A 72,089-nucleotide genomic window follows, 5' to 3' on the forward strand; every position below is an offset into this window, starting at 1 on the left:
TTCAATCTCTTGTGCCATAGCCAATGTTTATCACTAAGAGAGTCAACTAAACACGTAGGAACATTAATAGGATCTAAATTCCAAGAAACTTTGTATGTGTTGCCTTCTCTTTTTCCAGTTAATACAGTAGACTCATCAGCATTTTTAACTTGCATGTGTGCTTCTGAAAAGCCACAGATTAACCATTATCACACAGTTGAATAATGTTCATCAAGTTGTAGCAAAGATTTTCAACTAATAGTACATCATTGATAGTAATGTTACCATTGATAATCTTACCCTTACCCACGGTTTTACCTTTTGAGTTATCTCCAAATGTTATCTTTGGTCCAGTACAACTCATTAATTCTGATAGTAGATTTTTCTGTCCAGTCAGGTGTCTGGAACATCCACTGTCCAGATACCATGTGGAGCTACTGATTTTGGCTTTCTTCTCATGTTCCTGAAAACACAAATTTTAGTATCTGGTACCCAATCTATTTGGGTCCAATCCTTATCAGTCCTTTAGGAACCCACATTTGTATAATTCTAGGTGACCTTGTACACACCTGCTTCAGCAGGACTTATCCTTCGCCTACTGAAACTCTTAGTTTCTCAACACGATAATACGAATACAATAAAGTTCTGGAAAAGACTCTTTTCCATATAACAAACTCTTCTCAAAGATATAATAACTCGATAATGATTGTAGAGAGAGTAAGAAACAGTCAGCACAATATGATCTCAAAAGATCAGATAACTTAAGTGAAGCGTGTGCTGCTTTTCTGTATATTTAGCTTTAAAGATGATAAGAAAATCTGAGTGCTCAAATCAACGTTCGTATGTTAGAGAATAAGCTCGTAGTTTTTGGTAACTTATAAACGTCGTTGATCTCGTGTATTTATAGAAGTCATGAATCCAACGTCTATAAATAAAAACGGCTTCTTAGACTTCTGATAAAATCAGCTTTATTGCCTAAAAGAGTTCCTGCAAAAATGCTTCAAAATAATCAGTCTTGTTTTATACCAAAATAGGTAAGGCGTATTAAATGACTTTGTTCAGCATTAATGAAGCATTTAATCGTACTTGGTAGAGTGACGGTAACATTTAATATAAGATCGATTGGTTCTGATTCAGTGAAAGTCAAGTTCTGCTTCTGTTTCTCTAAGCGGGTAAGTACTCGAAGAGTACTGGTTTTGTAAAAGCGATAGAGGAACTACTGGTTTTATACTAACTACTGCTTTAAACTATCTTCAGTTTTTTATTCACGCGATCTACTTGTTTTGACTATCATCACCACAATTAAATTAAGTCTATCACAATCCCTCTAAAAGGAGGATATGATTCGTTAATTTTGTTATCACAAAAGCTTATTAATATTCATAAGCAATCATATAAATTTATGTATTTAGAAATTATCCAAGTAGGTTTAAAGCTTCTTACAAGATTATGTTTAAATACATCAGCCTTAATTATCATCAGAGATCAAAGGCATAATAAATTTGAAGATTCCTTATTAGGAATAATAGAGTCCTCATTATGTGAAGGATCTATACATTTTAGTTGGTTCCCTAATTTTCCTATTTCGCTTTCTGATCCAAATATCATAAAAGCACTCACTATAAATATAAAGACGGAGGGTTTTGATATGATGGATGGAACATAAAACGTTGCTCTAATATATAGAATTTTTTATAAAGTAATGAATTCAACCATTTCTAATTTCAGAGTTAATGCTAATAAAATTAGTTCTAAGAGAGGAGAAACTATTCTTTTTATAACTGACATTAATAAAAGTAATATCATGATTCCCAAAACAATTAATTAGAGTCAATTCACTCTTCCAGAAATCTGAAAAATGGAAAATATTACTCATTTTCTTAAAGAAGATAATAGAAATTAAAAGGTATTGTTCAGTATGTAGATGGTGATGTTGAAATAAAATTCTCATCCCAAAGGCATCTACGTATTAAACTACCTGAAGAAAGTAGAAGTTCTACTTCTTCTATATCTGATTTTGAAAAATAAGTATATATGGTATTCAAAAAACCAATGAAAATATTTCTCAACTCGAATATAAGATTGATCTACCTGAATCTATTAAAATTCAAGATTTCAAATAAGTTATTCTATTAATAGTAGAACTTCTAAGTCTTCTACCTTTTCTGATATGGGTTATAATGTCACGGTTATTAATAATGATATTCTTATTCAGAAAATTTTAGATAAAACTAAAAATAAAAACAAGAAAAAATGGTTTTTATGTTGTTTAAAACCTAAACAACAATCTTTATATTCTTTAAGATATAAAGAATGGGTAGAAGAAACTAAATCAAATTTAGATTTTTTCAAATGGTTGGAGAAGTTATATTTTCCAATGAGAAATAAAAAAATTTCCTAATTTTTCTGATGAATCTTTTATAAATATCTTGAATCAACATATAAAATTTATGTTCATGAAACAGGAGAAGAATCCTGTGAAGTTCAACCCCTTTTTACTAATTTACAAACCAAAAAGGGTAATAAAGAGATTTATGCTGCCACTATAAAATCTGAGGTAGAAAATGGTAATTTTGACCATATAATTCAGCAAAATAATTTCATTAATCTTACTTTACTTTTTTTAATAAATCAAACTACTAGGATAGAAGATATTTTATCAAAATCTAAACAAGAACCTTCTAGTGGTGACAATTCAAAAACTTTAATGATAAAACCTCCTCGTAATCTTAAAAAAAATTCTTTTAAGTTCTAAAAAAGATGAAGATTTTATGGAAGGTCTAATAGGCAGATTACAAAAAATTAATATAAAAGAAAAAGATTATGTTTCGGTAATAACCAAAACTTAACAACTTGAAATTTTTTTCAATCACTTCTGAAGAAGAAATGCAAATTAATAAAATGCATAAAGTTTCAACTGTAAATTTTGTGTGTGCCTTTAAGTTAATGCAGTAAAAATTCGAGATGAGTATGATGGGTAAGCTGACATTATTTCTTGGTTTGCAAGTGAAGCAATTGAAAACTGATACATTTATCAATCAAACCAAATACACGAAGGAACAGCTTAAGAAGTTTGGTATAGAAACATGTTCAGCTGCAAATACTCCCATAAGCGCATCAATTAAATTAGATAAAGATGAAGGGGGAATATCAGTAAAGATGACACTTTACAGAGGTTTAATAGGCTCTTTATTTTACTAAACATTTAAAATAGTAAATTTGTGCTCAGGAAGCTGCCAGGACTAAAATCTCACCTCGGGTGCAAAATGACCATTTTGCTTTTGGAAACCCAAAATTACCGTTTTACCCTTGGACCTCTAAAATTTGACCCGAAGCTTACCCAACTCCCCAAAATTTCCCAAAACATATTTATAAGCATTCCTAGATGTAAACTCCAGCCCATTATACAACTTAACCGATTCATTTAAAACTTGGATCGGGGTCCCGGTTTTAACCCGAATCGACTCGAAACCTAACCAAATTTTTCCCACCTTTTTACCATACTTAGTACACATCTAAAAGGCCCTAAACCATCAAATTTAGACCTTAAAACTTTTGAATGGATCCCTGAACGGCTGCTGGAAAAATCCAGCAAGTTACTAACCATAACTCTAGTGCACCGAATTCACGTTTTAACCTTCCTAGACCAAACCATCGAGGACCAGCCCAAGACCAGCCACTCCTAGCCCTTGACCAGACCCTACTGGACCTATTTGAACCAAGCCTATAGTTCCATACACCCCAACCAACACGCCCGAACGCTAGCTTCCACCGAAGCTCCTCCACGCGCACACAAGCTCTCAATGGATCCTAACCTAGCCTTAGACAACCTCGACCAGACACTATGGTTCACGATTTGCACTCTCCAGGGTCTGCATCACAGCCCCGAATAGCCTCTTGCATGGCCTCCTCAACCCCTAGGCCGTAACTCCCCCTTCCTCAACCTTGGTCACCAAAAACCCAACCAAAAGCACACGGCCACTTAGTCTCCTACACCGAAACTCTACACCAGCCATAAGACATAATCTCAACGTCTTAAACAACCCTTAGATCATCCAAAAATAGCAGCCCCTTGCAATCATACAAGAAAACGTGAGATGGAGTTAAAACAAGACAAGGTTTTATGTCAAACTCAATCAAAAGTGCAAGCATGATGTAGATCATATCATTCTCACACAAATACATTAAAATCAGCATATATATGACGTGTGAGATGAGGAAATGAAAATACAAGGGTGCCTTGATGTAATATACGCAAGAAGATCGAAGAAACAAGCGTCGGGGAATTGCTGGAGGAACTTTTCTTGAAGGATATGGCTATGGCCAAATTTTTGCTGCACTTTGCTACTGAAATTCACATAAATATGCTGAAGGGGAGAGGGGTGGACGGCTGATGGGTTGGGAAATAGGTTAAGGGTATGTTTTGGGGTTAATTAAATAGTATAATAACTCTAATGGGCCTTCAATTGCATTTTAAAAGTTAAAAATGGGTCTTGAGTCCATTAAGCTAAAAAAAATAGGACTATCAAGCCCTAACACATTCCCGAAAAATATTTAGTTTATGTACGTTTTTGAAAATATTGTCTTAGCCCTCAAAAAGTCCCCCAAATCGTTAAAATTCAATAAAGTCTATTTTTGAAAAATACACTTAAAAACACTCCACATTGATTAATAAAAATTAAACATGTAATTAAAATAATATTCCTGATAATTCCCTGGTCTCCGTTCCTCATTCGAGTGTGAAATGCAACTTAAAATCCTAACGCATGAAACTTTAAATAAATCATGAATTAAAACACAAATAATGAAATAAACATGCATTTAAATCTTTAAAACAATTAAATAAAATACCGAAGAAATTTAATATGCATGTGGTTCACGTGGACCTTCAAATTTTCGAGACGTTACATAAAATATTTATTCAACTCCCCCTTCTAAACACTTCGACCCTTCAAACCGATCATAACATATTCCATTAATAACAATATATGTTAAATATACATTGATTCCTAAACATATGTTTTGGTCAACGATATATTAATAATGACTATAGATGTTACATATATGTGTTTGGTACTATTGGAATTTACGAATTTAAGAGTTTGACAAACAAATCCGTAAAAGAACTGAAGAACCAAACTGATCAGATGTAACTAAGAGATCGTAAATGAAAAAAGACTTATCGGATTTAAATGAATTAAGAAATGAAGTTCTTATGAGAGTAAATAAGTCTTAAAACCGATGATTTGAAGCTCAGTAAAAAGATTGGAGATCAAAACTGAAGACTTCAAAAAACTGAACTGAAAAGACCTATCTCAACTGAAGTGTTCAAATTGGGAAGACATCAGTTATAATTTGAACAGTCCAGCTGAACTGGTCAGTCGACCAGTTTGACTCCTAATAAGTTAGCCACGTCATCAGTTGTATCAGCAGACATATTGACCATCCGTACCAAAGCAGAACAATCTAATACATCGTACTTCTGTCAGATAAAGTCATCTACATGGACTAAACAACGATTCAACAGATATTAATCATTTAATGCATTCAATGTGACCGTTGAAATCGAAGACTATATATAGCTGAAGAATTCAGTTGAAGAGGGTTGGTGATTTACACTGAATGAACTATCTACAAACATCTATCAGCTGCGATACGCTCTCAATCATTATTCAGTTTACAAACCACACATTTTAGCTCTCATTTCATTGGATTTATTCATAGCACTCAGGCTATTCATTAGAGCTATTCAGTTATCTACTGTAAAGTGTTGAAAAATAAGAGTTTTGGTTTGACAGTGTATAAGTCCAAATGAAGTGGATTATTACAATCTGTTGTAATATATCAAAGTCTTTTAGTGAAAAACCTATCCTTGAGATAGAAAGGGTGACGTATGAGCATTTGAAGTCTCTAAACATCCATAAAAATTAATGTGTCTAATTATATTGTTTGTTCAGTTATCACAGCACCTCAGCCTAAGTATTCAATCTATCTTTCAGTATAATTCCGCAGTATCATTAATTGACTGATTTATATTGACATACAAGATTTCAGGATCAGTTCAATCAAACACTGATTCATATCCAAAAAGATTTCAAAAAGCCAAAGCATTTATTCAACCCCTTCCCCTTTCTAAACACTCCACCCGTATTTATCAATTCTAATAAGTGGTATCAGAGCGGTTGAAATATTGTTTTGAATATCCCATATGCTCACACTGATAACCATGTCTCCATTCAACAAAATCCCTATGTTCTACAGAGAGGAGTTTGATGATTGGAAAATCAGAATGCAGACTCATTTAGCTGCACTGGATGTTGATATGTGGTACGTAATAACTGATGGACCAATGAAGATCATGAAAGCAAATACATCTGTTGCTCTAACAGACAGAGACCTCACCGCACCGAAAAGCCATGAGAAGAGTGGACTACTGAAGATAAAAGAAAGGCAAACTTGGACAAAGTTTCCAAGGACATTCTCTACAAAACACTAGATAAAAACACATTCAGTAAGATCAAGATGTGCAAAACTAACAAAGAAATTTGGGAGAAATTGATTCAATTGCATGAATGGAACGAGCAGACAAAGGAGAACAAAATTTTAGTTGTTGTTCAGAAGTTAGATAATATCAAGATGAAAGCTAGAGAATCAATGAATGAATTCTATGAAAGAGTAAGTTGCATCTTAAAAGAACTGAATGCACTAGAAAAGGTGCATTCAAACAAGGAGATTGCTCTAAAAGTGATGCATGGCCTTCCCAAAGAATGAGATGTCAAAACCATGGTCATGAAAGAATCAAAAGACCTGAACAAGGTGGAACTACATGACCTTTTTTCATATTTAAAGTCCTATGAATTCGAGATGCAAACAAGTAAGGGCGAACCAATAATCCCATTAGTTACAACTGCCCTAATTGCACTGAAACTAGAACCAACAGTTTTAGTTGAGAAATCAGTTGAACAATTGAGCAATGAAGCAGTGTCATTGTTCGTAAGGAAATTTGGAAAATTCATGAGGAATAATCAAGATTCCTTCCAAAGAAACTATCACAAGAATGAATCAAAAGATGAACCAAATACATGCTTCAACTGCGGAAAAACTGATCACTTCATTGCTGATTGTCCAAAACCGAAAAAGGACAGCAAGAGATCAGTTGAAAATGGTAAAATCCTTTCGAGCACAGGAGAAGATTCAAAGATGATAAAAAATCATCCATAAGAAAACACAAAGTGCTGGTAGCTGAAGAGAACAAATCAAAATGGACTGAAACTGGCAGCTAAGCATCAGAAACTTAGAGCTCAAGCGGCTCCAACAATGAAGAAGAGGTGAAATGCCTCATGGCTGATGATGCAGAGCTGGAATCTAGAAGCGATCAGGCATTTGACTTTAGCTCTACTGACTTTACACGAGAAAAACGTATTTCCACACTGCACGATATGGTTAATGAGTACCTTAAGTTGGCTATCTCCTTTGAGGAAGCTAAGGCTAGGCAAATTGATCCCTCAAATGATACAACTAATAGCTTAAAATCAGTCGAAAGCTTAAATGTCAAAGAGGAGATTGCTAAGCTAATAGCTAAAAAAGATTAAAATCAATCTTTGATTCAGCAGTTGAGATCAGAAAACTCTAGACTGACTGACGTGATTCAAGCTTGAAATAAGTCTTCAGTTATGTGGATTGAAATGCAAGGATCACAGAAACAGTTGGAGATAAAACTGGTTTGGGCTTCAATAGCCAAGATAAACCTTCAATTAGCATTTCAAAGCCAAAATTGAATATGTGCACAGCGAAATATATTCACTTTGTTAAATCAGTCATAGTACATAAACAACCTGAGTTCAGTAAACCGGTTGAGCAGCCAACTAAAAAAATGAACAAGTCAAAACGACACAGAATTGGTTATAGCCATAAGAGTTCAAGTGATTCGAACAACTGGCCACACAAGTGGTCCATTTATGGCAAACAGAACTCAGCAAAAAAGCTATTATAATAACTATTACATTTGCAAGCCTGTTGAAAAACTCTAGCGGATGAACAACAAGGTTAACAAAGCACAAACACATGTTGTATCATCCTCACATCACACACAAGTTAGGTAAAGTTATCTGGAACACAACAACTACCAGTGAGTCTAATGACTCAGAACGTTTTAAACATGAGTAACAAATAATACATATACAATCACATGCATTAAAAATTATATTTTTATTCAAAATAAGCTAGCATAAATTGTAAGCATAATTTAAATCTTAAATCGTCAAATCATAAAGCTTTCCATCATTTATTGTGTTGGGCAAAGTTTGATTCTTGATAATGACTAGCTGTAACATTTGGTCGACTGATCAGTCTGAGGTCACCATTGCGCATGGGACGGGTACTAGGAACTGACGTAAAATAGAAATACGATCGTTGGGCTCCCTCTGGGGCCTTTTCCCGTAAACGGGCTCCCTCTGGGGCCTTCTTACTCACGATACTCCCAATAATCATATATCATTTTTTTGTTATAGTAAATTCACATCATTTAAAATATTTTTCCTTTTCTTTTTAATCATAACATGTCGTGTCCTTTCCACGTTCGAAAAATAGCACTTTAAGAGTAAAAATTGCACAACTCTATCATAAATCATAAAATCCCATATTTTCATCATAAACATTTTAAAATATCATTTATCATGCATTATGATTCTTTGTTACACTGCCAACTCATTTTGTACTACCCAGGTATAAAATGACCATTTTGCCCTTGGACTCACAATTTGCCGATTTTCAATTTTTCTCACTTTTGTTGATTCGAGACTATCATGAGTAGTTATATAAGTTTAACTTTGATTTCTGATATTTTTATTAGACATACCTGAGCCTTTTTATTTATTGACTTAGCTACTAAACCATGAAGCGTTTTAATCCCGAATAAATTTCAAACTTAATATTTTCTTCCAAAATTTTAAAATTAAACTTTTCATGCCTAAAATACCCGTGTGAGCCATGAACCACACCTCGTGGACCCCCAATTTGAGCCCTTACCCTTTTCTAAGCCAAGTTCGAACCCTAACCACAACATCAAGCCACGGCTCCCAAACATCGAGCCACCCTCGAGCCACCTAGGACTGGACCCTCACCAGTACCTCTTGGACCCCTCCTAACCTATCCAAGCCCAGCGCACCAGCCCCTAGCCCATAACCAAGTCGTGTGTTCCCTAGTCTTCCCTAGAACCCTTCGCGTCACCCACTCGCGAACCGCGACCAAACCACCCTAGTCCAGATCGTATCTAGCCCATCCTGGAACCCTCCTAAACCAACCCTGACCCGTGCACCGAGTCCTCCAACCCGCTTCCAGCCGCACGCATCTCTCCACAAGCCAAGAACCCTAGCGCCTATTGTTTCCTTGTGCTCCCAAGAGTCCAGCCATGCTAGGACTCTTCCTAGCCACGTCCCTAGGCGACGCACCAAGTCCTGGACCTGCCCAGGTGCGTCTCCTCCTTAGCCGTGCCACCTTCCCTTTAAACCCCATGGAATCTCCTAGAAAACCCTAGGTTCTCCCTCCTATCCATGTACAGCCCTTCCATGTTCGTCCAACCCTCGTGTTGTCCCCTAAACGACACTTTTCCTAGCCCTTTAACGTATTATATAGGCAGTGTGTCCCTTATAATTCATAACATATTTCAAACAAGCATAAAATCATAAAAAACATTGAAAAAATTTATCTTATGGTTAAACGTTTCAAAATTATTTCAATCATGCATGGGGTTTACCTGTACTTGGTTTTGGGCATTACATTAGGAATATAGATCTGTAGGGATAGATCGAAGAGGATGAAGGGGATCGATCAATTTACATATGTCGATATCATGCTGAGGAGATTCTATATGAAAGAGTCAAAGAGAGGATATCTACCAATGTATCATGGTGTGAATCTATCCAACTTTATGTGCCCTAATTGATGATGAGATAGAAACCATGAGCCGCATTCTATATGCGTCTGCTATAGGTAGTATTATATATGGTATCACATATACTCGACCTAATATTGCATATTGAAGGATCATGTGCTGGTGCCTTTGAAGGCATTTCAAACAAAATATTCTCCAATGAGCTGCAATAGCTCGTGTTCTAAGAATGTTAACACCGATGAATTAAATCGAGTTTAGTTAAAAACCAAGCAGAAGAAACTCGAAGTAATCCTTCGTGAAGAAGACTGTTAAATTAGAAAACATTTTAACTTATGTAAACTGAATAACTGAAAAGCAGGGGATCAGTTGTCGCATATATCAGTTCAGTTATGGCAAGAACTGAACTGACGGATGCTCTAACTGATCAAGTCAGTTTGAAAACAACAGTTAATCAGTTAAATACACAAGATATGTTTATGGATGTTCGGAGACTTCAACTGCTCCTACGTCACCCCTTTTACCACCTCGGGTAGGATCCATTAGAAGACTTTGATTTATACAACTACTTGTACAAACCCACCCCGCTTGAGACTTACCAACTGCCTAAATGAACTCCTAGTCTAGACTGAAGGCAGCACCTTCAAGCCAACACTTCTTTAACGTCTATGTGAGAAAGACTACATACACAAGTTTAACGTCTTTGTACGAGACTGTATTTGAGTGGTGGTTGTGTGTGTTCGTGTGTGAGAACTGAACATTGATTACACCAGAAATGTGTTCTCACACTCTGAGGGAAGTAAGCTTCTAAACTAAGCTGATATGACTGAGAATAGTTCCCTCTGGGCTGAATGCTTCTTGAAAGCTGATAGGCAAATAAGCATGCCCTTTCTTTTTCCACACTCTCTTTGGTTTTATTTTGTTCTCTCTCTTTTTCGTCTCCACTTATCTTCTCTATATATAGGCGGGAAACTAATCATACAGTGAGACTCAATTATTGTATCTGTTTCATCTTGAATTCATTCATTGGACTCTGTGTCTCGACTTTTAGACTGCCTTTCTTAAGTGTTTGTCTTTAATGCTCTGATACAACGTTCATTATTGTCCTCTGACTGGACAATTTCTTTGTACCTTTGTGTATAGCTAGAATCCACTGAATGAGTTTGTCTTGACCTACAACTGAAAGATTCTAACTGATGCTCCAAACTAGTCAGGTGAACTAATCTTCAGTTGGGCTAGCGAAATTAGTTGACTCGTCAGTTGAACTTATTTCGCTCTTGTTCAGTTGAACTGGTCAGCTGGGCTCTTCATCAGTTGAACAGTCATTCGGCTGGCCAGGCTTTTGAGGTTATCCTGCTGAACCACCTATCAGCTGGACAATCAGCTGAACTGCTCATATGACATCAGTTTGTCTGATTCAGTTTGTGTGATTAGTTGGGTCTTCAGTTTTTGATTCAGACACCTCGTAACTGATCCTAACTTATGTACACTAAGATAAAACATTAGTAATACAAAATAACAAGTTTTGTTAACATCAAAATTAATATTGCGAACTTGAAAAATTTCAACAATCTCCCCCTATTTTATGATTACAAAACTTGAGCAGTTAAGAACAATATATTCAGTTCAAGGGTTAGTCCATTTAAACATCATTAAAAGCTCTCCCTCAAGAACTGAATTAAAGACGGTTTTGAAAAACAATTTAAGAATCGAAGGTAAAAGAAAAACTCCCCCTCAAAGACTGAATTGAAAACCTCTTTGAAAAACAGATTTAAGAGAATACCTTCAGTTGAAGAAAATAAAGCTCCTATTTAACAACTGAATTTTAAAAACTGATTGAAAAACAATTTTTCAGTTTGCGAGTACAAGAAAAACTCCCCCTCAAAAACTAAATAAAATCTCGTATTTGAGAAGTAATTATCTAAGTGTTGCGTGTTTTCTTGATTGCTCGCAACCGCACGACGTCAAGTTATAGTAAAATGTATTTTTGAATACAAGTGTCGATCCTACGAAGAGTGTGTATATAAACGTATATCAATGCTTGTAATTAGAATAGTCCCGACTTTATCTAGAAAATTCTGTAAAATGTTTGGTTACTTAAACGAATTAATTGAAAACAAATAATTAATCTAATCACCGAGTTGAGAAATAACAGTGAGAGAAAATATCTAGAGAAATGATTTCACTAAGTTTTCACGATAATTATTCCCAGTTAAATTTATATTCATGAATTCCAATTATTTAATGGCTAAAAAAACTTAATTATTTTATTCCCCCTTTCCCAAGTGACGAATAAACTGTATCATTCAAACCTCGATTCAAACATTCCTAATAAGAATCTAGATTTAAATGATAAATGTAAACAATGTTCTTGCCTAAGCCTCGCTAAATTTATACACCTTCTGAATGATATAAACAATCAACGATGCGTCTCTTATGATCTTTAATCCTAGTTTCTCTCCCGAGTTGTAGAGTTAATCAGACAACACACAATTTATGGCCAGTAAATTGCAGTCAAATAAACACAGAGAACACAATTAAATAAAAACTGAATTCAATCAAACAAACCACCGCGTCAAATCATCTTATCAACAAAGCTACGTCATTCTCTAGACTAGAAAATTAGTTCATGACAAATTCTAAAAAGAAACAACACATGTTTGAATATTTAGACATTGAAACACTAGAAAATATAATTCGAAAGAGTAGATAACAAATCCGAAGTGTCTTCTCTGTCCCCAGATCCGTCGTTCTTCATATTTGTGATCGATCTTCACTTTTCGGATCTTCGTCTCGTGTTTGCTCTTGCTCTCTTGTCTGTTTTCTCTCCAAAAGCGGCGTCCTCTTTTCTTCTAAACCCTTGTTTTCTTTTTATTTCCTCTTCCATGCCGTGAGTTGAAAGCCCAAAGTGTTTGTCTCACCGCCATTGGAGTCGCGGCGCAGAGTAAGTGGCGCCTAGGCGCTCATGCTTCGCTGGTGTAGGCGCCGCGGCGCCTGGATCTTAGCACCTAGGTGCTTGGTCTTCGTGGTTGAAGCGCCACGGTGCTTCTTTAGCCGCGCCTAGGCGCTCGTTCCTCGGCCTAATGAGCGCTGCGGCGCTATATTGTGGCGTTTCGGCTCTCGTCCATCGCACTTTCAGGCTTAAAAGCACCTCTTTTTACTCTAAACCTTTCAATAGTTGTTTATCCCTGCAAAACACAAAAACAACAAAAATCAAGCATAAATATGTTCGAAACCAACATAGATCAAATGGATTAGCATATAAATTAAGTGCAATTCTTGCACTTATCAAACCTCCCAAACTTGAACTTTTGCTAGTCCCGAGCAAAAATAAAGGAAAGAAATAGAAATGCAGACTCAAGCAAGAAATTAACGCTGGAAACTATAGTCATGGATATGCAAAAAGTGACAGTGGCCTCAGATTTATTTATTTTCATGTGATTCGTAATTACTCGAAAGTCATGTGCGTGTGTTATATGTCAATGTTTATTAACCTCATCGAATGTGCAAATAGATTCAAAATGCTTGACCGCCTTATAAACTTAAGAAGTCTTTAGCTCGATGCAACTAACACTTCATTAAAATAAACATTTACTTACACATATCACAAAGGAATTTATTGGTAATTATTTGGCTCATAAGATATTCAACACAAGTATACCAAAGATGAAGTCACAAAATGATATGCTTGCATACAAATAATTAAAATATATACTCGTTTACCATGTTTATCTGGTATCCATAAGCTTGACTAGAACAACTTTTCTCCACTAGTATATTGGATAAATTTGACAATGTTAATAGGTCTTGTAGGCTTGTAACATTAGGCTACGGCTCATGGCTACAATAAAAGTATGGAGATAAAAATTTGAGAAAAATATTTGAACTTCATAAATTTCACTCATTTCCATTCTCTTTTCATTCACCATCCACTTATTGTTTTCTTCTCATTCATATCCTTCATTTCCCCTACATTTTCTTTTTCACCACTTTTGATTCACACATTTTTTTAAAAACAACTCCTTTTTGCACATTTAATTTCTCTTTCTTTTCAAGGAGTACTTGAATCATTACAGCACCAATGAACTTATTTCTCTCAAAATTAGGTAGGATAATAAGTGTATAAGCTTCATTTGGTAGTTGTGGTGGGATATAGAATAGATACAAGTGGGGGCTAATGGTATGTCATTGACACACACCACTTGATTTTGAGTAAGCTCTTACGAACATACTCAAAATGGGACACTAGGGATATTTCATGTTCATTTGGTAGGCTCGAAGGCTCAAAACAGCTCCAAAGATTGCCTAAATCATTCCTATGTCACTTATTATTCGTATTTCGCCTTGAAAAGTGTTCAAACAAGTTCTAGATTACCTTCAATCCATTAGTCATCTCATACAAACCAATCACATTCATTGTTCAACTAAAATGTAATATGAGATAGGTACAAAAAGAAATTTCAAGCATCTCAATCAACTCGAGATTCAATGGGCTAACAATTGATAATGAACAAAAAAGTAGGCCTAAAGATATTGAGAAAAATTTCCTAGATCATCTCTGTGTTTGCAAAAGTGTCAGTCAATTACATGCGAGAATTACTAAAAATCAGATTTCCATCGTTTAATTAGCATTACAGGCACACAAATTGTCTTTAAGCACCGATAATATCAACAAACATGACAGTGCATAAAAATGTGCTCCAAAATAATCATGAATACATTTATGCTTTAGAATCACGATTTCATTTTCATCATCGGCCTCACGATAGCTTATCCATGACTTATCCTAACGACTATAGCACGCATTAAACAACGAAAGACTAAAATCTGCCGTTCAAGGAATAACTAATCAGGCAATTCATAAAATAAAAACGAATTAACAACTGAAACTCAAAAGTAAAGTAGAGTAAACGACCTCCCCTAAACTTAAGTACGTGCATTGTCCCCAATGTATAGTAATAAAGCAAGAAAAACAGGGGATTACGTACCTCATACAGCGAGCATCAGGACTTGCTGTCTTCGACGTACAACACAACCTCCTCCTCATCATCATACTCAACGTCGTCCTCAATAGGTCTGTGGGAAAATGCTGGGGCGGTGGAAATGGCCCGGGAGAGGCACCAGTCGTAGGGAATTGCTGTGCGAGCACACGATGAAAATGGTGCACGTAGTCCATGTGCTCGCATGTAATCTACCACTGTCATCTCATAATACGCTCTAGATCATCGAGATGCTTGTGCGGTTTGTCCCCTGCCTGCACGTGCCTGTCATGCATGGGGTGCCTGTGTGGCGGGAGGTGGCTGCGCTCTACCCCCTGACGCCTCTTCCGGAGCACTAGTAAGCTGTCTTTGTCTTCTATCCCTCGGGAGGTGCTCAACAAATGAGATATCGCCTCTCGTCCGCAACAATGCCTCGCTATCGTCCCATGTAACCCCTGCTAACTGACATAGATCCGTAATGGTAGAAGAGTGGGGCATGCTAACTATGGATGTGCCCTGAGCAGCCTGCAATATCAACGTCATAATCACCTGGCCTGCGTCGACAGTCCTGCCTATGATAATATAATATACCAACGCTGCCTTCGCCTTCGTAACATCCGATACGTGCCCAGATGGCATCAACCGTGAGGCTACAAAGTGATACCAGTTATACGCCTCTCTCTTCACAGACGTCACAGGAAATGTGACCAGGGCTCGTTGATTATTTAGTTTCCAAATCGTGCCCGGCTCACATAGTGTGGTAATGATCTCTTCATAGGGATATGCCTCTCGTATAAACATCGTATACTCATCAGGGTCATAGTTTGGCATCGAGTATAACGAATTAATAGTCTCACTACTGAAGGTAACCATCCACCTCCTTATCTTTACTCGGTATTCTTTGTGTTTTACCTTAAGATTTGCATAAAATTCCCTAACAAGGGACATCACAGCATCAGTCGGGGGCTTAAAAAATTCCTCCCAATTTATTACTCGAGCACGGAGCCAATGTAGTACAATTTGGGTGGCTCTGATCCATGCCCCTTTTTCTCTGCATATTTTTCTCTAATAGTTTCATATAATTCTCGGCGGCAATTGCATCCCAGAATCGTCGTCTATCAAAACTGACAGTACACGACTCGCCATCTCCGGACTCACCCCGCTTACTATTCTTCTTTGGCGGCATATTTCAATTCAAGATGGACCTCGCTCAACAACAATTTTCAACAACAATGTCTCACACAACAATAGGATATTATGCAGCACCCACAATATCAATACAATCAATCAATTAACAATCCCCTCTAACATGCAACACTCCCAATCCAACAACTCCCCACAACAAACTCACTCAGACAATTCATCGAACACCTTGTGTACGTAATTCAAAACTCAATCCTTTCAAATTCCAAGCATTAAAATCAAGCATCACTGTCCCAAACACCGTTACCTTAAGAGATGTTAACCAAATATGCTGCAATCCGTCCGGGTGTCGGCTCGTTGAAGAATTCTCTTTGAACTTTTTGAGCCAAAAAGATACTTGGAGTGAGAAATTTTGGTAGATCCGGGTTGAAGATGATTTGTGTGGTGAATTGTGGTGTTTTGAAGGAGGAATTGTGGAGGTTGTAAGGTGATGGACGAATTTTCGGTGGTGGAGGAGAGGAGCCGCGACGCTTCTTGCTTAGGTTTTCTGAAATAACTCTCGGATGTGTCTTTTTTTTCATATCTCACGAACTAGCGCCGCAGCGCTTAACTTTCGGCATCTTCAGCGCTGCGGCGCTGAATGTCTAGCGCCGCGGCGCTAATCCTTCGCATGTAATGGCACCGCGGCGCTCAATATGTGGCGCCTAGGCGCCTGTACGCCCGAGATTAGGAATATTTGAGCTCTTTGCACACTTTTTTTCAACCTTTACCTGCATAATAAAATACGTATCAATTTCTAATCGTCACACGCTGAGTTCAATAACATAAAAATGCAAAAAATAAAAATACTACTGAAAATGAATAAAATAACGAAAGCAATAAAAGATACTGGTTGGGTTGCCTCCCAACAAGCGCTTGGTTTAACGTCATCGGCGCGACTGTCACTAATCCTGTTCAAGGTGGGTCGTGAGAACTTTTGGATGCTTTGATCTCCACCCTTTGACCTTCGACATCCATTGTCAATTTTTGTTGTTTCAAGTCGATGATGGCTCCAGCAGTAGCTAAGAATGGTCGTCCTAGAATGATACGAATATTCTTACTGTTCTCCACGTCAAGTACCATGAAATCTGCTGGAAGCCTCAATTTATCAATTTTAAGTTCAACATCTTCTACACAACCCAATGGCACCTTCACTGATTTATCTGCCAGCTGCAAGATTACTTCTGTGGGTTTGATCCTGCTCAGTCCAAGTTTCTCGTAAAGAGAACTTGGCATTATATTCACACTTGCTCCTGAATCACAGATAGCTTTTTTCACCAATTGACCCCCTATTTCACATGGCACAACAAATTCACCGGGATCTAGCAGATTCTGAGGAAGATTTCTTCGTGTTCCTTCTGAAATTTTCACTTCCCCCTGATCTGCAGAATCAATATTAGTGTGTAGGTTCTTGAGATTGTCAAGACCTTTTTTCTTTTGAAATTCTGCTTGTAATTGTAAAAATCTATGGGGGTAGGGAAGTAAAGAAATATCAATGCATTGATTTGAATCATACCTCTCATTTTTCTTACCTCGGACTCTTTTGGTTAGAGTTGGATTTTCATCCCGGATAGGTGTGGGTTTAACCACTTTCTCTTCTTTGCTTACCATACCAATCTCTTCGTGCTGTATAAAAACGGCATTCACTTCTCTCAGATTTGGGTCTGCAGTCTTTTGTACTGCGCCTGACGGTTGAGACGTGGGTTGTTTTGTTATCTGCCCCACTTGCGACCCAAGGATTTTCAAGGGAGCACCAATATTCGCCATGTGTGTCTCAAGGTTGTCAAGTCTAGACTCAGTCGTAATCATTCTCTTGCAAGATTCAGCAACAAATGTTCCAACCAAATCCTCAAATGATGGCTTCCCTTCCCCATTTGATGTATTGAACCCCGGTGGAGGATTCAATACATTCTTATTATTTGCGTAAGAAAAATTTTCATGGTTTCGCAACCCAGGATGATAAGTATTAGGGGGAGGGTTACCTCGATATCCTCCATAGCCTCCAAAATTCTTGTTGTTGATATATTGAACTTCTTCAGGAAATTGTGATTCTTCAACAACAACTGATGTTCCCTCAGTGTTTGATGTACTCACTTTATCCATAGTCTCTATCTGTGTAGTCAATGCCGATACTTGGACAGTGAGTGATGTGATATGATCCACAGCATAAACTTCAATTGTCCTCTTTACTACTGAACTCTCAGACGGCCATTGATGGCTATTAATAGTCATCTGCTCAAGCAAGTCATATGCTTGAGCAGGAGACTTGGCAAAAATCATGCCACCTGCCGCTGCATCCACTGTTGTCCGTGTCTGACAATTCAACCTGTTATATAAAAGCTCAATTTGTACCCAGTCTTCGAAACCATGATTCGGGCACCTCCGCAACAACTCCTTATACCTTTCCCACGCCTCATAAAGCTGCTCAAAGTCAGTCTGCCTAAAAGTACTTATCTCAATCTTCAACTGTGCAGACTTTGCAGGGGGAAATATTTAGACAAAAACTTTGTTTCCAACTCTTGCCATGATGTGATGCTCCCCAGCGGCAGTGATTGGAGCCATCCTCTTGCTTGGTCCCTGAGAGAACGAAAACAAACCCTGTGTAATAATATTATCAGGAACATTATTAATTTTACAGTATCCGTGATCTCCAGGAAAGTCCTCAAATGAACGTGAGGATCAGCAGTGGCAGTTCACGCAAATTGATTCTGTTAAACCATATTTATCTGTGCAGGCTTCAACTCGAAATTGTTGGCATTTATGGTCCCTTGAGCAATGCCAGAATAATGTGTGTTGATCACTGGTCCGAAGTGATCTCTGATAGGTATAGCCTCTGGTGGGTTATATCTCGTGTCCTCTCTGTTTTCAGCCATTGCTTGGATTTCTTCCCTTCTCGCTTTTCTTAGTCTTCTCGGAGTTCTTTCGATCTTCGGATCAAAAATAGGCAAATCAGGGCTGTGAGATCTGAGCATGCACTGTCAAATAGAGAAAATGAACAACTCAATAAAAAATAACTATAAAATAAAATGCTCTAAATTAAAATCTAGACTAATTGGTAACAATACTGATATAAATTCAAATTTTGATACTCCCCGGCAACGCCGCCAAAAACTTGTTGCGTGTTTTCTTTATTGCTCGCAAGCGCACGATGTCAAGTTATAGTAAAATGTATTTTTGAGTACAAGTGTCGATCCCACGAGGAGTGTGTATATAAACGTATATCAATGCTTGTAATTAGAATAGTCCTGACTTTATCTAGAAAATTCAGTAAAATGTTTGGTTTGCTTAAACGAATTAATTGGAAACAAATAATTAATCTAATCACCAAGTTGAGAAATAACAGTGAGAGAAAATATGTAGAGAAATGATTTCACTAAGTTTCCAAGATAATTATTTCTAGTTAAATTTATATTCATGAAATCCAATTATTTAATGACCAAAAACACTTAATTATTTTATTCCCCCTTTCCCAAGTGACGAATAAATTGTATCATTCAAACCTCGATTCAAACATTCCTAATAAGAATCTAGATTTAAATGATAAATGTAAACAATGTTCTTGTCTAAGCCTCGCTAAAGTTATACGCCTTCCGAACGATATAAACATACAACGATGCGTCTCTAATGATCTTTAATCCTAGTTTCTCTCCCGAGTTGTAGAATTAATCAGACAACACACAATTTATGGCCAGTAAATTGCAGTCAAATAAACACAGAGAACACAATTAAACCAAAACAGAATTAAATCAAACAAACCACCGTGTTAAATCATCGTATCAACAAAACTACGTCAATCTCTAGACTAGAAAATTAGTTCATGACGAATTCTAAAAAGAAACAACACATGTTTGAGTATTTAGACATTGAAACACTAGAAAGTATAGATTCGAAAGAGTAGATAACAAATCCGAAGTGTCTTCTCTGTCTCCAGATCCGTCGTTCTTCATATTTGTGATCGATCTTCACTTTTCGGATCTTCGTCTCGTGTTTGCTCTTGCTCTCTTGTCTATTTTCTCTCCAAAAGCGGCGTCCTCTTTTCTTCTAAACCCTTGTTTTCTTTTTATTTCCTCTTCCATGCCGTGAGTTGAAAGCCCAAAGTGTTTGTCTCACCGCCATTGGCGCCGCGGCGCAGAGTAAGTGGCACCTAGGCGCTCGTGCTTCGCTGGTGTAGGCGCCGCGGCGCCTGGATCTTAGCGCCTAGGAGCTTGGTCTTTGTAGCTGAAGCGCCGCTGTGCTTCTTTAGTCGCACCTAGGCGCTCGTTCCTCGGCCTAATGAGCGCTGCGGCGCTATATTGTGGCGTTGCGGCTCTCGTCCATCGCACTTTCACGCTTAAAAGCACCTCTGTTTGCTCTAAACCTTTCAATAATTGTTTATCTCCTGCACAACACAAAAACAACAAAAATCAAGCATAATTTTGTTCTTAACTAACATAGATCAAATGGATTAACATATAAATTAAGTGCAATTTTTGCACTTATCACTAAGCATTCAATCAGATGTTATAATCATTTAAGCAATGTAGACAAGAAATCTAGAAATATCCATTCAGTCACAACGAAACACGGCTAGATAAACATGATGTTTATTTAATCAAATAAATTTCCTTGTATTTTTACATTTGATTACATACAACAGTTGAAAGGAAAATTGCTACAACAATAGAATAATTTAAACTACATCAGATATCAGTCGATTTGTGTGACAGAACTGGATATACCAACAAGTGTTGCCTTGACTGCTTGAAATTCTGCACCAGTCGTGATTTCAATTTTCTTGATAAACGAGCTAATTTGCCTTGAACTTGATCTCTTTGCTAGCTAACTGGTCGAGCAGACTCGAACTAGGCTCAAGCGGAATTCAGCTGGTGATTTAATCAGCCAACATCCCAACATGGATGAGTTTCGTCTGAAGAACAAATGACCTGAAAGGCTTGCAACTGAAATCTTGTTCATCGAAAAATTTAGCTGTGCATCTTGACAGATGAAGCTCATGACCCTGCAGGCTGATTAAAGCCCCAAAGATAGGAGTCGAGAGAAGTGGCGACAATATTAGTCGCAGAGCCAATCCTCTCAACCCTTCGCAATGAGTGATAGATAATCATTTTCAAATAGTTTTGAAAATAGTACGAAATACTTTTAAATAGCTTTAAACACTATTTTAAAGTAACTTATTTTAAAACACAATTTTCTTCAAATGTTCTTCTTAGAATAGCTAACTGTGATACCAATTGAAGGATCGTGTGCTGGTGCCTTTGAAGACATTTCAAACAAAATATTCTCCAATGAGCTGCAATAGCTCGTGTTCTAAGAATGTTAAAACCGATGAATTAAATCGAGTTTGGTTAAAAACCAAGCGGAAGGAACTCGAAGTAATCCTTCGTGAAGAAGACTGTTAAATTAGAAACCATTTTAACTTATGTAAACTGAATAACTGAAAAGACGGGGATCAGTTGTCGTATATATCAGTTCAGTTAAGGCAAGAACTGAACTGACGGATGCTCTAACTGATCAAGTCAGTTTGAAAACAACAGTTAATCAGTTAAATACACAAGATATGTTTATGGATGTTCGGAGACTTTAAATGCTCCTACGTCACCCCTTCTACCACCTTGGGTAGGATCCACTAGAAGATTTTGATTTATACAACTACTTGTACAAACCCACCCAGCTTAGGACTTACCCAATGCCTAACTGAACTCCTAGTCTAGACTGAAGGCAGCACCTTCCAGCCAACACTTCTTTAACGTCTATGTGAGAAAGACTACATACACAAGTTTAACGTCTTTGTGCAAGATTGTATTTGAGTGGTGGTGGTGTGAGAGAACTGAACAGTGAATACACCTGAAAGGTGTTCTCACACACTGAGAGAAGTAAGCTTCTAAACTAAGCTGATATGAATGAGAATAGTTCTCTCTGGGCTAAATGCTTCTTGAAAGCTGATAGGCAAATAAGCGTGCCCTTTCTTTTTCCATACTCTCTCTGGTTCTATTTTGTTCTCTCTCTTTTTCGTCTCCACTGATCTTCTCTATATATATGCGGGAAACTGATCATACAGTGAGACTCAATTATTGTATCCGTTGCATCTTGAATTCGTTCCTTGGACTCTGTGTCTCGACTTTTTGACTGACCTTCTAAAAGGTTTATCTTTAATGCTCTGATGCAATGTTCATTATTGTCCTTTGACTGGACAATTGCTTTGTACCTTTGTGTATAGCTGGAATCCACTGAATGAGTTTGTCTTGATCTACAACTGAAAGATTCTAATTGATGCTCCGAACAAGTCAGCTGAATTGATCTTCAGTTGGGCTAGCGAAATCAGTTGACTCGTCAAGTTGAACTGATTTCACTCTTGTTCAGTTTAACTGGTCAGCTGGGCTCTTCGTCAGTTGAACACTTATTCGGCTAGACAGGCTTCTGAGGTTATCTTGCTGAACCACCTATCAGCTGGACGATCAGCTGAACTGTTCATATGACATATCAGTTTGTCTGATTCAGTTTGTGCAATCAGTTGGGTCTTCAGTTTGTGATTTAGACACCTTGTAACTGATCCTAGCTTTTGCACACTAAGGTAAAACATTAGTAACACAAAATAACAAGTTTTGTTAACATCAAAATTAAGATTGCGAACTTGAAAAGTTCCAACACATATGCACTGAGTCTTGCAAGCAGATATCAGTCGAATCCCGGTCCATTACATTGGAAAGCCGTGAAGGACATTCTTAACTACTTTAGAAGAACTAAGAATTTGTTCTTGGTTTACGGGAGTGGGGAAATAAAATTGGAAAGCTATACTGATTGTAGCTTCCAATCTGGATGATTCAAAATCAACATATGGATTTGTATTCAAACTCAATGGTCGTGTTATCTCTTGGAAAAGTTCCAAGCAAGACACCACATCAGATTCAAACAATGAGGTCGAATACATAACTGCATCGGCTGGAGGAAAGAAGGGTGTTTGGATGAGAAATTTCGTTCAAGAGTTGGGTTTCATTCCTCGAGTAGTTGATACAGTCCAGGTCTACTGTGACAATACTGGTTCTGTTGCGCAAGAAAAGGAACCGAGATCTCATCAGCGATCTAAACATATACCGAGGAAGTTCCACATAATCTGACAGATTATGGGAAGAGAAGACATATCAGTAAAGAGAGCCATCTCTGCAGACAAAGTTGTTGATCCACTGAAGAAACCCCTGTCGGGACCCTTGTTTGAGAAGCATCGAGGAGCAATGGGTCTAAGATATATGGGTAGTTGGATATAGGGAAAGTGATAGATTGTTAGCGTAGGTGCCTAGAGAGCCAACTTGTGACTTGAGATTTATTGACTTTAATAATGTAAAACGATCTTTATTTTAATAATATTTTACGATTTTATTTAATTATTTCATTATGTTTTATCTGTATACATATGCAAGCTGCATAGATAAAGTCCTCGAAGTCTGCTTTTCAACATAAGATCATGAAACTTGTTAGGAAGTATAATGTATATTTTAAATAGGTTTTTAATCGAATCAGCCACCTAAAATAAGGATAAAGGTAGCTTGAGCTTGAGACTAGTATCTGTGATGTAAACCTCATGTTTCAATAGTAAGGGCATAGAGATATCAATTCATATAGATGGATGATCATATGATAATACACTGAACAACCATCCCTCGGACTGTCCAAGTGGTTCTCACTTATCAAGTGGAATAGTTTGCGGTTATGGTTGTATACTATTAGTCCTAAGGCCCAGGACAATGTAGGGGTTCTCCATACTATCATGCACTTTGATCCATTTACCGATTTCATTGGGGGTCATCAAGGGGCGAGGTTGGGTGTAATTTCAAAATATATAGAAGTAAATGCATTGTAGTAGAGGATTCAATGTTGTCCAACCGATGAAGATATCCTATGTGATTTCATGAGTTAATAATGCAAGAATTCTCTGGCCAGAGCAAGAAATGTGCTTTAGGGAAAGGTGTATTCCTAGTTGCACATATCATGCTATTATTATTACTCAAAGATACATCACATCGTTATCAAATCCATATGCAACTCTCGATATACCAATGGTTGCAGATTCGATCGGGATATATGACTTGAAGGGACCGAACAATAACTTAAAGTTCTTTCATGAACTATAAGCGATACCTAGGGAATAATGAAGAGATGCAACTAGAAGCTCTTACCATGATCTGATGGGTTCAAGCATACCAAACAATCAACATTTTAAAATCAGTAGTTGTATCTTGAGTTGAACTATGGATAAATTTATATATAGGGACGAGTGAATTAAATGATGGATGTTAATTATCGCTTGATTGGGCTTAGGCCATATCCAACCCAAAACTCTATTTTAAAGCAACTATATTTTTAAAATAGTGTAATTTCTGCACCAAATACAATATTGATCTCCAACTTATCTAATTCAAATCTTACTTTATATCAGAATATTTTTTTTATTTGATTTATTAATTTATTTTATTTTTTGAACCGAATGTTGACATTCTTCAACCCATTATTTGATTAATTTTAAATTTTATGTTTAAATATCTAATTATTAAAATAATATAATAAATATTATACTATTATTTAAATATATCTAATTATTAAAATAATATATATTATTGTTCAAATAATATTTATAATCTTTAATATAAATATTTATAATAAATAAAAAAATAAAAACACCATTTTGATGTAGGATTGGAGATGTCCTTAGTTAAATATCTCTAATGGCATGTTCATTTATGTTTGCTGACTGATGTGGAACAATTAAGTCTAAAAATAGGCATATTAGCAAGCATATTAACGTGGCAATGGCGTGGGATCTGAAATTGAGTTTTGAAACCTAGATCTCTTCCCCAATTAAAGACATTGATGTCAAATGAACTGTAAGTATCGACATGTTTGTTTATGTAATGAAACTAATGGCATGGCTTTGAGCGAGCATGTTCCAAACGTTAAAGCATCTATATACTACTATAGATGATTTTTAGTCTATTTTTCGATAATTTTAAATATAAAATCATAAAACTAAACCAATTATTTGGAAAATAAAATTATATTATACATGAACCACAATAATCTATATTATATATTTATATTAATATATTACACACGTGCTTCTTGGCCACTGTTACATAATCCATGTGAATCAGAACTGGGAACTCAAACGTGAAACTTTATTTACTTAGGTCTACTGGAGTTTAGTATGACATATCATGACACGAAATGGTTAATTCTATCCCCAGTAGATTAAAGATGCTGTTTTGCTTACTTGTGCAGTTACGAGTTGAATCGAAAAAAATGCCTGAATTGCTTGTTTAATCGAGATATTAAGTCCGAGTTTACGTTGGCAGTGTACATATTTGCATCACATTGAGGTCATATTGAGCTTGTGTTCTCATTCTTATGCAACGGACGGTTTTAGCAGCTGATGTTCATCGGGATATGTGCTCGTACTTATGAGACTAGTGGAACAAAATACTAGACACTTGTGTTTCACTGATGAAATGGCATGGTTGTGAGGACTCTTGAACGATTTCTGTCTAACTCCTGTACAGATCCACACTCAAATCTCCTAGGGGTGCAGTGAATAGTGATGTTCATTTTCTAGTATAATAGCTGTTTTGTCCAACAACTATAAATATCACAAGAAAAACTGACCACCAAGAAACGACTATAAAACCAATATGGTAACAAATTTGATAGATATTCAGCTAAAAAGATGCAGCCGAGTGAGATCAATTTATTGATAAATTAATCTCAGGGAAGCGAGTCAAATTATCTCAAGAAAATAACGCACACATTTTATTAGCAAAAGGAATAAGCGCATTAAAAGCTGCATCATCTAATTGAAAACACATCCCGTAATTGTTTTCTCCTCATAGCAGAAACCAGACATCATTTCTATATCAACCGCAATATTCAGAATCCTCATATAAGATAATTAATTGACTCTGTTTAACCAATGCACTCACCCTTTAGGTGGCTTGATGGACGAATTTGAAGCATTGTATCTCATATCTATTTGATTGTTTAGACAAATTTTTGTTTGATTGATTTCCAAAAATCCATCCCTTCTTCAACTTGTACGGATGCAGGGAAAGTTATGACGGATTTGACGTACATTCAAGAAGGGTGTTGTTTCAAATCCACCAGTCAAACCTCTCCGCATATCCAAACACAACCTCAATATATAATATCTAACCCACAGTTATTAGAGGTGCAAGGTATACTAAGATTCACATATATCATAGAGCTAGGTGCAGGGCGAGGAGCTTTATTGCAGTGAGTCACCATAACAATATGATAGAATCTAAAACTAAACATTATGAGGAAATTTTCACCAGACATAATGCAGTATATACTTTCACAATATTTAAATTTATTCTGCATTTCATCGAGAATTTTCTATTTCTACGTTAAAGGGACTCTTAATTATTGCCTTTTATGCAGAGTCAAACATTGGCTTCATGGTTAGGCGCGCGATTGCATTAAAAGACTGCACTGCGCCTGGACAAGTCTCAAGCCTAGACCACAGATTCCAGAATTCTAATAATTATGATCCAACCAAGTTGTATACATATAGCCTGGATAGGAATTCCAGGCGTATAATCCCCAGTCAGAAACTGAAATGCATTCAATCTCGACTCAGAAATGTGGGACGGGTTAAATATAAAATTATTGACACACAAAACAATCTTGGCATCAACAGTTCTAATAAAAGGGGAGTAAATATTTGTCCAAATTCAGAATATAGAGTCGCATTGTCTCACACAAAACAAAACCCTCGATCTTTAATTAACCAACAAAGTAACAACGATAAGATACTAGAAGCTCCCAATGACATTACCGAACACAACCTCAGAACCGGAGTTTCGTGAAGAACCAGCGGTTTTTCCCAGTCTTGAACCGCTCCTCGAACCTCGCCTTGGTCTCCTTAGCTGCCGTCACCTTCTTGTCCCTCGACTGCAGGGAATCCAGAGTAACCACATCCTTCAGATCAACGTCGAGCGTGTAACGAGTGGGCATGATGTGATTGTAATTCACGAGCTTAATGAAGCATTTCACCCTCGATTTCTTCGCCTGCTTCTTCGCCGAGTCCTTACGGATGACTTTCCGAGGGTATTTGGAGATTCCGGCGACTAAGCAATGCCCGTAAGGACGGTCGCGCGTTCCATCGTCGAAGGCTCGAATAATCACGGCCTTACGACCGGCGTATCGGCCCTGTAATACGATTACGGCCTTGTTGGGCTTCAGAAATTTCACCATTTCCGCCGCTCTCTCTCTCGCTCGATCTAGACGAATGGGTTGAACGCACACTTGAAACCCTAGTTGACGTTTATACAAAGTTAATGTCTCTACCTACATTAATTGGGCTTGGTTAATAATAGGAAACATTGGGCTATATAATATTGGGTTTCTAGTGTAATTCTATATTTCCTTCTTTTACTAATTTATTATTTTTTTTTCCTTGTATATATCATATCATAATATCAAAATTTGATGTTGTAGCATTCTTTATTTTTGAAATAATTTATTTAATTATGATATTTTATAAGATTTAACAGTATGATTTTTATAATTATAAAACAATGCAATATTTAATAGTCAAAAATTTATTATTGACAGGTGAAGATGAAATTAATATGTCAATATAATGAGAACATGATATATAAGTAACCGCAATTTGAACAACTAACAAAAAACAATTGAATTGGATAAGTTCCTTCCTCGCATGGGTCTCTAGAAAAGAATTCAGAATTAAAATTTGAGTCATTAATGTTTGTAAAGTCCATACAAAATCATTAATTATTTTTTGTAAATATTCTAATGCTTATAAATATTTTAAGTCATGTGCACAGTACAATCGAATATGGTGACAAAACTGACGTGATCTCGTTAAAATGGGTGAGCGGGGTACGGGGCTCCAACGGACCAAATCAATAATTTATAATGTTTGAGAATTTGAGTGAAGATAATGGCTTGGATCAACACCTGCAAACAAGAAAGTAACTCGTGAATGGGCGCCGGAGGGATGTCCGACGTGGCCACTCCGATGCTTAAGTCAGCAGGTTTTTTAGATGAACACAAGCAATATTTGAGGGGAAATATGTAAGTGCTTTTAGTTCAAAGATCTAAGAATCATTAAATGATTTTAATACCTGCTATTTATAGTGGAAGAATGGGTAGTTACCTCGATTATCACACCACCTACTAAGTCGGTTTATCATACTAGATTCTGATGACTTCTCGGACACTCCAAACTCAAGTGGTTCTGACGGATTAGACTGCATGTATCGATCACACTCGAGTGTGGTGCAATTCTCGAGGTGGCCTGGGTAGTTGGTTACCTGGGAACCTATATGAGAAACCGGGTGGAGGAAAAGTACCCGGGCAATTGGCTTCTAATCCGGGCTATTCAACCGATAACCCGGGTCATCATTAACCCGGAAATGGGTCACCATTAACCCGGACCTTTACAGGGGTATCACCACACATCCTAAAAATAGTCGGGCTAGAGCTTGACTCGCTGTCCCGATCAGTCATGCATGTTTACTCCAAAACATATCCCATAGTGAATAAGAGCATTGGGTCTCTAAATATCCTGCAGAAGTGAGGAGGTGTCAGGTTTCCATATCTCTCAGGTTTTGAACATTCATCGTTTAGTACTCTCGGGAAATCCAATGAATGTCATTATGCTGCATGTGTTAACAGTGATACCGTCGAAAATTTGTTCGTATTCCGAGGTAATAATGAGCATGTTTCCTCGATATCCGTACACGTCTTTTCATCTGCCTGCTCAATTTCCTAGATTCCCTCTGATCGTCCGATTGGATTCGGATCGACGGTGGAGACTGATTCCTTCTTATATATATATACAGTAACCCGCTTACTTATTCTCCTACATTCCATCAATTCAGTCCTCAAGAAGAGCAATGGTGGGTTCCAGTGGTTCGAAAGCTCCCGACATGGCAGCAGAGTTCATGCAAGCAGCTTTTGAGAAACGAAAATCTGAATTGGAAGATGAAGTCTTCCAAAAGATCCTCCATTACTGGGAGGAGCTGCAAGGACTTCAGCTTCTTCACGAGTGGGAGGAGGCTATCACTCCTGAGCTGGTGGCCAAGCTTGCAAAGTATCGGGAACGCTTGCAGATTTCTGATACGGAGGACCTCTTTGAGGACGACTTCCTCCTCCAACTATTGCTTCATAAAGAGAGGAGGACGCTGCAGAAGATTGCCGACTCCGCTAGCTTTATGAAGGCGTTCACTGGTAGCTTCTTCCCGGGATGAAGATAAGATACCGGGGCCTCAAACCTCCCGGGCTTAAGATAAGATGCCGGGGCCTCAAACCTCCCGGGCTTAAGAGTAAATGCCGGGGCCTCAAACCTCTCGGGCTATAGTGAGATCTTGGGTAACCCACGGGGTGCCATGATAACGCGTGCCCTTTCTTTCAACGGTCAGGAACGTTTCATATTTCGAGGAGCCGATAAGTCTGACATTTTTAATTATTGCGTGTGTCCCGTCATATGCCTGGTACAATTTTCTAGGCAAATCGTGGTCGTCCACGCATGCTTTTTAAATAAACGGCTGAGATCTTCCCCCACCGCCTATATATACTAACTAACATGTTTTCCAAAAATTACTCTCAAATTCGAAACTGCAGCGAAGCTCTTGCGAATTCTCTTCTCGAGACTCTATTTGTGCGAAATTATTTCCGGCAATCTTCCACCGCATATATCGTCGTAAGTTTTCTTCTCTTAAAATGTCTCACTCCACTTCTTCCACCTCAAGAGCGAATGCGCGAGGCTCTCCTAGCGCTGAGTCTTCCGCACTTCGTTCCGATTCTCCCCCCTCTCCCCCACGCCGCTCCATCACCCAACCTTCTAAAAAACCAGTGGCACTTCCAACCAAACCTCTCTTTTCTAAACCTTCATCTTCTGGCCCCTCCCGGGCCTGAGCTCTTGCGAAGAACAAGGGTAAGGGTAAAGCCAAGGTCTCGAGTCCTCGGGCGATCGAGATCCCGGGAACTCCCTGGTTCTCCTCTATGCGAAGCGCCTTACGCTCGGGGGCAGATGAGGAACTCCGAGCGCTGGGCAATATCCCTTCTTCCGTTTCTTTCTTGATACCTGGGCCTTCTGATAGGGCCGATAACCCTCCTCCCAGGTAAACAACTTTCTTTCGGGACCAGGTTAGGAATGGTCTTCGATTTCCCGTTCATCCCTTTTATATTGATGTTGCCAAATTTTTTGGTATACCTGTCAATCAACTTCATCCCAATTCTTTCAGGATTATGGCCTCGGCCTATGTCCTTTTTAAAATGAATAATCTTCTCATCACCCCCCTTATCCTTCACTATTATTTTTCTTGCCATTTCGGGGATAATGCATTTTCCCTTAAATCCCGGCTAAACACCCGATTCCTTGATGACATCCCTTTCTCTCAAAAGGAATAGAAAGGAAGATTTTTTTACATCCAACTCCTGGGTCCTCTATCCTGTCTAACCCGGTTTCTCCCTTCCCTTCCCCAACAACCTTCCCTTCCTCCATCGTACAAATTTGAGGAGCCTTTCCTCATGAGTCAAACCCTTGTGGAGGGACACAAGTACTCCTCTTCCATCCTTATCTCAGAAGAGAACTTAGTGGCCTACGGGTTGAGTTCCCGGGCTGAGGACCCCATAGACCGGGTAATTGATGAGGTGGCTGGCTCAGGCTCTCAACCCGGTACATACTTTATCTTCTGTGCTTCCTTATTTCTTTGTCCTGTTTATTTAATGTATCATAACCCTGTCACTCCTCTATGCAGATAACTTTGAGATGCAAGCAACTTTTGCTAAAAGCGTGCAGCTGAGAAGGCAGCCCGAGAGAAGGAAATGGCGGCTCGCCGGGCAGATGCGGAAGAAAAGAAACAACGGGATGCAGAAGCGGCAGCCTTGAGAGCTGAGGTGTCCCGGGAAGAACCTCCCCAGGATGGCGCTTCCTGGGCGATGACTGAGAACTCGGAGGAATCTAAAGATCTCATTCCCATCAGTCAGAGAAAACGAAAAGCTACTGCAGAACCCGAGCTGGTTATTCTCGAAGACCCTCCCGAGGGTGACCAAGGCGCCTTCCCATCTGCTCCACCTCCTCCTCTCCCCCCTCAGTCCAATGAAGAACCTTGCCAAGAGCTCCCTCCAACCGACCAGCTTTCTCTAGCCAACATCTTCTTCGAGGGAGCTTCCGCTGTTGGTGTTAAGCGCTTCAAGAAGGTGCTCAGCCCTGCTGAGATAGCTATCCTGAGAAGCACTCCTTCTAGTGTGAGGTTTTTGGAGGGGTCCAACCGTCTTTTGTCTGTAAGCTTTATTCTTTTATTTCTTTTCCCTTTCTCTCCCTCCCCCCTTTTTCTTTTTTAAGATTCCTTCTTGTCCAGGCTGCCCAGATGCTAGTTTCGGCCTTTGAAGAGGTGGCAGCGGTGGCAACCAAGAAGGGTAAGCAAGCCCGGGCGGCTCAGGATATTCATGACCATCTCCAAGGAGAGATGGCCTGGGCTCAGAAGCTTCACGAGGAGACAACTGCCAGTCTCCAAGCTTCCTTGGAAGCAGCTAATCAAGAGCTGGCTGCGGCTCAACTTTCTCGTGATGAGAGCATAGCCCGGGAGGAGGCTTCTCAGAGGCAAACTGCGTTCCTGGCATCTCGGATTAGCTATCTCGAGGATGAGGCCAGTGCCCAGCAACATCGAGCCGAGATTGCTGAAGATAAGCTTAGACTTCTTGAGCTGACCCATGAAGAATGGAGGGCTATTTTCCTTCAATCGGCGGAATTCCAGGCAGCTGTTGAAGATAGGGCATACAAATACTTTACGATTGGCTTTGAGAAATGCCGGGAGCAATTTGAGGAGATAGGTCTGATTCCAACAGATAAGGAGGGCTTTCCCGATATTGATAAGGCCATTGCTTCCCTTCCCAAAGATGATGCTATCGAGAAAGAGGCTGAGAAGACTCGCGGGGAATCCGGAGAACCATCAGGGCAGCAGACTTTAGAATAGGCTTGTAATTTACTCTGTATTTTTTCCTTTGTATTTCTTGCCTTTGAACTTTGTAAGGAAATGTTGATTTCTTTCCATCGCTGTGCCTTTTTCCATATGGTTTTTGACAATTTTTCCGCAACCCGGGTAATGCAATAACTTATGATTATTTCTTAGTTCGAGAAAACGATAATTTCAATCAAATACCCAGGGTCCCGGTCCATACGTTAAATAAGTAGCTTAACTAATACTCCAGATGTAGAGATTTAAACCTGAACTCAAAAGGAGTATTTCTTGGATTCCACAAACCAGGGTGTAGTGCCCTGGGCTTTTAAGAAACAAGGTTCGGAGCCTTGGGCCGGGGATCATGTCCCGGGACTTGGGAATGGTCGAGGTGTGGTGCCCCGAGCCAGGGTGTAGTGCCCTGGGCTTTTTAAGAACCAAGGTACGGAGCCTTGGGCCGGGGATCATGTCCCGAAACTTGGGAATGGTCTAGGTGTGGTGTCCCGAGCCAGGGTGTAGTGCCCTGGGCTTTTTAAGAACCAAGGTACGGAGCCTTGGGCCGGGAATCATGTCCCGGGACTCGGGAATGGTCGAGGTGTGGTGCCCCGATCCAGGGTTTAGTGCTCTGGGCTTTTTAAGAACCAAGGTACGGAGCCTTGGGCCGGGGATCATGTCCCGGGACTTGGGAATGGTCGAGGTGTGGTGCCCCGAGCCAGGGTGTAGTGCCCTGGGCTTTTTAAGATCCAAGGTACGGAGCCTTGGGCCGGGGATCATGTCCCCGGACTTGGGAATGGTCAAGGTGTGGTGCCCCGAGCCAGGGTGTAGTGCCCTGGGCTTTTTAAGAACCAAGGTACGGAGCCTTGGGCCGGGGATCATGTCCCGGGACTTGGGAATGGTCGAGGTGTGGTGCCCCGAGCCAGGGTGTAGTGCCCTGGGCTTTTTAAGAACCAAGGTACGGAGCCTTGGGCCGGGGATCATGTCCCGGGACTTGGGAATGGTCGAGGTGTGGTGCCCCGAGCTAGGGTGTAGTGCCCTGGGCTTTTTAAGAACCAAGGTACGGAGCCTTGGGCCGGGGATCATGTCCCAGGACTTGGGAATGGTCGAGGTGTGGTGCCCCGAGCCAGGGTGTAGTGCCCTGGGGTTTTTAAGAACCGGGTTATAGCAGCTCCCGAGATATAATAACAAACGCAATACTCTGAGAAAATATATTTTTTTATTGATTTCTTCCATCAAACAATTACATCTATTATGCATAGTACTTCCTTAAGTTAAACACATTCCAAGGCCTTTTGAGGGGACGTCCCTGTGCATCTTCTAAATAAAAGGATCCCGAGTTGACTCTCCGAGTGATTTTGTAAGGTCCTTCCCATCGGGCTTCCAGCTTCCCAACTTCCCCAGCAGGGTTGACTTTTTTCATGACTAAATCCCCAACTTGGAAGTCTCGAATGCGGACCTTCTTGTTATATGATTTCATCACCTGACTTCTGTATGCCTCCATTCGAATAAATGCCCTGTTCCTTTTTTCTTCTATTAAGTCTAATTCCATGGCCCTGCTCTGGTCATTGTCCTCCGGGTAAGATTCTATCCGGGAAGAAGTCTGCCCGATCTCTACTGGAAGAACTGCTTCAGAACCATATACCAAACTGAAGGGAGTTTCTTGAGTAGGTGCCCGGGGAGTAGTTCTGTAAGCCCATATAACACTAGGTAACTCCTCCACCCAATTCTTTCCTTTACCTTGAAGTCTTGCTTTTAATGCTTGCACAATGATTCTATTGACAACTTCTGTTAGATCATTGGCTTGAGGATATGCAACAGAGGTAAAAGATTGAGTGATTTTCATTTCCTGGCACCATGACGTAATTCCTTTACCTTGAAATTGTCTTCCATTGTCCGAGATTATTCTCCTGGGCACACCGAACCGGCACACAATGTTCTTCCACAAGAATTTCAATACTTCCTGCTCGGTGATTTTTGCTAAAGGCTCAGCTTCAACCCACTTGGAAAAGTAGTCAACAGCTACTAGTAAGAATTTTTTCTAAGCCCGGGCAACCGGAAAATGACCCACAATATCCATGCCCCATTGATCAAAAGGGCAGGATGCCCAAATAGGCTTCATGAGAGTGGCCGGGCTGTAGCTGAAATTCGAATTATGCTGACAGCCCTCACAAATCTGGACCAAACGAGCAGAATCTTGTTTTAAGGTGGGCCACCAGAATCCAGCAAGCATTGTTTTTCGAGTTAAAGACATTCCTCCGAGGTGCTCGGCACAACACCCCTCATGAATCTCTCGGAGAACATAATCCACCTCTTTTTCATTTAAACACTTCAAAAGCGGTCCTTGGAATGATCTTCTGTACAAAATTTTATTTAAGAGAACAAACCTGGGAGCTTGTCTTTTGATCTTCTGAGCTCGGGCTTTATCCTCAGGGAGCTCACGGTTCGTAATGTACGCGATCAGCGGTGTCATCCATGAATCTTCAGGCAGGGGTGATGCTTCTTCCTCCGTAGAGAGAACCAGCTGAGTAATATGCAGCACCTCCCAGGTATTAACTTCTGATAAAGAAGCAGCCATTTTAGCCAAAGCGTCTGCCTCACTGTTTTCTTCCCGGGGTATTTGTTCAATACTCCAATCCATGAAGCTTTCTGCTTGGGCTCGAATGAGCTGTAAATATTTAAGCATCATGTCATCCTTAGCCTCATAAATGCCCTTTATTTGTTGAGTGATGAGCTGTGAATCAGAATATAGAATAATCCGAGAAGCTCCAACTTCCCGGGCAGCTCGAATACTTGCAAGAACAGCCTCATACTCAGCTTCATTGTTGGTTATCCGGGAATCAATTCTTAATGCTAATATGACCTTTTCTCCCAGGGGAGACACTAACACCACCCCTACTCCGCACCCCACCAGGCTAGATGCCCCATCCACTGACACTTTCCATACCTCCTCCTTGCTGGGCTGGATCATTTCAGATAAGAAATCTGACAAAGCCTGCGCTTTAATGGCCACTCAGGGCTTGTACTCGATGTCATATTCCCCCAACTCTACTGTCCATTTTATCATTCGCCCGGATACTTCAGAGTGAGTCATGATCCTACCCAGAGGACTATTGGTAAGAACAATAACCTGATGTGACAGAAAGTAAGGTCTTAGCTTCCGGGCGGTCATGACCAGGGCCAAAGCAATTTTCTCCACTTCGCTATACCGGAGCTCGGGCCCCCTCAGAGCATGGCTGACATAATAGATAGGTTTTTGATCAGTTCCTTCCTCTTTAATTAGAACAGAGCTGACAGCATACTCTGTAGTGGACAGGTAGACATATAATTTTTCTCCAGGTTCTGGTTTTACCAACACCGCGAGCCCGGCAAGATGAATTTTCAAGTCCTGGAAGGCCTGTTCACATTTCTCATCCCATCCGAATTGCTGGGCCTTCCTTAAGACTTGAAAAAAATGGATAACTCTGGTGTGCTGATCGGGAAATAAATCTGGAAAGGGAAGCAATTCTCCCAGTTAGCTTTTGTACCTCTTTGACAGATCGGGGAGATGGCATACTTAGCACAGATTTGACTTTCTCTTGATTCACCTCGATCCCTCGGTCTGTCACAATGAATCCCAAGAATTTGCCACTCTTCACGCCAAAAATACACTTGGCAGGATTAAGCTTGATTCCATAATGCATGAGAGTCGCAAAAGTTTCTTCTAGATCACTAATAAAGCTGGCACCCTCCCGAGATTTGGATAGAATATCATCCACATAGACTTCCACATTCCGTCCCAGCTGCTTCTGAAAGACTTTATCCATCAGACGCTGGTAAGTAGCCCCTGCATTCTTCAACCCGAAAGGCATTACAATATAACAAAATGTACCTCCCGAGGTGATGAAGCTGGCTTTGTCTTGATCCTTTTTAGCCAGTGGGATTTGATGGTACCCCTGGTATGCGTACATGAAACTTAGCAATTCATAGCCCGAGGTGGAATCCACCAGCTGATCAATCCTGGGCAGAGGATAATGATCTTTGGGGCACGCCTTGTTGAGATCGCGTAAGTCTACACACATGCGCCACCTCCCGGTAGATTTGGGTACCAAGACCACATTCGAAAGCCATGTGGGGAATTGAATTTCCCGAATGTGGCCAGCTTTCAGAAGCTCCTTAATTTGCGCATCAATCACTTTGTCCTTTTCAGGGCCAAAGTGCCTCTTTTTTTGTTTTACTCGGTGAGATCCCGGGAGGATGTTCAATTGATGTTCTGCTATCAAGGGAGAAATCCCTGTCAACTCCTGTTGGGACCAAGCAAACACACGAATATTAGTTTTTACACAATGAATCAGACTGACCCGAGTGGATATACTGAGATCTCGGGCCACCCGGATTTGCAGGCCTGGTCCGATTTCTATTACTTCTTGTTCTTTTTCTGCCACAAAATGCACCTCTCCTCTCCCCATCGTTCTTTCCCCGTCCACCCTTGCCTTCTTCCCTTTCTTCCTTGTTCTACTTTGATCAGCCCGGACTGCCTCCTTATAGCATTTCCGAGAGGATGGTTGATCTCCTCGGACTTCTCCCACCCGAGCTCCTACTGGAAATTTTATCTTTTGGTGGTATGTGGATGCTACGGCTCTCAATTCGTTCATAGCCGGTCTCCCCAAAATGATATTATATGATGACGGGGAATCCACTACGGTGAATGAAGTCATCACCGTCCTCTTAAGATCCTGAGAACCCAAGGTTAATGGCAACATGATCTCCCCTTCCGGGTAAACCATATGGCCAGCAAAACCAAAGAGGGCAGTCTCCACAGCCTCTAGGTGGTATCCCTGCAAATCCATCTGTACAAAGGCATCTTTAAAAATTACATTTACAGAGCTGCCTGAGTCCACAAAGGCCCGTAGAATATCATAATTCGCCACTCGGGCTTGGATCACCAAGGCGTCGTTGTGGGGCAGATTCACCCCTCTCAAATCTTCCGGGCCAAAACTAATGATCGCCTTATACCTTCTTGCTCCCTTTACCTCCAAACATTCCCTCCTGCTTCTCCCCTTCCTTGCCCGGTTAGAGTCTCCATCAGTAGAGCCTCCTAATATCATTTTGATCATTCCTGTGGCAGGGGGCAAATTCTTTTTTCTCTCGGGCTCAGGCTCCCTTCTTCTACTGGGCTCAATCCTCGGGATATTCCTCACACTTCCTCCTCGGGCGCTGGATCCTGGTGGCCGAGATGTCCAAGGTGGAACTCTCGGCCTCTGGCTATTGTTACTGGGTCCCGGGATGGAGGGTGAGACATAATTCCCCTTTAGTGCCTTGCAGTTTTCAGTGTTATGGTGGCATACTTTGTGAAAAGAGCAAAATCCACTCTTTTCTGGCCGGGATAACTGATGATCCGGGGCCAAATCTCTGCTGCACTCCTGCACTTCCCTCTCCCGAGTAATTTTCAGAGGCACGTGGTGAGAAAAGTGCCCTGTATTGCCTCTTTTCTGTCCCCTCTCCTCGGGCTTAGACATCCGGTCTCCTTTTTCCTTTCTCACAGTCTCCCTCTTTTGTTTCTGGGCCTCCTCCATATTGATATATTTTTCTGCTCGCGACAATAGATCCTCGAAATCTCCCGGCACCTTCTTAGTCAGTGACTTGAAGAACTCACCCTCTCTCAAACCCTGGGTGAATGCAGTAGTCTTTGTTTCAGTGGCGCAAGTAGGGACAGTCTAGGGCCACTCTGTTGAATCTTCTGATATAGGCCCTTAAACTCTCTTCTGTGTTCTGCTTAACTTCAAAAAGACTAAAAGCAGTCTTTTTGTACTTTTTACTGCTGCTAAAATGGTGTAAAAACACCTTCTGGAAGTCTCCAAAGGAACTGATACTTTGGGAAGTCAAGCCTTCGAACCACCTCTGAGCTGAATCCACCAGTGTTGTTAGGAACACCTTGCACTTGATTCTATCAGTGTAACAGTGCAACATGGCCATATTTTCAAACCTGGCCAGGTGTTCCTCCGTGTCTGCATTGCCATCATAGTCTTTCACCTTCGCAGATTTGAAATTTCCAGGAAGAGGCTCCCGGACGATGATATCAGAAAACGGGCATCCTCTCGGGACTGCCCGGGCAACGCTCCGTCTTTCCAACTGTCCTTCCAAGACCTTCATCTTCTGCCTTAATTCCAACAATTCCTCTGCCACGGTAGGAGATTTGGACCCAGCGCTGGATCCCTCGTCTTCTCCTACCATCTTGTTATCCCTCCTTCCCTGCCCCTGCTCCTGCTCCTGCTCAAATCCCTGATCATGTCCCTGTTTATCACCGGGTGGTGTGACAGGGTGAGAGACCTCCTTCCTGGCCATAGCTAGCACAACGGCATCGGCCATCATTTTCTTTAACTCTTCAGGGGTCAGGGTAATGAGGTTTGTTCCAATGTTATTAACATCAGCTTGTCTTGAAGTTTGTCCCCCATCACCCTGGGCGTGAGAATTACCCTGGTTGGTTCTTCTCGTACGAGCCATATCAACGTCTCGAACTCAGTGATTTCCCACAGACGGCGCCAATGATGTGATCTCGTTAAAATGGGTGATCCGGGTACCGGGCTCCAACGGACCAAATCAATAATTTATAATGTTTGGGAATTTGAGTGAAGATAATGGCTTGGATCAACACCTGCAAACAAGAAAGTAACTCGTGAATGGGCGCCGGAGGGATGTCCGACGTGGCCACTCCGATGCTTAAGTCAGCAGGTTTTTTAGATGAACACAAGCAATATTTGAGGGGAAATATGTAAGTGCTTTTAGTTCAAAGATCTCAGAATCATTAAATGACTTTAATACCTGCTATTTATAGTGGAAGAATGGGTAGTTACCTCGATTATCACACCACCTACTAAGTCGGTTTATCATACTAGCTTCTGATGACTTCTCGGACACTCCAAACTCAAGTGGTTCTGACGGATTAAACTGCCTGTATCGATCACACTCGAGTGTGGTGCAATTCTCGAGGTGGCCTGGGTAGTTGGTTACCTGGGAACCTATATGAGAAACCGGGTGGAGGAAAAGTACCCGGGCAGTTGGCTTCTGATCCGGGCTATTCAACCGATAACCCGGGTCATCATTAACCCGGAAATGGGTCACCATTAACCCGGACCTTTACAGGGGTATCACCAAAAACATATTACAAATTGTGGAAATATAGTAGCATCATCAAATTTGAATAAAAGATTCAAGCAATATTTTTCACAATACACGGGAGACTCTAAATACCTATGCTAATTGTCGAAGATACCTCAATCCCATGTAACACATCGTCAGGAATGGAGATACTCAAATTCTTTTATTGAATTTAACAAATAAAGAAAAGGCTATAGACATTGATGCTCCTAAAATTGATACATCTGGGCGGATCCAAGCTCATTTCAAATTAGTCATAGCCCATTAAGGCTCAGACCTCATTGCTGATCAAGGGTCTGTGTGAGAACCCGGGATTTTACAATCCAAAGCAAATCAAATTTTCAGCAAATTTAACTCGATGAAGTATCTTCAAAGCTCGGGAGTGTGCTCAACGGGAGGCTAAGCTGCAAATAACCATATCCATCGAGGAGTTTTCAAGAGAGGAGTAAAACCCCAGCTCAAGGACTTGATCATTCAGCTCAAAGAAGCTCAACCAAGCTTCTCCTAACAAGACCAAAAAGAGAGCTATAAGTTGAGCCAAGAGTTTGGACAAGTTAAATGTGCAGGAAATAACCTTTGCTTTAACTCATGAAGGAGCTGCGGGAGGAGCTAAGGGCTAGGACATCTTTATTATGTAGGAAGTGACCCTTGGTGCTTGGCATACCCTTGACCACCATTATGAGCACCATTACTCCATTGCTTGCACTCCAAGGGGTCGGCCACTAGGTAGGGGAAAGGGCATAATTCTCCTATAAATATGAGACTCCATGTATTGCAAATCCTTTCAAAAACAAAAACAAAAACAAGCAAGAACTTCAGCTCTCCCCTCACCCAAAACCATTCGGCCGAACTCAAAGAAGAAGAAGGAAGGATTTTTCGTGCAGTCCCGAGTTGCCATCCTGTGTCGAAGTGCTGCCCGATGAAAGATAGTGTTTGTTAGAGTTGCACCGAAGTGCTGCCGAAATTTCAAGAGAAAGCTTTGTACAAGAAATCGGTAAGTGGGCTTTTGTTACATAACTTTTTGTATTTTTAAATTTTGATATACATAATATGACATACATGTAGGTGTCCTTATTTTCGAAAATTGCTATCTGTTTTGTTTAAAAATTTCGATTGATTATATGTTTCTTCCATGTTTCGAAATTCGTTGATTCCGCTGTATATGTCTAAAAGTCTGAACTCTGAGAAATCTGATAAGTTTTGTCTGTTACCTCTGAATTCTTTGTTACACTGTTACGATTCAATTTGAAATGGGACGAGAATTGTGATTCTGTCTGGCCCCCAATGGTGGGTATAAAACCATTTCTGTTTGGCCCCAATGGTGGGTAGAAAACCATTTCTGTCTGGCCCCCACCGGTGGGTATAAAACCGAGTTCTGGCCTCACCCCTTAGAGGAGTAACATATTGGGGACAATTTGACCATGGAAATGAGATGAGTAACAGTGTTCTGTTTGTTATGATCTGATTTGTTTCTAAACCGTTCTGAAAAATCTGATTCGTTCTGAATTATATGTCTCATATTTGTTCATTTCGAAATGATAAGTTAAAGGTAATAAGATTTGAAAGATTGTTAAAGAACTGTTTTAAAGAATTAAGTTTTATATGTATCTTTGGAATCGATCGACCCCCACTTGCTGAGTGTTTCTCAAACACTCACCCCTTACAAATTTCAGATAAAAATGAAGAACAATTGAACGAGGAGGAGCAAGAGGCATTCTGAGGATGGTGATCGGATATGAGATCAAGAAAACCAAGAATTTGTTTACCTTTTCATTCGTTTAAGCTTTCGAGAACCCTGATGTAAAAGTTATTTCTTTTGTCATTGTAAGACAATAGTTAATTTATGAAAAAGATTGGTTTGATTTGATACGAGGCTTTATTGTTTTCAATATAATTGTTAAACAATGCCGGATGTCACCGACGTTTCGGACTCGGGGCGTGACATTTAAGTTGTATCAGAGCCGCCAGGTTCATAATCCCGCTGGGATTTTGGAAGTCAAATTTTGGCAAAAGTCTAGTGCAATCCTGCCTAAATCCAACATTCATCCTTTCCGAAAATTTTCCTTGAGAAATTCGAAAATCTAACCCTTCAATCGTTCTGAAAATCCTTAGTACCGAAAACTTTCCACGACAACTTTGTTTCTATTTTTGTGCCTTTCTATCCTTTATACGATTCTGATGCTTTACTTCCATTTTTATCCTCGGAAATGGCTGCTCCACGTAATCGCGCTCAGGCTGCTCTTCGTATGCGTCAGCTTACCATAAATAATCAAGCTAGGGAGATTGCGACTCTAAAGGCACAACTGGCTAGGGAGAAACTGTAAAAACAGGAGCTTAGTGAGATTAGGCACATACTGGAGACCGACGTGCAGCGACTTACTCATCATTTGGACTTGGTTGAGAGCCAACTTCTACATATACCGACTGATTCAGCTCGCATCGCGCGCTTAGCTTCACTCAACCGGGAGTTACTGGAGAGAGTAGAGATAGAACGAGGACGTGCTACGCAGGCCCGTCAGCGCCAAGAGGAGTTCAACGCCAAACAGGACCGGTACATTTCGAAGCTTCACGGCACTATGGACAGACTTCAAGAGCAGAACTACTACCTACATTTGGTGATAGAGAACATGGAGAAAGAGGAGGTAGCACCGATGGAAGTGGCTGGAGACGACAGTGCCAGTGACAGCGACGGAGGAGAGATGATCGATTAGATTAGCATTATAATAAAGTGTCTGGATTGTAGTAAACTTGTGACTGGAAAAATATTATGTGTACCAAATTATTTTGAAACTTGCTATTATCTTTCTATTGCATATTTAAAATTTGATGAGTATCTTATTTATAAAAATGTTTTTATCTTGTAGGAAACCAACATGGACTTTCAAAGCATTATAAATGAACTTCAGAAACAACTTCAGGAAAAAGAGTCAGAAATTAGAACAGTAAAAGAAAAAAATGAAAAACTCGAAAGAGATAACTACCAGTTGGATTGGAATAACGTATGTATGATGGAGGATCTTCGTGAGGCCAGAGTGGAAGAGAAGAAACTACGCGAAGACGTTAGACGTTTCGCTGCTTATCATCTAGAGTCGGAGCGTCAACACGAGATCACCAAGCAAGAGTTGAAGAAAGCGCAAGATTGAATTTTTACGCTCGAAATCCGGGGTAATAGTCTCCTCAAAACGCAGCGCCGTCTTGAAGAACGAATCGGGGAGCAAGAAATCGATGAAAAAGTAAGTCAATCAACAATACAAGAACTATAGGATCAAGTAAACAACCTTGATCACCACAACACACAACTGCAGAATTACATTGAGCACCTACAAAATGAAATGGTCAACATGGAAGAACTCATGGGAAAACTAGAAGAAAACCCGATGGAAGAAGAAGTAACGAGGCCGTAGGAGACGGAGAAGTTATAGACGAGTAGAGAGAGGACTCTAGATTAAGCATTGGTTGTATTCAGAATTATCTAATTAATCATTTGTTTTGAAACTTTTGATTGTATGAATTTCAAAATTTAATGAAATTATTTTGATTTTACATTATGGTGAATAAATTAATAAAATACATGTTTATAGGATATGGCAGACAGACCACCCCGAAATAACCGTAACCCTCGTGGCACCAACCAAGATGAAAACCCACCACCACCTCCGAGAGTAAATCTCAGTCAAGAAGATATGATGGCGATAGCTACTATCGTAGCAGCAACGTTGCAAGGATTCGTGAACCCATTGGCTAACGCTATTCAACAACCTCAAGAACCACAACCGCGTGGGATTAAATACCATTATGAATTCCTCCGAAGAAATCGAGTTCCAACTTTCGATGGGAACCAAGACCCAGAAGTCAGCCACAACTGGCTCAAAAATGTCGAATCACAACTACACCTACTTGAAGTGCCTGAAGAATTGAGAGTAGAGGTTGTAACACCGTTTCTTGAAGACAGAGCGCGAAAATGGTGGGAAACTGTGTCACCATCTCTAGCTGAAGTAGAAGAGATCACGTGGCAAAATTTTAAGAGGGAGTTTTTGAAACAATACTACCCATCCGAATTTTGTCTGCAGAAGTTAAGCGAATTTGAGAACTTCAATCAGACCCCAGACATGACGGTAATGGAATACACTTCGAGATTCAATTATCTAGGAACCTATGTCCCAACGATCATGTCGGATGAAACATTAAAAATGCATCGCTTTAAAAAAGGACTCAACAGTCGGATTCAGTCAGCATTGGCAGTATTCAAGCCAAACAGTTTTGCGGATTTGATGGGCGCTGCAATGAGCGCAGAAACAGATATCAAGCGTCGCGAGGAAGAGAACAAGAACAAAAGACCAAGGGTTAATCAACGTACTCAGAATGGTCCCAAGTTTAAGAAACCAAATTATTCAGGTGGGCCTTCCCAAAGAAGTTCTGGCAATACTGGCAACAGGGAAGGGAAGTGGTGCGACACCTGTAAGCAGTATCATACCAAGGAATGTTATCGGAAGACAGGTGCATGTTTTAAGTGTGGACAAGTGGGTCATCGAATTAAAGAATGTCCGAAAAATAAAGAAAAAGGGGCGGGACCCAGGAAGCAAAATGAGAAGAAGACCAATGCTAGGGTATATGCAATCACCCAAGAGGAAGCTGATAACACCAACGAGGTAGTAGCATGTACTATACTACTCAATGACATACCTGCATATACTTTGTTTGATTGTGGTGCTACGCACTCGTTTATGTCTAGAAGATTTGCTAAGAAGCTTAAAATTGAACATAATATTCTTAGTGAACCGTTAAGAGTAGCAACACCTGCCAGAAAAACAATTGAAACCCACCAAGTGTATCGAAACTGTAAAATTTGTATCAGCAAACAAACTTTTGAAGTGGAATTGATCCAACTCAATATGGTTGAGTTTTCATTCTTGGAATGGACTGGTTAGCTAAACACCATGCCATAGTAGACTGTCAAAGGAAAAATATCAGACTTCAGACTCCGACTAAGGAGGAAATCATATATCATGGAAAATCCAAAGAAAGAAAATCTATGTTATGTGCCTCACAAGCCTGGAAGCCCATAAAAGGAGGAGAAAAGATTTATCTGGCAATGATCAATGAAGTCAAAAGAGAGGAGATTCCAAAGATGGAAGATATACCGATTGTTCAAGAATTTCCAGATGTTTTTCCCGAAGAGTTACCGGGTGAGATACCCGATAGAGAAGCAGAATTTGAAATCAACTTGGTCCTTGGTGCTGCACCCATATCAAAGGCACCATACCGAATGGCTCCAGCAGAATTGAAAGAGTTAAAAGAACAACTTTAGGAGTTACTGGACACAGATCAGATCCATCCTAGTGCATCTCCATGGGGAGCCCCAGTGCTATTTGTGAAGAAAAAGGACGGAAGTATGAGACTATGTATTGACTACCGAGAGTTAAACAAGATCACCATAAAGAATAAGTTCCCACTCCCGAGAATAGATGATCTTTTCGATCAGCTAAAAGGAGCTAAAGTTTTCTCAAAACTAGATCTGAGATCTGGTTACCACCAGTTGAAGGTCAAAGCCGAAGATATCCCTAAAACTGCGTTCAGGACGAGATATGGACATTACGAATTCACAGTAATGCCTTTTGGGCTAACAAATGCCCCTGCAGCATTCATGGACCTGATGAATCGGGTATTAAACCATAACTCGACAAATTTGTGGTTGTTTTTATAGATGATATCCTCGTGTACTCACCAAGTGAAGAAGAACACAGAGAACATTTGCGTCTCACTTTGCAGACACTGCGAGAAAAGGAACTATATGCCAAATTCAAGAAGTGTGAATTTTGGTTAAAAAGTGTGGCATTCCTAGGTCATATAATTTCTAAATTAGGGGTGTCAGTAGACCCTAAGAAGGTGGAGGCAATCAGGGATTGGTCACGACCAAGGACAGTGACTGAAGTAAGAAGTTTTCTGAGATTAGCAGGCTACTATAGAAAATTTGTGAAAGGGTTTTTTTCTATCGCCATTCCACTCACCAAACTTACTCAAAAAAATTCGAAATTCATTTGGAATGAAACATGTGAAAAAAAGTTTTGAAACTCTGAAGACAAAACTTGCATCCACACCAATACTAGTTCTTCCCGAGGATGGTAAAAATTTCACTGTATACAGTGACGCTTCAAAGGGAGGATTGGGGTGTGTGCTTATGCAAGAGGGCCAGGTAATTGCTTATGCCTCACGGAAATTGAAACCGTATGAGCAAAATTACCCCACACATGATCTAGAGTTTTCCGCAGTAGTATTTGCGTTCAAGATTGGAGGCACTATCTTTATGGAGTAAAATGTGAGGTGTTTACTGATCACCAGAGCCTCAAGTATATTTTCACTCAAAAGGAATTAAATATGAGACAAAGAAGGTGGATGGAACTCCTCAAAGACTATGACCTAAGAATCAATTATCATCCGGGTAAGGCAAATAAGGTGGCAGATGCGTTGAGTCAAATAAACCTTGGGAAGGTGAGCTTATCTTCACTATCAGTACAACCAGGCCTCCGAGAGACCATCGAATTGAAGCAGAGTCAAGAAACCTCCGTCCTTAAAATGAAAGGACAAATCCAAGAAGGAAAAGTTCCAGAATTTCAAATTGATGAAAATGGTATACTCTGGATGAAAGGACGATTGTACGTGCCAGACATTGACGGAATTCGAGAAGAAGTAATGGCCGAGGCACATAAGTCAAGATTATCAGTACATCAGAAAGTACCAAAATGTATAGAGACTTGAAGAATAATTACTGGTGGAACGGAATGAAGAAAGACGTGGCTGTTTTTGTTCCCAAGTGCCTAACCTATCAACAAGTCAAGGCAGAACATCAACAGCCTAGAGGACTTGTACAGACATTGGAAATACCAACATAGAAGTGGGACAACATCTCCATAGACTTTGTAGTCGGACTACCAAGATCAAGGCAAGGTCACGATGGAATCTGGGTAATCGTTGACAGATTGACCAAGTCTGCACATTTCTTACCGGTGCGGATGACTTACAACCTGGATAGACTCGCTACCTTGTACATGGACAACATAGTGAGATTACACGGAGTCCCGGAAAGCATACTGTCTGACAGAGATCCAAGATTTGTATCAAGATTTTGGAACAGCTTCCAAAAGGCTATTGGAACCAAGGTTACTCTCAGTACGGCCTATCATCATCAGACAGATGGTCAAACCAAACGAACAATTCAAACCCTCGAGGATATGCTGAGGGCATGTGCGTTGGATTTTTCTGGAAATTGGAGTGAACAGTTACCCCTGATCGAATTCGCCTATAACAACAGCTATCATAGTAGCATCGAGATGGCTCCGTATGAGGCTTTGTATGGAAGAAAGTGTAGGTCGCCCTTATATTGGGACGAAGTCGGAGAAAAAGCTGTTACTGGACCAAAACTTGTTCAAATAACCGTGGAAAAAGTAGTCATAATCAAGGAAAGACTCAAAGCAGCTCAAGATAGACAGAAGAGTTGGGCCGATCTGAAGAGAAGACCCTTACAGTTGGAAATTGATGAAAAAGCTTACGTCAAGGTCTCCCCCATGAAAGGAGTAGTTTGGCTCAGTAAATCCGGAAAGCTAAATCCGAGATATGTGTGACCGTTCGAGATACTGGAGAAAGTGGGAACCTTAGCTTACCGTCTGGCTTTACCGCCTGATACATCCAGAATACATAATGTTTTCCACATCTCAAAGTTGAGGAAGTATATCCCATACCCTAGTCACGTACTCAAAGTGGCACCGGTGATGATTGAAGGAAACCTGAATGAAGAACTCAAATATGAAGAGGTCCTTATTCAAATAGTGGACACAAAAGATCAAGTGTTGAGGCACCGGACAATCCCCTATGTCAAAGTGCAGTGGTCAAATCATACCGAAAGAGAGGCCACTTGGGAACTTGAAGAGAATATGCGCTCACAATATCCTCATTTATTCAATAGTTCGAGCTGATCCAAGTTTCGAGGACGAAACTTTCAATAAGGAGGGAGGGATGTGAGAACCTGGGATTTTACAATCCAAAGCAAATCAAATTTTCAGCAAATTTAACTCGATGAAGTATCTTCAAAGCTCGGGAGTGTGCTCAACGGGAGGCTAAGCTGCAAATAACCATATCCATCGAGGAGTTTTCAAGAGAGGAGTAAAACCCCAGCTCAAGGACTTGATCCTTCAGCTCAAAGAAGCTCAACCAAGCTTCTCCTAACATGACCAAAAAGAGAGCTATAAGTTGAGCCAAGAGTTTGGACAAGTTAAATGTGCAGGAAATAACCTTTGCTTTAACTCATGAAGGAGCTGCGGGAGGAGCTAAGGGCTAGGACATCTTTATTATGTAGGAAGTGACCCTTGGTGCTTGGCATACCCTTGACCACCATTATGAGCACCATTACTCCATTGCTTGCACTCCAAGGGGTCGGCCACTAGGTAGGGGAAAGGGCATAATTCTCCTATAAATATGAGACTCCATGTATTGCAAATCCTTTAAAAAAAAAAAAAAACAAAAACAAGCAAGAACTTCGGCTCTCCCCTCACCCAAAACCATTCGGCCAAAATCAAAGAAGAAGAAGGAAGGATTTTTCGTGCAGTCCCGAGTTGCCATCCTATGTCGAAGTGCTGCCCGACGAAAGACAGTGTTTGTTAGAGTTGCACCGAAGTGCTGCCGAAATTTCAAGAGAAAGCTTTGTATAAGAAATCGGTAAGTGGGCTTTTGTTACATATCTTTTTGTATTTTTAAACTTTGATATACATAATATGACATACATGTAGGTGTGTCCTTATTTTTGAAAATTGCTATCTGTTTTATTTAAAAATTTCGATCGATTATATGTTTCTTCTATGTTTCGAAATTCGTTGATTCCGCTGTATATGTCTAAAAGTCTGAACTCTGAGAAATCTGATAAGTTCTGTCTGTTACCTCTGAATTCTTTGTTACACTGTTACGATTCAATTTGAAATGGGACGAGAATTGTGATTCTGTCTGGCCCCCAATGGTGGGTATAAAACCATTTCTGTTTGGCCCTAATGGTGGGTAGAAAACCATTTCTGTCTGGCCCCCACCGGTGGGTATAAAACCGAGTGCTGGCCTCACCCCTTAGAGGAGTAACATATTGGGGACAATTTGACTATGGAAATGAGATGAGTAACAGTGTTCTGTTTGTTATGATCTGATATGTTTCTGAACCGTTCTGAAAAATCCGATTCGTTCTGAATTATATGTCTCATATTTGTTCATTTCGATATGATAAGTTAAAGGTAATAAGATTTGAAATATTGTTAAAGAACTGTTTTAAAGAATTAAGTTCTATATGTATCTTTGGAATCGATCGACCCCCACTTGCTGAGTGTTTCCCAAACAGTCCCCCCTTACAAATTTCAGATAAAAATGAAGAACAAGTGAACAAGGAGGAGCAAGAGTCATTCTGGGGATGGTGATCGAATATGAGATTAAGAAAACCAAGAATTTGTTTACCTTTTCATTCGTTTAAGCTTTCGAGAACCCTGATGTAAAAGTTATTTCTTTTGTCATTGTAAGACAATAGTTAATTTATGAAAAAGACTGGTTTGATTTGATACGAGGCTTTATTGTTTTCAATATAATTGTTAAACAATGCCGGATGTCACCGACGCTTCGGACTCGGAGCGTGACAGTCTGGATACTCAGCCCGATCATACAGTTAGAGGTCCGAACCCATATGTCGGAGCCCATTAATCTCCAATATGGCCGATCTCCTCAACCATGTTTACTAGAAGTCCGAGCCCACGTAGGGGGCCTGGAAATCCGAGCCCTGATGCAGTTAGAGAATGTGAAGACATTCTCGTTAATAAGTAAGAGATCCTGATAAATATGAGATTTGATCAAATCTCATCGTGATAATGCAAGAGTCCTAGCCACCATGGTTAAGGAGTCCTAATGTCTTATGTTTTCTATATCATGTAGGATTCTATTTCAGCAAGAATCCTACTCTAACAAGGTAATTACCATATCCTGCTTCTATAAATATTAAGTATTGGTCACGATTTTAACACACTCACATTCTCTCACCCACTTAGCATTACCAATATCTCTCTTAAGTTTGCACTCTAGACTGGAATAAGCATCATAGAGATCACGCAGGAAAACACTCTGACGCCCCCTAACCATATTTCTGTCTGTGCAGAACTCCGAGCCCCGACCCCACCCACTCAACTATGAAGATTTGAAGATCTGCTCTCCGGATCGAACCTGAGGTAACACATCATCAATTGACACCACCTGTGAGAAATTGAAGTAAAAGAGATAAGATAGTGAATACTGAAGATATTGTGAGACCCCGAAAATAAAATAGATTGATGACATTTTTGTAAATAAGTTGAAAAATATTCAATTTATTTTGATGGCATTCTTGTAAATAAGTTGAAAAATAATGAATTAATTTTAAAGGCAAAATGGTAATTATGTTATGCTTTTTAGCATAATTTTCCGAGTATTAGTCCAAATGAAATGAGACTAAGTTCATTGAAAAGCTAATACATAGTGCTAAAACTTTCATGTTTTGAGTTTTGAAAAATTTGAACGTTTGACTGATCCAAAGGGATGTACCGATGTTAAAATGTAATATTAAAAAAATAAAAAAAAATTAACGTTGAAGCGGTTGAATTGTTGCAATTCCACCACATCATCTTCTTTCGACAGAGAGGAGGCGAGAGTGAGAGAAAAGCGAGGATACATTTTTTTTATTTTCTTTTCGATCTTGCGATTTATCGGTTTATCCAATCGACGAACCGATTTCAGCTCTGAGATCGTTGACACGAGGTCTTCGATTTGAGGTATAAATTTTATATTTTTGGTGATGTTTGAAATTCGTCGCTTCTTGGAATAAATCTGATAAATTGTTAAATCATACAAAAATTGAAGATTGTTGACTAGTGTATGATTTTAACGAAGAAGAGATGATTATAGTGATGTTATTTTGAATTATTCCCAATTTATTATAATGGGAATTTTAATCGTAGGGTTGAGATTGAATAATTATTTGTCAGTTATTATTAATTCTGATAAATATATGCAGTAGAATAACCGACAAGAAACTAAGTTTTGAAGTTGGAATTGAATTATGTTATGATTTCAATTTGATATGAAATTTCAAAGTTTCAAAAGATATTTGGAACCTATATTGTTGATTTTGAATGATTTTATTGATTGAAATGAATATGTTATTGATGTAGATAGATTATTATACTGATATCTTCAAGCTACATCGACTGGAAACGAAGAATTGAGGTATGTTGCGATCAGGTAACATACGACAGGTATCTGTATCAAATGATATATGTTTGATTGATTGGATTGAGAATACATGTCTATATGCCTTATTTGTTGAGTTTATGTGCCATACATGACATGCACGTTGAGCTATGATCCTTGAATACCCTGATATGATTTGATTTGATTCTGGGGTTTGTGAACACGATGTTATGTTTGGTATTACATGACCCTTAAAGCATAGTCATTGTGGCCCCGATGATTGATTGAGATTTGGGATTTGATGACGCTTTGTCGACGTTATCATACGAGTATCCCTGATTGAGGCCGGTGTGCCAGCTCGATCATTGATTTGATAACGATTCGTTTGGTTCTGACATGTGCTCAGTGAATGGGCATTTGACCTGATACCTCCACGACATACATGCATTGCATATCATATATCATTGTTTAGATATTTGTGGTATACATGATGGTTGTTCCATACGGAGCTTTGCTCACCCCCAAGGGGGGCTGTTGTTGTCTTTATGTGTGGACAATGGCAGGTACTCCAGGATATCAGGAGGCCGGAGAGGGTACTTCTGGAGGGAGTCACAGTTTGAGCTGAGGTTTTATGTTTTGTTCCCAGTATATATATGTATCTATATACCAGGGCATTTTCCGAGGATATGAGTTGTTTGATGTGGTTTGGCTTTGATTACGTGTGGGCATGTTTTATGATATGAGATAAAATACTATTTTTAGTATTCAAATAAGATATTTTGGGCTCATTGTAAAGAAAATTTAAACTCGTTTTCCGCTGTAATTAATTTACCCTAATCAGATTGCATTGTAATAACGATTAGGAGTTAAGGGCCCCACACTGAGTGGTATCAGAGCATAGCTGAAAATGCTCGATTGAGTCTTGTGTACACATGAATAGGAACAAATAAATTGTGCGTATGTGTTTGATTTATTTGTATTACTTGCTCCTACTTGATTTAATTTGAGTAAGTTATTAATGAGATTGATTATATGAGATGATGAGATTATGAAATTGATATTGATTTGTGATATTCATCCCTTGAATTGTAGATGGATCATACAAATGAAACTGCGAGTAGCAGTACTGAGAGAATAGTCGGACAATTTAAAGGATTGTCCATGGATATAGTGATGGATCGATTCCAAGATTTAAAACCACCGAGGTTCTTTGGCACCGAGATTTCAGAAAGAGCAGAGGCTTGGCTAAAGGATATCGAGCATTTGTTTAATATTGTTGAATATTCCAAGGCTCGACGAATGAAACTTGCTCTTTATCAATTGAAAGACCGAGCAAAATCTTGGTGGGAAGCCGCTGAGATTGTACTGAAAGAGGCCGGGATTGAAGTCACATGGGATGTCTTCAAGGCCCAGTTTTTGGAAAAGTATTCCCCTTCTTCTTATTATATTGCCCAAGAGAATGAATTCAATAGTCTGCAGCAGGGAACGATGACTGTTGCAGAGTATGCTTCGAAGTTTTTTACTCTGTTGTAGTATGCACCTTACGTAGCTGGGAATGCAAAAGCAAAATATAACAGGTTTGTAAATGGATTGCATCCTGCTTTATATACTTTTGTTGTTTCTGGTTTGCCTACCAGCTACGCAGAGGTGGTTGAACGGGCCAAGGCAGCCGAGGCTGGACTCAGGCGAGGAGTTCCACAGTATACTCCTCCACCTCCAGTGACAGCTCAGCAGCCCATCTTGCGTCCGAGAGGTAGGAAGTTTAAGAAGACTGGTTCCACTGTTTCTTCATCTTCTTCGAGTTCGAGGGGATCCCAGAGAGGGAGTCCCGTGATTGCTCCTTATTGTAGTCATTGTGGGGGTAAACATACTATCAAGCAGTGTCGAGGTATGTTTGGCACTTGTTATCAGTGTGGGCAGGAAGGCCATTTCTCTCGAGTATGTCCGAACAGGGGTTCGACTTCTTCTCAACCCCAGCTAGGATTTAGAGGTGGCCCTAGTATGATGAGACCTGCTGTTCCTATTCCCTCTTTCCAACAGTCAAGTGTTCCACGATATCGAGGACCAGGTGGTCAGACTGCTCAAGTTCCTCCTCAAGTTAGAGTGTATGCTATGTCGGAGGATCAGGCGAAGGAAGCTCCTGGTGGTGTGATTGCAGGTATTTGCCTGCTTTGCGATTATCCTGCACGTATTTTATTTGATACAGGAGCATCTCATTCATTCATATCTCATGCATTTGTTGCATCTCACGGTATTGAGTGTACCCCATTGTATGATACATTATCGATAGCCACGCCAGCTGGAAAGATTATTTTGTCTGAGCAAGTTGTGCATAATTGTGTATTGATATATGAGGACAATGTGATATTTCTGAATTTGATTGTCCTTCCAATGCACGACTTTGATTGTATTGTTGGCATGGATATCTTGACGACAAATCGAGCTACTGTTGATTATTTTCATGGAGTAGTTCGATTTCGACCGATTGATTGCCCCAAGTGGAATTTTTAGGGCAAGGGTTCCCAAGCCAAAATTCCATTGTTATATTCCTTGTAAATGTCTCGACTTTTGACTAGTGAGGATGAGGGTTATCTTATCTACGCTATTGATGTCTCTAAGAAGGAGCCTTCTTTATCTGAGATTCCTGTTGCGAAAGAATTTTCGGATGTATTTCCCGATGAGATTCCTGATTTTCCTCCTCATCGAGAAGTTGAGTTTAGTCTTGATCTTGTACCGGGAACTGCGCCTATTTCTAAAGCTCCTTATCGCATGGCCCTGCTGGAATTGAAAGAATTGAAAGAACAATTACAGGATCTTCTCAATAAGGGATATATTCGACCGAGTGTATCACCTTGGGGAGCTCAAGTTTTATTTTTTCGAAAGAAAGATGGTACTATGCGAATGTGTATCGATTATAGGCAATTGAATCGGGCTACTGTGAAAAACAAGTACCTACTTCCTCGTATTGATGATTTATTTGATCACCTTCAGGGTACTTCTGTTTACTCTAAGATTGATCTTCGTTCTGGATATAATCAAGTACGAGTTCGAGATGAAGATGTGCCCAAAACTGCTTTTCGTGCGAGGTATGGCCACTATAATTTTTGGTTATGCCTTTTGGTCTCACGAATGCTCCTGCTGTCTTTATGGATCTAATGAATCGTGTCTTTCGAGATTATCTTGACTGATTCGTTATCGTCTTTATTGATGATATTCTTGTATATTTAAAATCAAAAAAGGAGCATGATGAACACTTGAGACTGGTACTTCAAACTCTTCGCGCTAGTCATTTTTATGCTAAATTGTCCAAATGTGAATTCTGGATGGACAAAGTGATATTTTTAGGCCACGTCATTTCGAGACATGGCATATCTGTTGATCCTACTAAGGTCGAAGCTGTATTGAATTGGCCGAGACCTACGAATGTTCCTGAGATCCGTAGCTTCATGGGTTTAGCTGGATATTATCGTCTCTTTATTGAAGGGTTTTCGAAGATAGCTAAACCTGTTACTCAACTGACACAGAAGAATCAGCGATTCATTTGGTCATATGAATGTGAAGCTAGTTTTCTTGAATTGAAGACGAGATTGACCACAGCACCTGTGCTTACTATTCCCTCAGGTACCGGAGGATTTGTTGTGTGCACAGATGCGTCTGGTAAAGGTTTGGGCTGTGTTCTGATGCAACATGGCAAAGAGATTGCTTATGCGTCTCGTCAATTGAAATCTCATGAAACTCGTTATCCTGTTCATGATCTTAAATTGGCTGCCATTGTGTTTGCTTTGAAGATCTAGCGCTATTATTTGTACGGAGAAAAGTTTGTTATCTATTCAGATCATAAGAGTCTAAAATATCTCTTTTCTCAATCTGATTTGAATATGAGACAACGCAGGTGGATGGATCTCCTGAAGGATTTTGGTTGTGAGATTCAGTATCACCCTGAATCGGTGAACGTTACTGCGGATGCCCTTAGTCGTAAGGTGTATGATTTTGTTCTAGCTTCTGTTTGTGTCGACAAAGTACATGAGGATATATGTATTTCTGGCTGGACATTTCACTCGAATTGGAATTCTTTCACTGTCTCTGCATTGCAAATTGAGTCGAACTTGATATCAAAGATACGAAAGGCCCAACGAAGCGATGCTCAGATCAAAAAGTCGAAAGAACTTGTATCTGCAGGACATCAGTCTGGAGTTCAGATTGCGTCTGATGGTTCTTTACGACTTAATGGTCGACTGATAGTTCCTGATGATTTTGATTTGAAATCTTCCCTTCTTTGTAAGGCACATTGTAGCAAATACAGTATTAACCCTGGAGGTCGAAACATGTATTTGACATTGAGACCTCAATTCTAGTGGAAACGTATGAAGAAGGACATTGCTGATTTATTTTGAAATGCCTAGTCTGTGTGGGGATCCGGGCTCTAACTCAATTCTCTTTGGAATTAATTGGATCTTTGTTCGAAAATATGGGTCATAAAAAAATTTCTTTTAACAATATTATAAACAAATGCATATAAACATGCACAAAGTCTTTATCTATTTTATTTCAACAACATAAATCCATGTCTTGTTTCATTTCATATATACAAACTAGTGTTCAATACCAACTACAAACAACATGTAGTACATGTCTAGTAAGAAACCACTAGTAATCTTCTTCTATGCCCGTAATCTCCACGCTATCTCGATCTCTCATCTCTGTCGCGACCCAGATCCTGTCCCACCTGATGTTATGCACACATACAGACACAACAACAGCCGGAAACTCCGGTGAGAACAAATCCCAGTATAAAACATGGTATACATGCATATACACAACATAATCATGAAGCATACTATTATGAATAAAAGCAATAACCATATGTTCCACAATCTATGAAACAAAATTAATATAAGCATTCAACTTAAATAGAATCATATCTTGACTCGACTCGACTCTAACTCTAGGGATCCCGGTGTGAATAAGACGTCACAGTCTGCCACCTACCCTCCCAATCGAGGTGACGGTACGTTTTATTCTTAGACTTTGGTCCTGTCTGTATCGAATGTCTACAATCGGAGTAAATCTGCTCCTATGCGTCGATAACACCGAACATCTAGAAATTTGGCAAATCTGCCAATGACTCTCCTATCTTAAATGCTTGAATATATCTGTAAACAAGGCACAAACATATCAAAATATAAAAAATCTAGTATGTGGTTTTGGGAAACTCAAATCAAATCTAATTCGAGTTGTATCTTCCCGAATTCACATGAATTATACATTTCTTTTCGTTGGAATCAATCGAAGTCTCGAAGTCGGGATATAAAATCTGTCAATCCTAATCTGAATAACATGTATAAATGCACCATATAAATCTTCAACTCCAAGTAGGATATGCAAATAGATCAATATGCAATTTCAATAACTTTCGACGGCATAACGACGTAATATTTCGATACCGATCAACTCAAATATCAATACTCAGTAACAATACTCATAATTCTTATCAACATCAACCCATAAGACTGAATTCTGCACCATCTCAACTCAATATATGCTGGAAAATCATAACAATCACATATGGTATCATTTTCTCGATCCGTTTACGTTTCTACGATGTCCATGATTTCAAGAACACATAATTACAAGCATATCAGAATTTCCCCAATATGTAAACTTTGAAACATGCTGAAAAGTAATAAAATGTATACTCTTTCGAAGTCCTTGATGAGAGAAACAAGAATCTAGCCTCTGATTGAAAATCGGATGAATATATCTTGCATAAATCAATTTCTAAGAAAATGAAGCATGAAGGAATTCTTGAGGGTCTCTCTCGGTTCTTGCTTGGAAGATGCTGAACAATGACATCAATACAAAGTTTATATATCATATGCCGTGTGTCAACATAATACTTCAAGGTCGATTTCTCGCACAGAGCACCGCGAGTGCCCTCCTTCCGGACCGCGGTTGCGCTAAGCTCACGGAATTCCATCCAGATTTCAAAAAGAGACGACCGCGGGTGCGGTCCCTTTTTACACCGCGGGTGCGGTGTTGGTTCGTGTGCAAAACTCTAACTTTCTGCCTATCAAACGCGGGTGCGGTCAAAACATGAGCACGGGTGCGGTGTCCTCTCGAAATCAAACTCTAACTTTCTGCCACCACTCAGCGGGTGCGGTATGTTTTGCTGTGCAGGTGCGGTCTATACCTCATGCAACACTTCATAATTTCATTTGATCAACCTACAATCTTGGGCATTACATTTCTCCCCCTCTTAGATAAGAGTTCGTCCTCGAACTCGCAAGCACTCAATCAAGGTATATATAAGATGCAATATAATCAAAACTGAATAAATACTCACATCATGAAAATAGCTCGGGACATTTCTGTCTCATCTCTGATTCTATCACCCAAGTCGCTTCTTCAATGCCATGACAACTCCACTGGACTTTCACTAGCGGAATAGTCTTCGTTCTGAGTTGCTTTTCTTTTCGATCCAAAATCTGTAATGGTTGCTCAAAATAACTCAGTGTATCGTCAAGCTCGGCCTCATCCGGCTGAATGACATGAGAAGCATCAGGCATGTATCTACGCAGCATCGATACATGAAAAACATCATGTATCCCATATAAAGAAGGAGGAAGAGCAAGTCGATATGCTCGATCGCCAATCTTCTCAAGAATCTCGTACGGACCGATGTATCTAGGAGATAACTTCCCGCGTTTGCCAAATCTGACAACGCCTTGGAAAGGAGAAATCTTCAAAAATACTCTGTCTCCCTGTTCAAATACTAACGGTCTATGTCTGATGTTCGCATACTTGGCTTGTCTATCCTGCGCCGTCTTCATTCTCTTCACCTTGTCAGTCATTTCACAAATCATATCAGGTCCAAGTTCTGGTACCTCAGATACATCATCCCAATACAGAGGAGATCTGCACTTCTTGCCATATAACGCCTCAAACGGTGCCATCTCGATGCTCGTCTGATAGCTGTTGTTGTACGAGAATTCACAAAGTGGTAGTGAATCTTGCCAACTAGTGCCAAAATCTAGCACTACAGTTCTAAACATATCCTCTAATGTCTGTATAATCCGCTCTGACTATCCGTCTGTCTTGGGATGATAAGCAGTGCTTAGATGCAATGTCGTACCTAAAGCCTGCTGCAGACTGTGCCAGAAATGAGAAGTGAATCGTGGATCACGATCTGATACGATCGACTTCGGCACACCATGCAGCCTGACTACCTCTCTGATATATATCTCGGCCATCTGATCATGTCGGTACGTCATTTTGTACGGAATAAAACAAGTTGATTTGGTCAATCTGTCAATAATGACCCAAATCGCATCACAGCCCCGGGATGATCGTGGTAACCTCGTAACGAAATCCATGGAAATGTGATCCCATTTCCATTCAGGGATAGATAAACTCTGAAGTAAACCTCCGGTCTTCTTTCTATCGGCCTTCACCTGTTGGCAATTCAAGCACTTAGACACAAACTCTGCAATATCTGACTTCATCTGTTTCCACCAGAATTGTGTCTTCAGATCGTTGTACATCTTCCTGCCACCAGGATGAATACTGAACCGACTACAGTGCGCTTCTGACAATATCTGTTGTTTCAAATCTGAAACATCTGGCACTACAAGACGGTTATTCACATACAAAATATGATCATGTACCTGATATTCTGACTGATGTCTTGATCTGACCATCTGAATCTACTTCTGAATATTCTGATCAATTCTTTATGCTGCTTTAATTCTCAAAATCAAATCTGGCTCAACTTGAATCGTAGCAAGTCGTAGTGGTCTACTATCTATATCAAACGCTAATCCAGACAGCAATCTTCAACCATATTCGAAACACCTATCGTTGATAAGGATAGGGAACATATCTTTCGACTCAAGGCATCCGCTGCTGCATTTGACTTTCCTGGATAGTATTTGATCTCGCAATCGAAGTCCTTTAACAAATCGAGCCATCTACGCTGTCTCATGTTCAATTCTGATTGAGAAAACAGATACTTCAGGCTTTTGGGATCATAGTAGATTTCAAACTTCTCGCCGTAGAGGTAGTGTCGCCATATCTTCAGTGAAAACACAATGGCCGCCAATTCAAGATCATGAATTGGGTAGCGAGTCTCGTGGGGTTTCAACTGTCTCGAGGCATATGCAATCACATGTCCTCGCTGCATAAGAATACATCCTAGCCCTCTGTGAGATGCATCACAATATACAACGAACTCACCCGTGCCTGAAGGTATTGTCAACACCGGAGCACTGGTCAGTCGTTTCTTTAACTCCAAGAAGCTAGACTCACAAGTTTCAGACCACACAAATGGCGCATTTTTCTGTGTTAACTGGGTAATCGGCTTCGCAATACTGGAAAAATCTTTAATAAATCGTCGATAGTACCCTGCCAAACCCATGAAACTGCGTATTTCTGGTACTGATGTTGGTCTAGGCCAACTAATCACAGCTTCAACTTTACATGGATCGACAGAAATACCGTCTCCAGATATGATATGCCCCAAAAAGACAACCTGTCTCAACCAAAACTCACACTTTGACAGTTTAGCATACAATTCCTCTGTTCTCAATGTCTGCAACACAATTCTTAAATGCTCGGCATGATCAGTCTCACTCTAGGAATATACCAAAATATCATCAATAAAAACAATAACAAACTCATCTAGATACTTCTGAAAGATACGGTTCATCAAACTCATAAACACCGCTGGCGCATTCGTTAAACCAAAAGGCATGACAATAAATTCGTAATGTCCATACCTGGTTCGGAACGCTGTCTTCGGTATATCAACATCTCGGACTCTCAGCTGGTGATATCCAGATCTCAGATCGATCTTGGAATAGACAGAGGATCCCTGCAACTGATCAAATAAGTCGTCGATACGAGGCAATGGATATTTGTTCTTCACTGTTGCCTTGTTCAGTTGTCGCTAATCAATACACAATCTCATCGAACCGTCATTCTTTCGAAAAAATAATACCGGAGCACCCCAAGGAGATACACTCGGTCTGATGTAATCCTTGGCCAATAAATCTTCGAGTTGTTCTTTCAATTCTTTCAATTCAATAGGCGCCATTCTATAGGGAGCTCGAGATATAGGGACTGTACCTGGTATAAGATCAATGCTAAAATCAACCTCTCGGGCTGGAGGTAACCCTGGAATCTCGTTTGGGAATACATCCACAAACTCACGTACCACTGGCAGATTTGCCAATGACGGACTCGGTTTCAGTAGATCTACTGAATATATAAGGAACCCTTCTGCTCCTTTCTGCAGTAATCTAGTCATCGTCAAAATAGATACTAAGGGAATCCGAGATCTGGAACCCTTACCGTAGAACTTCCACTCATCAGCCATCTCTGGTCTGAATCTGACAATCTTCTGGAAACAATCTACAATGGCTCTGTACTTGGTTAACATATCAATCCCAACAATACAATCAAAATCAGCTAATCCAAGCACAATACAATCTAAATCAATATCGTGACCCTCAAACTGTAGTATACAATGTCTAACTGAAGTCACAGATATAAGACCACTTCCCAACGGAGAACAAATAGACACTACAGCAGATAATGACTCGACAGGCAATGAATGCAACAATGCAAAATGCTCAGATAAGAAAGTATGAGATGCACCCGTGTCTATCAATACATAGGCAGGATAACCGCAAAGAAAACAGTTACCTGCAATCACATCATCTGGTGCATCTTGGGCCTATTCTTCAGTGAGTGCAAATACTCGAGCCTGCTGTCTGGGAGGTTGGCTCACAGTCTGGCTACCTCTGGCTCTGGGCTGTGTCTGTGTAGGAGTGGGCTGAAAAGAATGAACAGATGAAGTTTGCCCCTCAGGCTGAGCTACTAAACTAGATGCTCCTACACTCTGAGCTTGCTGTGTTCCTTTATGTGGACAGACTCTGGCGAAGTGTCCCTGCTGTCTGCAAATATTGCAGCGACCCATCACACCCTGACACTGCTCAGTGGCATGTCTACCTCCACAAGAACTGCAATACACACTTGTATACTCCGTACTCTGGCCAGGACCTCTCTGTCGTGACCCACTGGAGCTCGACGAACTGCTCCCTTATCTCTTGAACTGTTTTCCTTTCGCTTTCAACTGATCTTTCCTCCCGCTGCTACTACCAACACTCTCGAATCTGGGAGGGGGTTGAAATGATGGTTGTGGCGGTCTCGGAGTCGAAGTGACATAGGAATTGCTTCGTTGCCTAAGCAATCCAGCTTCTGCCCCCTTGGCACGGTTCAACGCATCAGTAAAGTTGTTGGGTCTACCGATATTTACCAAGGTAAAGATTTCCGGATTCAGGCCATTGATAAATTGATCCGCAACGTCTTCGTCATTTTCTGCGACACGAGGAGCAAATCGGAGCAATGTAGAGAACTTAGAAACATACTCCTCAATGTTCAGCTGTCCCTGTCTCAAATTGGCAAATTCAGCACCTTTGTCTTTTCGGTAGGACACGGGGAAAAATCGCTGATAAAACTCAGTCTTGAACACCTTCCAAGTAATCTGCATGCCACGGTGCTCCAATGCTCTTTTCGTAGTCAACCACCAATTCTTTGCTACTTCTTGCAGTTGATGTTCAACCAATTTCACTCGTCGCTCGTCGGGGTAGTCGAGAGATTCAAATAACATCTCTATATCATCGAGCCAACTTTCACACTCAACTGAATTTTCTGTGCCCTTCAGTGTCGGTGGTCGAAACGACTGAAACCTTTTCAGCAAGGTCTCCATCGATGTGGCAGTCACATCCATCGGATCATTGGATGTACTGCCCTGTTCTAGTGCTCGACCTGCTGCTGGTTGCGGTACTCGTCGAGGCGGCATATCTGATTATCAAACAGATTAGTACACAATCTATATAATCTGTTTCAGCCCGCCTCTGATCATATACCTCTGATCCAGAATCGGTTCTCATTCAGTCTTTGCGAATACATGCTGTAAATCACTCAGATAACGAGACAACATGTAATAGGGAAAGCAATAAATCATGCTAGCACCACAAAATCAAGGAAGAAAATTCAATCTACCCCGCTCATTCTACTCTATCTCTGTCTAAAGGATCTATCGCTCTGATACCACCTGTTGTGGGGACCCGGGCTCTAACTCAATTCTCTTTGGGATTAATTGGATCTTTGTTCGAAAATATGGGTCATAAAAATTTTTTTTTAACAATATTATAAACAAATGCATATAAACATGCACAAGGTCTTTATCTATTTTATTTCAACAACATAAATCCATGTCTTGTTTCATTTCATATATACAAACTAGTGTTCAATACCAACTACAAACCACATGTAGTACATGTCTAGTAAGAAACCACTAGTAATCTTCTTTTACGCCCGTAATCTCCACGCTATCTCGATCTCTCATCTCTGTCGCGACCCAGATCCTGTCCCACCTGATGTTATGCACACATACAGACACAACAACAGCCGGAAACTCCGGTGAGAACAAATCCCAGTATAAAACATGGTATACATGCATATACACAACATAATCACGAAGCATACTATTATGAATAAAAGCAATAACCATATGTTCCACAATCTATGAAACAAAATTAATATAAGCATTCAACTTAAATCGACTCATATCTTGACTCGACTCGACTCTAACTCTAGGGATCCCGGTGTGAATAAGACGTCACAGTCTGCCACCTACCCTCCCAATCGAGGTGATGGTACGTTTTATTCTTAGACTTTGGTCCTGTCTGTATCGAATGTCTACAATCGGAGTAAATCTGCTCCTATGCGTCGATAACACCGAACATCTAGAAATTTGGCAAATCTGCCAATGACTCTCCTATCTTAAATGCTTGAATATAAATCTATAAATAAGGCACAAACATATCAAAATATAAACAATATAGTATGTGATTTTGGGAAACTCAAATCAAATCTAATTCGAGTTGTATCTTCCCGAATTCACATGAATTATACATTTCTTTTCGTTGGAATCAATCGAAGTCTCGAAGTCGGGATATAAAATTTGTCAATCCTAATCTGAATAACATGTATAAATGCACCATATCAATCTTCAACTCCAAGTAGGATATGCAAATAGATCAATATGCAATTTCAATAACTTTCGACGGCATAACGACGTAATCTTTCGATACCGATCAACTCAAATATCAATACTCAGTAACAATACTCATAATTCTTATCAACATCAACCCATAAGACTGAATTCTGCACCATCTCAACTCAATATATGCTGGAAAATCGTAACAATCACATATGGTATCATTTTCTCGATCCGTTTACGTTTCTACGATGTCCATGATTTCAAGAACACATAATTACAAGCATGTCAGAATTTCCCCAACATGTAAACTTTGAAACACTCTGAAAAGTAATAAAATGTATACCCTTTCGAAGTCCTTGATGAGAGAAGCAAGAATCTAGCCTCGGATTGAAAATCGGATGAATATATCTTGCACAAATCAATTTCTAAGAAAATGAAGCATGAAGGAATTCTTGAGGGTCTCTCTCGGTTCTTGCTTGGAAGATGCTGAAGAATGACAGCAATACAAAGTTTATATATCACATGCCGTGTGTCAACATAATACTTCAAGGTGGATTTCTCGCACAGAGCACCGCGGGTGCGCTCCATCCGGACCGTGGGTGTGCTAAGCTCACGGAATTCCATCCAGATTTCAAAAAGAGACGACCGCGGGTGCGGTCCCATTTTACACTGCGGGTGCGGTGTTGGTTTGTGTGCAAAACTCTAACTTTTTGCCTATCAACCGCGGGTGCGGTCAAAACATGAGCGCGGGTGCGGTGTCCTCTCGAAATCAAACTCTAACTTTCTGGCACCACTCCGCGGGTGCGGTATGTTTTGCTATGCAGGTGCGGTCTATACCTCATGCAACTCTTTATAATTTCATTTGATCAACCTACAATCTTGGGCATTACAGTCTGCCAGCAAGTGAAATCCGAGAGATTGAAACTTGGAGGATTACTCCATAGTCTCGAAATCCCGAAATGGAATTGGTAACATATTGCTATGGATTTTGTGACTCATTTACCTCGTTCGCCCAAGGGCTGTGATGCTACTTGGGTTATTATTGATTAGCTTTTGAAATCTACACATTTCATTCCGTATGAGCGGACTTATCCTTATAAGAGAATGGCCCGTTTATACATCGAGAATGTTGTGAGACTGTACGGTGTGCCAGTCTCGATTGTATCAGATCGTGATCCCAGGTTTGCTTCTAAATTCTGGGTAGTTTCCAAGAAGCGATGGGTACGCGTTTGGCTATGAGTACTGCCTATCATCCTCAAACCGATGGCCAGACTCAGCGTACAATTCAAACGTTGGAATTATGTTACGTGCGATTGTGATGGATTTCAGAATGGGATGGCAAGATACCTTACCATTGGTTGAATTTTCTTATAATAATAGCTTTCAAACGACTATTGGTATTGCACCGTTTGAAGCTCTATATGGGAGACGATGTAGATCACCATTATTCTGGGATGAAATTGGTGAAAGACAATTGACTGGACCTGAAATGATACAAGAAATGAATGATAAGTTTCAGTTGATTCGACAGCGAATGAAAGCTGCTCAGGATCGTCAAACGAGTTATGCGAATAAACGAAGACGACCCTTGGAATTCCAGAAAGGTGACAAAGTATTTTTGAAAATATATCCTTTAGAGGCACTGTTTGATTTGGCATGCGAGGGAAATTATCTCCTCGATATGTTGGTCCATATGAGATCCTTGATCGAGTTGGTGATCTTGCTTATCGATTTGCATTGCCACCAGCTCTATCTGCCATTCATGATGTATTTCATGTTTCTATGTTAAGAAAATATGAACTAGATCCATCACATGTACTTGCACATGATGAGATTGAACTTGATCCTTCTCTTTCCTACGTTGAACAACCTGTTCGCATTATGGATCGAAAGGAAAAGATATTGCGAAATAAATCGATTCCGCTAGTTCGAGTGCAATGGACACGGCATGGTGTGGAAGAGTCGACGTGGGAATTGGAGAGCAAGATGCGAGATTCATATCCGCATTTGTTTGATTCTGTTCCATTGTATTCAATGTATATTGATCCGTTTACTGATTTTAGTCTTGATATGTACTATAACTGGTGACATATATATATTTACCAATGTTATGTATATAGAGACATTTGAGATTTCGAGGACGAAATCTTTTAAGTGGGGGAGAAATGTAAGGAGCGTGTATCGTAAATCCTATGTTGATTATCGATAATTTATGAAATTGTCATGTGATTATGTATATGAGGTATATCATGACAATGGGAAATGAGAAAATAAGTGTTAATAATGAAATATCGTACAAGATATTGATTAATTAACAGAATTGAAGTTGTAAGAACTCGAGTGGAGAAGCCGGACGCCAAAACAATACAAAATCAATATTTTAGACAGAACGTGTGGCACCCGAGCGGTATATAATGACCGCCCAAGCGCCAGGGTAGAATATGTTATTACTCGGGCAGAACTTTCCGCGCCCGAGCGGTTGTTTTTGACCGCCCGAGCGCGGTGCAATTGATACTCGGGGGCAGAACATCTCGCGCTCGGGCGCGAGAATTCTACCGCCCAAGCGCGAAGGCAGTGGAGATAAGAATAAGTCTTCTGTTTCGTTTCTTTCTTCATTACCTTCAGCAACTTCGAGAGGAAAGTTAGAGAATTCGATTTCTTCCGTCCGAATCGACTTCAAAACGTTTTCCAAACGCGAAACAAATTATATATTCGGAATCTTCGCGTTGAGAGCTTCTTTTTGAGGTAATTTCTTTTAGTTTCAGCAGCTCTAAATATGAAAGTGCTGGAATACCATGTATTTGAAGTCGAGATTCCTATATGTGGTAGAATAACCGACAAGAAACTCGTATTCGAAGTCGGAATTGAATTATGTTATGATTTTGATTTGATATGAATTTTCAAAGTTTCAAAAGATATTTGGAACTTATATTATTGATTTTGGATCATGTTATTGATTGAGATGAATATGTTATTGATGTAGATAGATTTTTATACTGATATCTTCAAACTACATCAACTAGAACGAAGAATTAAGGTATGTTGCGACCGGGTAACATACGACAGGTATCTGTATTATATGATATATGTTGGATTGGTTTGATTGATTGGAATGAGAATACATGTCTATATGCCTTATTTGTTGAGTTTATGTGGCATATATGACATTGTGATTTGAATATCGACGTATAAAATAAATGTTTTGTTAACACACATCGTTTGATGCATACATCGATACATGACATGCACGTTGAGCTATGATCCTTGGATACCCTGATATGATTTGATTGGATTCTGGGGTTTGTGAACACAATGCTATGTTTGGTATTACATGACCCTTAAAACATAGACATTTTTGGCCCCGACGATTGATTGAGATTTTGGATTTGATGGCGCTTTGTCGACGCTATCTTACGAGTATCCCTGATTGAGGCCGGTGTGCCAGCTCGAGCATTGATTTGATAGCGATTCGTTTGATTCTGACATGTGCTCAGTGGATGAACATTTGACCTGATACCTCCACGACATACATGCATTGCATACCATATATTATTGTTTAGATAATTGTGGTATATATGATGGTTGTTCCATACGGAGCTTTTCTCACCCCCAAGGGAGGCTGTTGTTGTCTTTGTGTGTGGACAATGGCAGGTACTCCAGGATATCAGGAGGCCGGAGAGGGTACTTCTGGAGGGATTCATAGTTTGGGCTGAGGTTTTATGTTTTGTTCCCAGTATATATATATGTATCTATATACCGGGGCATGTCCCGAGGATATGAGTTGTTTGTATATGATTGGTTTTGATTATGTGAGGGAAAGTTTTATGATATGAGATAAAATACTATTTTTAGTATTCAAATTATAGAAGAAATACTTTGGGCTCATTGTAAAGAAAATTTAAACTCGGTTTTCGCTGTAATTAATTAACCCTAATCAGATTGTGTTGTAATAACGATTAGGAGTTAAGGGCCCCACACAGTATAAGTTGTAGAATAACTGACAAGAAACTCGTATTCGAAGACGGAATTGAATTATGTTATGATTTTGATTCGATATGAATTTTCAAAGTTTCAAAAGATATTTGGAACTTATATTATTGATTTTGGATCATGATTGATTGAAATGAATATGTTATTAATGTAGATAGATTATTATACTCATATCTTCAAGCTACATCAACTAGAACGAAGAATTGAGGTATGTTGCGACCGGGTAACATACGACAGGTATCTGTATTATATGATATATGTTTGATTGATTTGTTTGAGAATATGTGTCTATATGCCTTATGTGATGATTTAATGTGGCATACATGACATTGTGATTTGAATATCGATGTATAAAATAAATGTTTTGTTAACACACATCGTTTGATGCATACATAGATACATTAATGCACGTTGAGCTATGATCCTTGGATACCTTGATATGATTTGATTGGATTCTGGGTTTGTGAACACAATGCTATGTTTGGTATTACATGACCCTTAAAACATAGACATTTGTGGCCCCAACGATTGATTGAGATTTGGGATTTGATGGCGCTTTGTCGACGCTATCATACGAGTATCCCTGATTGAGGCCGGTGTGCCAGCTCGAGCATTGATTTGATAGCGATTCGTTTGATTCTGACATGTGCTCAGTGGATTAACATTTGACCTGATACCTCCATGACATACATGCATTGCATACCATATATCATTGTTTAGATAATTGTGGTATATATGATGGTTATTCCATACGGAGCTTTGCTCACACCCAAGGGAGGCTGTTGTTGTCTTTGTGTGTGGACAATGGCAGGTACTCCAGGATATCAGGAGGCCGGAGAGGGTACTTCTGGAGGGAATCATAGTTTGGGCTGAGGTTTTATGTTTTGTTCCCAGTATATATATATGTATCTATATACCGGGGCATGTCCCGAGGATATGAGTTGTTTGTATATGATTGGTTTTGATTATGTGTGGGCAAGTTTTATGATATGAGATAAAATACTATTTTTAGTATTCAAATTATAGAAGAAATATTTTGGGCTCATTGTAAAGAAAATTTAAACTCGTTTTCCGCTGTAATTAATTAACCCTAATCAGATTGTGTTGTAATAACGATTAGGAGTTAAGGGCCCCACACAGTATAAGTTGTAGAATAACCGACAAGAAACTCGTATTCGAAGTCGGAATTGAATTATGTTATGATTTTGATTCGATATGAATTTTCAAAGTTTCAAAAGATATTTGGAACTTATATTATTGATTTTGGATCATGATTGATTGAAATGAATATGTTATTAATGTAGATAGATTATTATACTGATATCTTCAAGCTACATCAACTGGAACGAAGAATTGAGGTATGTTGCGACCGGGTAACATAAGACAGGTATCTGTATTATATGATATATGTTTGATTGATTTGTTTGAGAATATGTGTCTATATGACTTATGTAATGATTTAATGTGGGATACATGACATTGTGATTTGAATATCGATGTATAAAATAAATGTTTTGTTAACACACATCGTTTGATGCATACATCGATACATGACATGCACGTTGAGCTATGATCCTTGAATACCTTGATATGATTTGATTGGATTCTGGGTTTGTGAAAACAAAGCTATGTTTGGTATTACATGACCCTTAAAACATAGCCATTTGTGGCCCCGACGATTGATTGAGATTTGGGATTTGATGGCGCTTTGTCGACGCTATCATACGAGTATCCCTGATTGAGGCTGGTGTGCCAGCTCGGGCATTGATTTGATAGCGATTCGTTTGATTCTGACATGTGCTCAGTGGATGGGCATTTGACCTGATACCTCCAAGACATACATGCATTGCATACCATATATCATTGTTTAGATACTTGTGGTATATATGATGGTTGTTCCATACGGAGCTTTGCTCACCACCAAGGGGGGCTGTTGTTGTCTTTGTGTGTGCACAATGGCAGGTATTCCAAGATATCAGGAAGCCAGAGAGGGTACTTCTGGAGGGAGTCACAGTTTGAGTTGAGGTTTTATGTTTTGTTCCTTGTATATATATATGTATCTATATAACGGGGCATGTCTCGAGGATATGAGTTGTTTGACTGTATTTGGATTTGATTATGTGTGGGCGAGTTTTATGATGTGAGATGAAATATTATTTTTAGTATTCAAACAAAATGATTCGTGCTCATTGCAAAGAAAATTTAAACTCGTTTTCCGCTGTAATTAATTAACCCTAATCAGATTGTGTTGTAATAACGATTAGGAGTTAAGGGCCGCACATTGTATGGTATCAGAGCATAGCTGGGAATGCTCGATTGAGTCTTGTGTACACTGGAATAGGCACAAATGAATTGTGCGTATGTGTGTGATTTATTTGTATTACTTGCTCCTACTTAATTTAGTTTGAGTAAGTTATTGATGAGATTGATTATATGAGATGATGAGATTATGAAATTGATATTGATTTGTGATATTCATCCCTTGATTTGTAGATCGGTCACACAAATGAAACTGCGAGTAGCAGTACTGAGAGAATAGTCGGACAATTTGAAGGATTGTCCATGGATATAGTGATGGCTCGATTCCAAGATTTAAAACCACCGAGGTTCTTTGGCACTGAGAGTGCAGAAAGACAGAGGCTTGGTTAAAGGATATCGAGCATTTTTTTAATATTGTGGAATACTCCAAGGCTCGGAGACTGAAACTTGCCTTTATCAATTGAAAGACCGAGCAAAATCTTGGTGGGAAGCCGCTGAGATTGGACTGAAAGAGGCCGGGATTGAAGTCACATGGGATGTATTCAAGGCCAAGTTTTTGGAGCAGTATTCCCCTCCTTCTTATTATACTGCCCAAAAGAATGAATTCAATAGTCTGCAGCCGGGAACGATGATTGTTGCAGAGTTTGCTTCGAAGTTTTCTACTCTATTAAAGTATGCACCTCACGTAGCTGGGAATGCAAAAGCAAAATATAACAAGTTTGTAAATGGATTGCATCCTGCTTTATATACTTTTGTTGTTTCTGGTTTGCCTACCACCTACACAGAGGCGGTTGAATGAGCCAAGGCAGCCGAGGCTGAACTCAAGCAAGGAGGTCCACAGTATACTCCTCCAACTCCAGTGACAGCTCAGCAGCCTACATTGCGCCCAAGAGGTAAAAAGTTCAAGAAGACTGGTTCTGCTTCTTTGTCTTCTTCGAGTTCTAGTGGATCCCAGAGAGGGAGTCCCGTGATTGCTCCTTATTGTAGTCATTGTGGGGGTAAACATACTATCGAGAAGTGTCGAGGTATGTTTGGTACTAGTTATGAGTGTGGGCAGGAAGGCCATTTCTCTCGTGTATGTCCGAACAGGGGTACGACTTCTTCTCAACCCCAGCCACGATTTAGAGGTGGCCCCAGTATGATGAGACCTGCTGTTCCTGTTCCCTCTTTCCAGCAGTCGAATGTTCCACGATACGAGGACTGGGTGGTCAGAGTGCCCAAGTCCCTCGTCAAGTAAGAGTGTATGCTATGACGGAGGATCAGGCGAAAGAAGCTCCTGGCGGTGTGATTGCAGGTATCTGCATGCTTTGCGATTATCCTGCACGTATTTTATTTGATACAGGAGCATCTCATTCATTCATATCTCATGCATTGTTGCATCTCACGGTATTGAGTGTACCCCATTGTATGATACATTATCGATAGCCACGCTAGCAGGAAAGATTATTTTGTCTGAGCAATTTGTGCATAATTGTGTATTGATATATAAGTACAATGTGATATTTCTTAATTTGATTGTTCTTCCAATGCATGACTTTGATTTTATTGTTGGCATGGATATCTTGACGACAAATCGAGCTACTGTTGATTTTTTTCATGGAGTGGTTCGATTTCGACCGATTGATGGACCCAAGTAGACTTTTTATGGCAAGGGTTCCCAAGCCAAAATTCCATTGGTATCCACTTTGGAAATGTCTCGACTTTTGACTAGCGGAGATGAGGGTTATCTTATCTACGCTATTGATGTCTCTAAGAAGGAGCCTTCTTTATCTGAGATTCCTGTTACGAAAGAGTTTCCGGATATATTTCCCGATGAGATTCCTGATTTTCCTCCTCATCGAGAAGTTGAGTTTAGTATTGATCTTATACCGGGGACTGCACCTATTTCTAAAGCTCCTTATCGCATGGCACCCCTGGAATTGAAAGAACTGAAAGAACAATTACAAGATCTTCTTAATAAGGGATATATTCGATCGAGTGTATCACCTTGGGGAGCTCCGGTTTTATTTGTTCGAAAGAAAGATGGTACTATGCAAATGTGTATCGATTATAGGCAATTGAATCGGGCTACTGTGAAAAACAAGTACCCACTTCCTCGTATTGATGATTTATTTGATCAGCTTCAGGGTACTTCTGTTTACTCTAAGATTGATCTTCGTTCTGGATATCATCAAGTACGAGTTCGAGATGAAGATGTGCCCAAAACTGCTTTTCGTGCGAGATATGGCCACTATAAGTTTTTGGTTATGCTTTTTGGTCTCACGAATGCTCCTGCTGTCTTTATGGATCTAATGAATCGTGTCTTTCGAGATTATCTTGACCGATTCGATATCGTCTTTATTGATGACATTCTTGTATATTCGAAATCGAAAAAGGAGCATGCTGAACACTTGAGACTGGTACTTCAAACTCTTCGTACTAGTCATTTATATGCTAAATTGTCCAAATGTGAATTCTGGATGGACAAAGTGATATTTTTAGGCCACGTAATTTCGAGACATGGCACATCTATTGATCCTGCGAAGGTAGAAGCTGTATTGAATTTGCCAAGACATACGAATGTTTCTGAGATCCGTAGCTTCATGGGTTTAGCTGGATATTATCGTCGCTTTATTGAAGGATTTTCGAAAATAGCTAAACCTATTACTCAATTGACACAGAAGAATCAGCGATTCATTTGGTCAGATGAATGTGAAGCTAGTTTTTTGAGTTGAAGACAAGATTGACCACAGCACCTATGCTTACTATTCTCTCAGGTACCGGAGGATTTGTTGTGTGCAAAGATGCGTCTGGTAAAGGTTTGGGCTGTGTTCTGATGCAACATGGCAAAGTGATTGCTTATGCATCTCGTCAATTGGAATCTCATGAAACTTGTTATCATGTTCATGATCTTGAATTGGTCGCCAATGTGTTTGCTTTGAAGATCTGGCGCCATTATTTGTACGGAAAAAAGTTTGTTATCTATTCAGATCATAAGAGTTTGAAATATCTATTTTCTCAATCTAATTTGAATATGAGGCAACGCAGGTAGATGGATCTCCTGAAGGATTTTGATTGTGAGATTCAATATCACCCTGGATCGGTGAATGTTACTGCGGATGCCCTTAGTCGTAAAATGCATGATTCTGTTTTAGTTTCTGTTTGTGTCGCCAAGGTACATGAAGATATATGTACTTCTGGTTGGACTTTTCACTCGAATTGGAATTCTGTCACTGTCTCAGCAATGCAAATTGAGCCGAACTTGATATCGAAAATACGAAAGGCCCAACGAAGCGATGCTCAGATCCAAAAGTCGAAAGAACTTGTATCTGCAGGACATCAGTCTGGATTTCAGATTTCTTCTGATGGTTCTTTACGACTTAATGGTTGGCTGGTAGTTCCTGATA

At 39.8% G+C, this 72,089-nt stretch overlaps 2 protein-coding genes across 2 annotated transcripts; one reads left to right on the forward strand and one right to left on the reverse strand.

Moving 5' to 3' along the window:
- Positions 1-26,715: 26,715 nt before the first annotated feature.
- On the reverse strand, positions 26,716-27,362 carry LOC142551188 (large ribosomal subunit protein eL27x). The gene has a single exon (XM_075660277.1). The coding sequence runs from the start codon at positions 27,283-27,285 to the stop codon at positions 26,878-26,880; it is 408 nt and encodes a 135-aa protein (XP_075516392.1). The 5' UTR covers positions 27,286-27,362; the 3' UTR covers positions 26,716-26,877.
- A 15,119-nt stretch (positions 27,363-42,481) lies between these two features.
- Positions 42,482-44,457, forward strand: LOC142550621 (uncharacterized). The gene is made up of 4 exons (XM_075659696.1): positions 42,482-42,538; positions 42,731-42,926; positions 43,053-43,808; positions 44,078-44,457. The coding sequence occupies exons 1-4, from the start codon at positions 42,482-42,484 to the stop codon at positions 44,455-44,457; spliced, it is 1,389 nt and encodes a 462-aa protein (XP_075515811.1).
- The last annotated feature ends 27,632 nt before the right edge of the window (positions 44,458-72,089 follow it).

The sequence above is a fragment of the Primulina tabacum genome, chromosome 7 (assembly GCF_025594145.1).
Source record: "Primulina tabacum isolate GXHZ01 chromosome 7, ASM2559414v2, whole genome shotgun sequence".
Taxonomy (NCBI): Eukaryota; Viridiplantae; Streptophyta; class Magnoliopsida; order Lamiales; family Gesneriaceae; genus Primulina; species Primulina tabacum.

Coding starts and splice junctions, on each gene's coding strand:
- LOC142550621 (XM_075659696.1), top strand. CDS start 42,482: ATGGTCAACATGGAAGAACTCATGGGAAAACTAGAAGAAAACCCGATG. Junction 42,539..42,730: donor AAAACCCGATGGAAGAAGAA/GTAACGAGGCCG, acceptor ACATGTTTATAG/GATATGGCAGACAGACCACC. Junction 43,809..44,077: donor CACCAACGAGGTAGTAGCAT/GTACTATACTAC, acceptor TGGACTGGTTAG/CTAAACACCATGCCATAGTA.
- LOC142551188 (XM_075660277.1), bottom strand. CDS start 27,285: ATGGTGAAATTTCTGAAGCCCAACAAGGCCGTAATCGTATTACAGGGC.